Source organism: Gavia stellata, chromosome 2 (genome assembly GCF_030936135.1).
Source record: "Gavia stellata isolate bGavSte3 chromosome 2, bGavSte3.hap2, whole genome shotgun sequence".
NCBI classification, from domain to species: domain Eukaryota; kingdom Metazoa; phylum Chordata; class Aves; order Gaviiformes; family Gaviidae; genus Gavia; species Gavia stellata.
Window position 1 is genome coordinate 43,078,943 of NC_082595.1, and position 60,948 is coordinate 43,139,890.

General features: G+C 41.9%; 1 protein-coding gene across 2 annotated transcripts; it reads left to right on the forward strand.

Moving 5' to 3' along the window:
* Window positions 1-24,153: 24,153 nt before the first annotated feature.
* OPRM1 (opioid receptor mu 1) lies at window positions 24,154-48,263 on the forward strand. 2 transcript variants are annotated; one of them, XM_059835940.1, is made up of 4 exons: window positions 24,154-24,497; window positions 39,571-39,923; window positions 40,844-41,364; window positions 48,231-48,263. In XM_059835940.1, the coding sequence occupies exons 1-4, from the start codon at window positions 24,154-24,156 to the stop codon at window positions 48,261-48,263; spliced, it is 1,251 nt and encodes a 416-aa protein (XP_059691923.1). The 2 variants fall into 2 exon arrangements, with proteins under 2 accessions (XP_059691923.1, XP_059691922.1); XM_059835939.1 differs by lacking the exon at window positions 48,231-48,263 and adding an exon at window positions 47,709-47,747.
* Window positions 48,264-60,948: the final 12,685 nt, after the last annotated feature.

Sequence of the window (60,948 nt, forward strand, 5' to 3'; positions counted from 1 at the left end):
GTCAGAAGTCAGAGCTGTATTTAAAGCTAACTCATTAAGGCTGAAAATTTTACCTAAGATCAAAGGAAAGGTTCAAGGAGGTTTCTGGAGCATGTGGGAAACTCAGCATGTATATGAGTTCAGTGCCAGAGGAGCACCACCTTGGCAAAGGACTATTCTTTTATTATCTTAATCAGTAATAAAAAATCATCTTAATGTATATAAAATGACTGGATACCATTTTAGCAAAATAAGATAAAATGTATGCCCACTTCATCCTTTACAGTCAAGCTAGTTCTACTGACTTTCTTGCTGGTGGAAATCCCTAACTCACCTCATTTTCTCATGTCAGTTTTCCAGTCATCTAATTTTCAACTTAACTAAAGCTATGCTGACATAAACCACTTGAAACAGTTATTTGTATATGCTACACTGCTACTTATATCTTATTCTGTCCCTAGCAGTTGTCATGTATTGTTTCCTATATTATCTGACAGTAACTGCTACAGTTAGCACTTCTAGAAGAGTTGGTTTGAATGCACAAATAACAGAAACTACGAATTTTGTTTCTGTTTAGATCCAGCCCTGACTTTAATTAACCTAAAGCACGTAATTTAAATAGGAGGTGAATGCATGGATACCTCTCTGGCTGAATTGCAAATCAGGAGTTCATATCCTAAGGTCACAGCTGTCTTAACATTCATAAAGCATATCTACAGATTCGATTTTTTTCCTCTAAGCATGGGAGCAATTCAAATAACACCAAAAATTAATCCATCACTGGGTTTTTGCTCATGCAGTAAACAGCACTCTCTTCCTGAGGAGAAACCAAATCAGGTAAGACTAGCAGTCCTAAGCCAGTTTTCCTCAAGCTGTGAGGCAGGGGCAAAGAAAAAGGAAAAAAGGAAGCATTCATTTTTTTCCTAAAAAAAAGAAGAGCTTGCTTTTCAGTTTTTGCACATTGTTTTCTTTGCCAAAAATATTTTTTATTACCCCAAGGCTCTCTGGCTTTGCATGCCTTGTCCCATTAGTTTTCTTAATGGAACAGCAGATGAGGACATGCTTAGCAAATTTATTCAGCTTTGATGTGGTAAAGGACAATGCTGAGTAAAGCGTAGGTGCAGCTTTAGCAAACGAACATAACCACTTCTCTGACTGCATAAATTATGAACAGGAGCAATGTATTTCATTTCAGGAACTATTTGCAAAGATAGTACTAGTTGTATGTGTAAAGTATGCTGAGAGAAACTGGATGGTCGGGGTGCTTGTTTGCGTGCCAGCACTCAGGAAACCCCTCCATCTTGCAGACCTTGCTCGGCAGCAGTCCAACCTGAGACCTAGGAATCAGCCTGAAAGGCGTGAGCATCTTCCTGCCTCTACAGACTAGTCTGAGCACTTCTAAAGCCAAAACTGTGCAAGCAAATACACAATCTTTGCATCTGCAGTGCTGCCCAGTTATACACAGAGGTTTGTAAAGTCTTAACTGGCACCGACTCAGGGAATAGGGAAAGATTCTTCCCTCTTTCATGTTACAAAAAGAATGCCCTGTAGCGCTGCCCTGTGGTACTGGAAAAAGCTTCTTCCAGCTGCTACAGACTTGACAAAAGATGCTGTTAGCCTCATGCAAACCAGAGCCAAAACAGAAAAGTCAACCGCTGGCATCGTTCCAATGACAACTATTTAAGTTCAGATTTCACAATGGCATGACATCAGATTAATCAGAAAACCAGTTAGAGGTCAGCAAGTCACTGTTAAGAATGCACATGTAGTGGCTGGCAAACAGTGGCCAAAAAAAAATTAGAATATCATACAAGAAGAAATATGAATTGTTGTAGAAAATGTCTGCATACCTAATATTATAGTATTATATCTTTGAAAATCATTGAACTCCATACTTCACCGTATTGCCTACCAGCAGTCATGATGCATTGGTGGTGGAAGAGACACTGACATTTGGAAATATTACATTAAATACAGATGGGTGTTAATGTGTTTCAGACAAGAGAGAGCTAAATACAAAATGCCTACAATTCAATTCTGTTGCTATTTACAACTGACAGTGGATTTCTGATGAATATCTAAGGATAAAGATAGGTGTAGGCTGTTCTCAGACAGTAGAAAATAACATTACCACATACCATACTTAGTTGTCTATGAAAAAAAATACCAGGTTACAAATGGGAGCCAGGGAAGGCTCACTGACAGTTCGTCCTGGATTATTATAGCTCGTTATTACCATATTTGTAATAAAAACCCTTCCACCTAGGGGGAAGGGGAAAAACAAGGTGGTTGAGGAATAAGAAATCTAAGCATTCATAACTGGCATTGCAACAGTGACTGGAGAGTGATTCTTTATAATTTCTTTTTGGAAAATCTCAGTAGAAACTAGCAGGTAGCAGGTTGAAAATTAACAAAAGGACATATTTCTCACATAATGGATTGTTAAATCACGTACTACTGAATGCCTTGGATGGTAAGAGGTTACATAGGTTCAAAGTGGATGGGATGAATTCCAAGAAGAAAATTAGTTGTGTCTTAGCAAATGCAAAGATATCCTCCCTGTCTTGGGAAGTCCCCAAGTGAAAACCTGTGGAAATCAGAAGAAAATCTGAGGAAGCACTGGTACATGCTTGTCCTGCTACTATTCTATTCCAAACAACACCTGCTATTGATCACTATCAGAGTCAGGATTCAGGATAAAGTCTTTATATTCTTACCCTATATGTGGTTTCGTGAACCATAAGTGCTGTTCTGGCTTTCCCAAGTAAACACAGCCTTGATCCTTCAAAGGTCTGAGTTCTGCTGAAACATGTCAGTAGGTGATATGTCAACTTCAGCATCTGCTGAACACTGAATTCAGTGGAAATACTGATATGATTCACTTTAAATAATCCATAAGGACAGGATTCTTGTATTATTTAAGGACACCCTGTGGCTGCGATGACACGAGACTTCCTGAAGACACAACAGGAGGCCAGGGGAACACTATATAGGGAATCTTTAATGTCAATAGATGTCTATGTTCAAGCAACTGAACTTCACCCTGTCTGGACTGGCCACTGAGAGAGGCTACAACAGATCAGGACTGAGCCCTTTAATTCAAGTTCAGCAGCCCACATTTCACACAGCTCTTAGGCAGATAACTGTTAATGAACACTGAAATATTCTGCTGCCTTGGGACACAGAGGAGGTACTAATGGTCTAAAAGCCAGAGGAGAAAGAATGCTCTGGGACCTGCTCTGGCGAAGGTCAGAAACTTCAAGATGTTTTCATTTCATTAATGTAATTCCAGTCCTTTGAACATAATGCAAGAAACAACAGGGACTCCAACACTGAATAATACAATGGTGCAGAGTGAGAAGACTATTCCATGCACAGAAGCAACACAGTGTATCTTATAAAGATAGAGTGATAGAAAAAGACAAAAGATCTTGGTATCTGAACTGGAGGTTCTGGGAATGCTAAAAGATTACACAGAGTGCCATGACTGTGGTGCAAACTGATTTTGATTGAAACTTTTCATTTTAAAATTACAATCAGAGCAGATGAGACTAATGAAATTAAAACAGACAGAAAAAAAGAAAAAAAAAGAAAATGCTTGGAAAGTAAAACTTTGCTCTGTGTGAAATAATTTTTTCTGGAAATTCTTTCCTGGCAAATTTTAAAATGTCAGGTTTCATACATAATTGGAAGGAGAGTAAATTTTAAAAACTGTAAAATTCTCTGAGAGAATGAATTCCTACCTTGTGTGTCTCAGAAAAGGATTCTGGATGGGCTTGAGAAATTTATACACAAACAAGTAATTTTAGAAGGAGACAGAAAAAGATGCAAGTAAAAGTAAATCATTGAAATTTGCACTGTCAGGCAATTTAAAACTGAATTGCTGCTGGACTTGTAAATTACATCCAGACCTTGCTTGGACATAAGCAGAAGGTATTCTAAATGAAAGTAGCATTATGGCCAGACAGAGAAAGCAGCTTGTGCTCTCCATTTGTGGAGGTGATTGGGACATATATTAGTTATATCAGAATGGGTCACTTATTTTTTGGTGCCCCCAATTTCAGTCTGGAATATAGACTCCTACCTTCTTCTACAGTGTCCTTCCAGAGAGAGATTTCAGAGGATGGCAAAGGAGTTGATCTTTTCATCTATCTGGAGGACCATACAAAGGAAGTCACGTGCTGTATACACAATATGTCTCTCCACATAGGTAGGCCTTCTTGTCTTTTCCTCTCCCTTCTTTACCCTTCCTTCTACTTTTAATGCTAGAAATAAACCTCAGAAGTTTGGTGGGCTTTGTAGAAGTGTAGGAGTCAAGGCCAGGATAGAAATATAGATCCATTTTATATTAAAGAACATCACATAAAGTGAACATCGATAATACCCATGCCTATACGTCCTTAAACACTGTTCTGGGATTACAAGCAAACTCTTCTTTAACGTGAATGTCTTCCAGCCTGCAGGGCACAAATCTATTTCCTAAGATGACTGGAAATGTCTGGTAATGATGCCTCATCCCCTCTGCCACACAAATATCTAGTAGATGGAATGAGCAAATCCTTTAAAAAGGAGATACTGGGTTGTTCTAATAGCACATGGGGACAAAATCAGCCCTTCTTTCTTATAAAAGAGTGCATAAAGCTACTCTACTCATATTTTTCTATACCACCACCAAAAGTTCAAATCAATAGTTAAAAATAACAAGATATTTATAGTGAGAAGACACTCACATCATCTACTAATATCTGATGATGGTTAATAGTGGTTAATATACTTTGGTTTATTTGCTAGTGTTGCTTACACAAAACAAAAAAAACAGTGAGGAAAATGTAGAGTAATATGTACCAAGCAAGGAATCAGCCCTGGCACATCCCAAGTGTGAAGAAGAGGCAGGTGGTACAGTGGGCATCCAATGCAGTGAAGGCACAGCTTGGGATCTGAATGCATATTAACAGATCACAGAGCAAGGAGCTGTCTGGTAAAGAGCCAGACAGGCAATGCGCCCAGCCCCAGTTCAGGATTCAATTCCTTTGTGCATGCACTGGTGTCTGGAAGCAGAAGCAAGGAGTAAGCAAACAACTCCTTTTATCAGCAAGTTACATCAGGTCAACTGATCTTTTCTGCCTCACTCCTTTCTCAGATCCACACAGACCATAAGACTCAAATCACCCCCACTCAGTTGTTGCAGCTCACCTGCATCCCTTTCCCCCTCTCCAGGGCTGTGACAACAAGCATCAGAGTCTATCCCAAAGGGAGAATTTGGTACTCAATCATACCACAGACTTACAAGGAAAACTAAGCAGAATGAATTCAGGGGAGTATAGTACCAGCTGACTTGAAAAGGCACAAGTCCATTGGCTCTTGCACATCTACCTCAATTTACACCCAATAGAGCAAAAAAGCTGATCCTTCCTGTCTTACAATGCCATGGAAGAAAAGAAATAGGTAAACTTAAGTCAAACTTCTGTTGCCTCAGCCTGAAAAACTCATGGTTTTAGTCAACCAAAATGAATTCAGCTTATCCCAGGGTAATATAAGACATGACATGTTCTCATGGGCAAGTTATCACATGGGAATAAATGAAATTGAAGTCTACATTAATTTTAATTACATTTGGGCACTTAACAGAGGCATTTGTGTTAGGTATTTTGAGATCCAGCGTAGTCCAGCATGGACACAGTCAACAGAGAGACAGAAGCTTCCTCAGGAGTGAGAAATCCCTCTCGCACACAATTTAATGTACTTCCCACTGTAGCTCTGTCCTCTCTCCCTCTTGTACACCCTGCAGAGCTGGGATTCTTTCTTCAGTTCCTGGCAGGAAGGAAATCTCATTATGGCTGGGCTGGAATAACAGCAGGTACCGTAAGAAAAGTGGTACTGGAAGTTGCTGCACTCTTATGATAGTCGACCACAAAGGAGAACTTTCCTAGCAGGACCTGGAAGGGAAGAAATAAGCTCACTGGCTTGCTGAGTTATTTATTAGAGCCAGATCCTCAGCTGCAATTAACTTTTCTGTATTACAGCTGAAGGATGGTATGCATTTGCTTACATTTTATTTTGTGCTTATGCTCTAACCCCAAATAGCATTTGATGGTACAATGCTCTCCTGGGTGCTTGTGTTTCGAGAGCTCCATCAAAAGGGCCACCTGACTGATCAAGTGGGCTATTGGAAAGCATGAATCACTGGGTGAGCTGAAACCAGCTTCACCATACTTGTATATAAAAAGCCTTTATTCATTCAAAGAGGGCAGACTGACTTCAGCCTTTCTTCTGTGCAAATGATTCATTCCAGGACTAATGAAACTTCAAGGTTTTCGCAATCCATCCTCCCACAATCTGCCATATCAAAGGGCAAAATTACATTGATGATCCGAACTCTAAATTCATGTTCTAATTACTATGCTTACTCTACTTGACCTTAGAAGTGGTACGGGGACTGCAAAGACAGTCATGCATGGCAGGTGAAATCTTCACAGTGGCAGGATCATGGTTCTTGCCTTCTAGACTTCCTTTCCTTTGTGCTTATTTTCACACTGACTTCATAGGCTCTTACGAGTTGCGGGACTGAGAATTGTTAAGATTTTCATATAAATAAAGTCTTGAACAATGATTTGTCACTCTCCCTTCAACTGTGAGCAACTTCAATGAGCAAAAAAATCTCATACCTCCTAATGCTATATTTGGCCAGCACCACTGCACCAGTTCAAGTGACCTTCTAACCAAGAAAAGAACACTTCTACCCAAGAGTAACTTGATGAAAGATATATACACATGAAAAATTATGCATTCAATGGGTAATAACCATTTTGTGTGCTTCCACTGTACATGTCATTTGAGGATTGCAGAACACTTCTTGAATGTTAATTGAACTTCGTAATACCCTTCTGAGATACATAAAAGATGTAATGGATGCTTCAGATCCTCAGTAAAATGTACTAGCTTCCAAGAGAGAACGAAGAAATTATCTGACAGTATATAAACACTTCAACAAGAAGTGAGAAATGACAGTATATTACTTTGAAATAAAACAAAGGGAATTCAGTAGCAGTTTATTCTAGAAGGCTAAGCTTCCTTTTGCATCGGATCTACTCAATCATTAATGAACACATAAGTCAGGAATTCGTTTCTCTCCCCTATTAGGACAGCGGATCCTTTAGTAATACAAGTGCCCCCAAGCTCCTTCTGAAGTACTGGTGCAGTAACAATGCTGCCAAAAAGTGCCATTCATTGCTTCTCTGCTCCACCTCCTGCAGCACTTGCTATCAATGCATGGTAGCTATACCATCAACCTCCCAAACTTGTGGGCTCTGACATGGCTGCAGTGTGAGATGGTGTGGCCCTAGGCACCACCGAGTAGGTGAAGGGCTTACTGCTGCTGTTTCCTTCCTCCTTGGCAGCCTCACTCCGTGGGACCAAGGGTCTACTGACATTGTTTGCCATGACTCTTTGCCCTGGTGCTCCACACAGTTAGTTATAGCAAAAGGAAGACCTTTTCCCCCCAGAACTTGCAGTCTAAGTAAATCAATATACCAGACAGAATCTGTTCCCCCAGGTAATGATAACTGACAACAAGCCTTCCCTCAAGTTCCTGTTGCCCTGTGCAGCTCCACTGATTTCAGTGGAATTATACCTTACTTACTCCAGCAACATCAAAGCCAAATTAGTCTCATAGTTCTCTTTCTGATTAAATGATTTACGGTACATGAAGATAACGGCAATCACAAAAGGAACAGTTTTGCTATTTGAATGTGATGCTAAGGGTAGCATACCCAAAACAGGCAAGAATAAAGCTAACACAGATACTACTATTCAATCATTTCAAGCACCTCGAATACATAAAAACATTTAAAAACAACAAAAAAATATGTAACTACGACATCCATGTTTCTAGTCATCCATCACGCAACTTTCCATTGCATTCCCCATATGTGCTCCCATTTACCTCAGGCCAAAATGCAGATGCTTCTTCACCTTATTAATTCTTCCAGGCAAAGACGACATCAAAGTCACACTTCAGAGGTTACAAGAGATCTCAACTTAATAGACTGCAGATATTTCATCGGAGAGAGAAATCAAAGAGAGGAAAGATTTTCTAATACAGTTGAAATTATGGAACCTTCCATAAACAATCATTTCTACAATCCAAAGGGGGGGAAAAAACCTTTTTTTTCTTTCATTTCAAATGTCAAAGTACCCCAACAGGTCACTTTCCTATTGCCAGTGGCTGTTAGCATCCAGAATCTTATTGACAAATTCAAGGTTATCTTCCTATATGTCATCTCCTACTTCGAATTAGCTTTTGCAATCACTAATTGATGAGAAATTACAAGTGCTTATTATAGAGAAAAGTATGAAAGCATCACTTGAAGTTGTTTTCTTTCTACTGTTGTGGTTTTTTGCAAATGAATCATCTCCTATGCTCTCTTTTTAGTAACTGCAGGCTACTTATAAATAAACAGAAAATAGAAAAGGAAGGAAGACAGAACAGAGAAATCAGAAACAAATGTTTCTTTAAAATTTTAGGGTTTATGTCACTTAAAAATATGTAAATAAATACAGGACTTACAACCTTTCATCCTGTTATAAGTAGCACTATCATCCCTCCTATACAAATGTGAAAACTATGACTCAGACAAGTTGTATAGTTTGCTGACTCTGTTACGCATTTGACAAAGAGGCTTAATTCACTGAGCAGAGTCTATGCGTGCTTGCACGCATTCATAACACAACTACTTATGGCACTCTGAATGCAATAATACATCTTCATCTTCCACTGAAATCCTTTGCCATGTGACACCAAGAAAGATTACTACCTGTTTGTACGTTGTCTCTTGCACTTGCTTCAAAGAAATAAGCTGAGCAGGTATACCTCTCCTGCAGAAATTAGTCAGGAAAACTCCTTGTCCTCCTGCAATGTCTCCTTTCACCAGGTTCATCATTCAAAATGGATTAGCATGGGAACAAGGGTACAACAGTTCACCTCTTTCCTCAGCCCATGAACTAGCAAGCCACAGGTGAAAGAAGGATCATCCCAAGATAGTACTGCTTTCTGAGGCAAGAGAAGTAGAGAAGTCTAAGTGCCCTTCTTTGGTGCATTATGTAGAGACACAATACTTGTAAGATGCAATCTTGAACATTTGACAAAGGTATGACAAGGATGAATGCCAGTAAACAAGCTCAGAAAGAGAAGTGTTGTGTTTTCTGTCATAAATCTAAACTGAAGCTCAGGAGACTACATCAGCATTCTGCTTAAGGTAGTCTATTTAGACAATGTTATTATCTGGCAACAGTCATCTATACAGGATTGAGTGGGTTGAGTTCAAATCCAAGGATTTCTTTACATCAACCATTTGCAAATGTTAAAGGGAATTTGAGAACAAAAATCAGCAGTTCTGCTTGGGACTTAAGTTCCCTTACCCTACATTTCAGGGAGATGCCTCTCTCCAGTTTGAAATCACAGCCACGACAACTTCTTCCACCATTGGGTGCCCATCTCCATGTCACTTTATAAATCATTGCTGCTGCTGTGATGCTTTTTCCCTCATACAACCTAACCAGACTCTTTGTGGCTAAACTGATGACTTGACCTTTGATGACTTGACCATCGAGCTGTGTTACATTTCAAGGTGATTTTTCCCACCACCCAGTGACCCAAAATGAGGTTCAGCCTCCCTCACTATTCACAGGGTTTTCTATGGCTGCATCTGATGTGTATGAGAAGCCAGAGTTGGACATTAAACTCTTTATGGAATTCAAGATTTCCAGCATGTCTCTTCCTTTTCTTTTGTTTATATCTTTGCTTAGTGTTTAGCCCTGCTTCTGCCTTCTGGTCTACATCTGTTAAATGTAAGCTTTAAAGTATAGTGCTCAGTTACAGAAAACAGGCAGTCTTCCAGATGAGTTCTGAAAGAAGCAAGGCACGCTGCCCGCAGCAAGAGCACACACAAAAGTTTCAAGGAATATTTTGAGTATTCATTGCCATAGCAGACAAATCGAGCAGGAAACAACAATTACTGTCGTGAGCTGGCAAACAGAGAGCCTTCTTTTACACTAATTGATACTTACTGGGAAGACAAAAGAGAGATTAATTCACCTTACAATATCAGTTACTGTGAAAAGGTTTGAAAAGAAAAGCCCATGGCATGCCTGTAGGTAATTGCTTCCAGTCAGGTTTGTTACTGATGCCTTTTGCAAGCACTGTTGTGAGGGCACTGCTTTCATGATTTATATGAGCTTCTGAAATTATCTCCCATAAATTACTGTAGATATGGTGGTGAAGTGTGCTTCCTCTCCATATGGAAGAATAGAGAGATAAAGGCTGTGAGGAGGTGTGCTGAATTTTTCTTTTGGCTCATTCAAGTGGTGTCTCAGCTCTGTCTTATGCTTTCATGAGGGAGCAAGCGGGATATTTGAAGGGCACATCAACGGCTTTCTCTCTTTATCGCCATTTAATGTATTTTATTCAACTAGCCCTGAGAAAAAAATGAAAATAATAGCAAAAAAAATCCTAAAATATAACATTTACTCTTTGTTAAGAAACTTCACATTTCTTAGAAAATGTTTTTCTAGGATTTAAGGTCCATAAGCTGAGCCAAAAAATTCATCTCTTCTCTGCTTCTTTTCATAGTAATTTACAGTCTAATACCATTTTTTATTAGCCCTTTGAAATCTTCCACCAGTTTCATACAGTATACACGGGTCCCCAGTGGAACACTCTGATACACTATTATTCCTTTAGATTTTCTGAAGGATAGAAGCTTCTTCTAGGAAGTTTATATTTATGTTTTACATTAACAGCAAGTATATTTCTGTTGATATCAAAATAAAAAGCTGGTGTGTGTGAACAAATATATAAAGATAAATTGGGTTTACCACTAGCTTCTTCTATTAGAAGCTATCTGTGTGCAAAGTATTACTGCAGAGTTTAAAAATAAATAATTATCTGGAAAACACAGGTAGTATCTCCCCACAAAACTCTGGAAAACATGTTTTTAACTTTTCCAGTGATGCTAAGGAAAAGAGATCATAACTCCTTGATTAAGATTTAAATTTAAAATAGTGTCTTTAGGACTTACTCGAATTCAGAAAGACTGCTTTAGAGGCAAGATTCACACACACATGAAGCCCTAAAATACCGACTTGTGTTTTACTTGCGAACATCAACGCATTGACCACTGTGTCCTTAGCTGACCAGCTGGTCTAGCTGTTGAATGGAGAACACAGAGTCCAGGGTTCTTGGTTCCCTGTGCACCAAACAAGCAGATTTAGGCACTTCTGAATGAGATCCACCAAACTCTGCCTGCCAAGGATGTGACCCGCTCTGTTAGCCGACATGATGTGGTGAGGACAGAGGTGAGTTTGACATCCTGCCCTTGTCGGTGCCTCACAGATAACAAAAGGTATCACCCTTCACTTACTTGATCCTTCTCCCAACCCCTGCTAAGAAAAAGACAGTTTTGTCTTTGAATATAAAGCTGAAAGGGATTGATTTTAGACAACAGTTAGCAATTCAGAATGATGACAGACATGGGTTCAAATACTTCCTTTACCCTGTGAAAACCTCTGGAAAGCAGTTTGCTGTTCCTGTAGAACTTGTGTGATCAATAGGAGAAAATTCAAGATTCAGTGAATGAAGAAAAGGAAAGAAAGCATATAAAACTATAATCTAATAATTAGATCATAGAGAAAGACTTTCTCTTCCCCCTAAAAAGAAATTTATCTATTATTACTCAATAGAAAACACATAAACAATCTTTGCAGCAGAACCAGAAATCTCCCAAAAGCACATACCCTTACCAAAATAATCCTCGCTCTCCTTTTGTGGAAGCTGAAGGTCATCTAAGCGTAAGCAAAAAGTTTCTGAGCAACTTTAAAGGCATCTATGGATCTCAGATTTCTCCATGATTAAGGAACAACTGACAGGTTCATAATTTTGAACCTCAGAGCCTAAACTATGCTGACATCCCGCTGACCAAGAGCCTCTTGATATTTGATATTTTTGCCCATGACAGGATGTTATTTGAGTTCATTTAAGGCAAATTACAACTCCTAAGTAAACTGTATTGAAACTAAGGGAGTATCTAAAGGGACTGAAGACAAGAAAAAGTGAACTCACTAACCTAAACAAAACTCCCTAAAAACATTCAGAGGTCCTTCCAGAAGAACACAGAGAATTAAACTCCCATTGAACACTCATAAAAACCAGTGTATCCCTTTTTGGGAAGCATTACCAGCATGATCCATTAGGATGCTGAACACCTAATATTTAAATCTAACTAACACTTACAGCATATCTCAGCTGCAAAGGAAGTCCCCAGAAGGAAAAGTGTACCTCTCTCTGATTCAGGCATGCCTCTGACACTGCACTGTCATCCATCAGCTTCAGTTGCACACTTTTTTCAGCACTTTCATCTTGTCTCAGTATATTCACCGCTTGTGAGCAAACAGCAGCAAAAAGGTAAGAAAGTACGAGCATCATAACACAAAGAAGCAGCAATCCTTTTTCGTGCAACATGACTTGTGCAACACTTATAACACCAGGATGACACTATCATCCTGGGAAAGAAAATTTGCCAAAGCCTTGCCAGTCATTAGATTTTAAGTTCTCTTCTTGAAATTTAACAAAATATTGCTCTTACAAGTTAAGGAGGCAACAGTTCCTGCCATCCAAAATAAAAAAAAAAAAAAACCCAAACATTTCATAACCAGCAGGAACTTGCAGATTTAATTTTAACATAATGCTTGCAGCTCTTGTGGTTAAGCTGTTTTCACCAGGGGTCTTTTTAAAGTAACTCAGCATATGTTCTTAAATTGCATAAACTTCAGATTGGAATAACAGACACTCTAATCTGGGCCAGCACAGGGAGGAGTAATTCCCCAAGTCAGACCCATTGTGAGAAGCGAGACATTGAAAATTCTCTGTGAAAAGATGTGTGAATAATTGTGACTGAAGTCGCTGCTGCTTACTGCTTGTGCTTTTTGAACTTTCCCCCCCGCCTTTTGATAAAAAGAAAAATTTCACGGTTCCATGCCAAAAGAGGAGGCTGAGAATCTGACTAAATCTGACTAAAAGAGGTGTCAACAAAGGTATATTTGCTTAGTGGTACAGGGGACCTGCCCCAAGGGTAAGTTACTCTGCTATTTAAATCAAATCCTGTCTCCTCCTCTCTCAATCTTTCCAGTAGCCAGGATCCAAACATTTTCAATTTTCTAACCTTAGAAGCTTAGAGCTGGCTTTCCTGAGGTCTGAAGATCATGATTTTGCCTTGAGAGCCAGCTGCCATAGGTGCTTTAGCTAAACTTCAAAAAACTGTGATTCGTATCCCGATATTGAGATTATCATTAGGGAAGACAATTAGTCAGACTTGGCATCCTATTTTTCTTTCTATAAGCTGTGAAATTTTAGAAAGGCAGGAAGGTACAGCTCGTATTATATTTTTATTAGCTCTCTATGGTTTTAATCCCTTCACCACAGCAGCCAGGGGAGACCTGGAGCATACCAGACATGAGTGACTGCATGGTTCTAGGGATGATACAAACATGGGACTCCCTTTGAGGATCAAGAACTGCTTGGAAGAGATGGGATCCACCTGCAGTCGGGCAAAGGCCCACAGGCTGGCCAGCCTGTGAGGAGATCTTTGAACAAGAAATGATGGGGAAGGAATAGATGATCAGCAATTGAGTAAGGAAGTAGTGGAATGGGGCAACAAGCAAAGTGAACAGAATGATGTGAAGAGAAGATAATTAACAAAACAGAGCAGAAGGGGGCCCACCCCAAGGTTACACAAACAAACAAGCAAGTGCCTACATGACAGCATGGTGGGAGAAGCTGTAAGACCTCTTGTGAAAAACCCACATGACTGGATGCCTCTCTGAAGTGCCTGTACACTAATGCACAAGGCATGGGGAGGATGCAGGAGGAATTAGAGGTCTGCGTGCTGTTGCAGGCTTATGATCTCATTGGGATCAGAGGGAAAAGGTGGTATCTCTCACTTGACTGGAGAGCTGCAATGGATGGCTACAGGCGTTTTAGGAAGGACAGGCTGGGACAGCAAGGAGGGGAGAGAGCAGAAGGAATGCAGAGCTCTGCCTAGGGATGGATGAGAAGCCAGCTGAGAGCTTACGGGTCAGGATTAGTAGACAAACTAATGTCTTAATTGGGCAGAAAACCTGGTGACAAAAGACAAGGAAAAGATCAAGATATTCAATGCCTTCTTCCCTCAGTTTTTACAACTAAAACTGCCCTTCAGCAATCTCAGGTCTGAGCCCCTTGAGAAAGTATGAAACAAGGAAGGCTTACCCTTGGTGAAGGAGGATCAAGTTAGGAAACATTTAAACAAACTGGACATACACAAGTCCATGGGATGCACCCATGAGTGCTGAGGGAGCTGGCTGGTGTCACTGTGAGGTCGTTCTTGATTATCTTTGAAAGATCATGGTGATCAAGGGAGATTCCGGAGGACTGGAAGAAAGCAAACATAACTCCTGTCTTCAGGAAGCACAAGAAGGAGGATCTGGGTAGTGACAGGCTGGTCAGCCTCACCTCGGTCCCTGGGAAGATGATAGAGCAAATCTTTCTGGAAACTATTGCCAGACAACTCAAGGACAAGAAGGTGATCAGAATCACAGAATCACAGAATCACAGAATCACTAAGGTTGGAAAAGACCTGTAAGATCAAGTCCAACCATCAACTAACACCACCATGCCCATTAAACCATGTCCCACAATGCCTCGTCCACACGTTCCTTGAACACCTCAAGTGAGGATGACTCCACCACTTCCCTGGACAGACCAACACCCCACCCCCCCCCAAACCTCCTTTCAGGTAATTGTAGAGAGCGATAAGGTCTCCCCTCAGCCTCCTCTTCTCCACACTGAACAACTGCAGTTCCCTCAGCCGCTCCTCATAAGACTTGTGCTCCAGACCCCTCACCAGCTTCATCGCCCTTCTCTGGACACGCTCCAGCACCTCAATGTCCTTCTTGTAGTGAGGGGCCCAAAACTGAACACAGGATTCGAGGTGTGGCCTCACCAGAGACAAGTACGATCACCTCCCTACGCCTGCTGGCCACACTATTTCTGATACAGGCCAGGATGCTGCTGGCCTTCTTGGTCACCTGGGCACACTGCTGGCTCATCTTCAGCCGGCTGTCAACCAACACCCCCAGGTCCTTTTCTGCGGGGGAGCTTTCCAGCCACTCGTCCCCAAGCCTGTAGCATTGCATGGGGTTGTTGCGACCAAAGTGCAGGACCCAGCACTTAGCCTTGTTGAACCTCATACAATTGGCCTCAGCCCATCGATCCAGCCTGTCCAGATCCCTCTGCAGAGCCTTCCTACCCTCAAGCAGATCAGCTGCTTGTAGATGGGTATTCATCTCCCTGAGCGGGAAGACAGGAATGGAGAGCAAAATAAACTCCCCATGATCCAGGAGGAAGCAGTTAACAACCTGCTATGCCACCTGGACACTCACAAGTCTATGGGGCCTGATGGCATCCACCCAAGGGTGCTGAGGGAGCTGGCGGAGGAGCTTGCCAAGCTGCTCTCCATCATTTATCAACAGTCCTGGTTAACAGGGGAGGTCCCGGACGACTGGAGGCTTGCCAACATGACACCCATCTACAAGAAGGGCCAGAAGGAGGATCCGGGGAACTACGGGCCTGTCAGCCTGACCTCGGTGCCGGGGAAGATTATGGAGAGGTTCATCTTGAGGGCACTCACGGGACACGTGCAGGATAACCAAGGGATCAGGCCCAGCCAGCACAGGTTCATGAAAGGCAGGTCCTGCTTGACCAACCTGATCTCCTTCTATGACCAGGTGACCCGCCTAGTGGGTGAGGGAAAGGCTGTCGATGTTGTCTGCCTGGACTTTAGTAAAGCCTTCGACACTGTCTCCCACAGTATTCTCCTGGAGAAGTTGGCAAATTGTGGCTTAGACAGGTTCACTCTTCGCTGGGTTAAAAACTGGCTGGATGGCCGAGCCCAGAGAGTTGTGGTGAATGGAGTTATATCCAGCTGGCGGCCAGTTACAAGCGGAGTCCCCCAGGGCTCAGTTTTGGGGCCGGTCTTGTTTAATATCTTTATCGATGATCTGGATGAGGGGATCGAGTGCTCCCTCAGCAAGTTTGCAGATGACACCAAGTTGGGCGGGAGTCTTGATCTGCTTGAGGGTAGGAAGGCTCTGCAGAGGGATCTGGACAGGCTGGATCAATGGGCAGAGGCCAATTGTATGAGGTTCAACAAGGCCAAGTGCCGGGTCCTGTACTTGGGTCACAACAACCCCATGCAACGCTACAGACTTGGGGACGAGTGGCTGGAAAGTTCCCCTGCAGAAAAGGACCTGGGGGTGTTGATTGACAGCCGGCTGAAGATGAGCCAGCAGTGTGCCCAGGTGGCCAAGAAGGCCAACGGCATCCTGGCCTGTATCAGAAATAGTGTGGCCAGCAGGAGTAGGGAGGTGATCGTGCCCCTGTACTCGGCGCTGGTGAGGCTGCACCTCGAATGCTGTGTTCAGTTTTGGGCCCCTCACTACAAGAAGGACATTGAGGTGCTGGACTGTGTCCAGAGAAGGGCAACAAAGCTGGTGAGGGGTCTGGAACACAAGTCTTATGAGGAGCGGCTGAGGGAACTGCAGTTGTTCAGTGTGGAGAAGAGGAGGCTGAGGGGAGACCTTATCGCTCTCTACAACTACCTGAAAGGAGGTTGTAGAGAGGCGGGTATTGTTCTCTTCTCCCAAGTGACTAGCGACAGGACAAGAGGAAATGGCCTCAAGTTGCACCAGGGGAGGTTCAGGCTGGATATTAGGAAAAATTTCTTTACTGAGAGAGTGGTGAAACACTGGAATAAGCTGCCCAGGGAAGTGGTTGAGTCACCACCACTGGAGGTGTTCAAGGAACATGTGGACGAGGCATTGTGGGACATGGTTTAGTGGGCATGGTGGTGTTGGGTTGATGGTTGGACTTGATGATCTTACAGGTCTTTTCCAACCTTAATGATTCTGTGATTCTGTGAAGAGAGACGTGGACACACTGGAGATAGTCCAGATAGTCATCACAAAGATCATTAAGGGACTGGAGCATCTGACATATGAGGAAAGGCTGAGAGAGCTGGGACTGTTCAGCCTGAAGAAGAGAAGGCTCAGGAGGATCTTATCAATGTGTACAAGTACCTGATGGGACAGTGTAAAGAGGATAGAGACAGCAATGGGAACAAATTGAAATACAGGAAATTCCTTTTAAACATAAGAACAAACTTCATTACTCTGTGTGTGGTTGAACACTGGAAGAGGTTGCCCGGAGAGGCTGTGGAGTCTCCATCATTGGAGTTATTCAAAACCTGATAGGACACCCCTGAGCAACCTGCTGTAGATGACCCTGCTCTGAGTGGGCTGTTGGACTAGATGATCTCCAGAGGGGCCTCCTCACCTCAGCCATTCTGTGTTGTGATCTAGGACACTGACACTGTCCTGAGCATTTGTGAAAGTACCGAGAGACAGATTAGCTTTTTTCTTTGCAATAGACCCCAATCTTCTCCCTTGTAAGGCAGCTGAAGAATAGAATTGATGAAGACACAGAGAACATGCACAGTATGACTGATGATACATTCAGGTCTGAACCACCGGTGCAATGAGGTTCGTAATATGTGAGAATGACCCTATAAACACTCAATGTGGACATCAAACTGTGCTTGGACAGCTGCTGTTGACCAAGGTATGCATTATCTTTGACATTTTTAATTTTTATATGTAAGAATAATTAGGAATAAAACTATCAATGTATTTAAAACTGCATTGTTTCAAATTAAGAGTATTCCTATCGGAACATGAATGATGGCAATGATATCAGTAGACAGTATATTACAATGGACGGAAGATTTCCCCATGGTAGATCAACTGTACCTCTTTCTTATCACTTCTTGTAAGTGCTGCAGAGGAAATGAGAAACAAGAAAGGATTTGAAAGGGAACAGGACATGAGTTTGAAGGGTGGAATAAAAAATACAGTCCTAAAAAAGATCCATAAAGGATGCCCAGGAAAAGGTTTCGGAAGTGTAAGCAAGTAGAGGCAATGAAATGTTAAATTTGCTAAACATCTGAGGCAACAAGATGCCAGAGTTGGGCTTATGGAAAGAATCATAAACTCACACTTCACACAGGAGCAAATTGAGACTGTTTCCGCATTTGAAAATAAGTAGATCTTGTCAGATTTTAAATTCTGTAGCTTTTAACTGTTTCTAAAATTAACCAAAACACATATTGGAAAAATCTCAAAAACATAATCAACATTTTCCCCCTCCTTTTAAATCTGAAATGAATTTATTCCTCAAAATCATATGGAGAAATCAAAAAGCTAGGCCTCACCATGCCCACTCTGTAGCAATTTCACTAGTGTTCTTCCACTCCAATAAATCAAATGCATCTCTTTATTCTGCAACATCGTATTATTTAGTTTCATTAAACAAATAATAGGTGTCAATTGCTTAGTGTCACATAATGCTCTATTTTCACTGCTACCAAAATGGCATTAAACTGCGATTTAGAAGTGATATTAGTTACAGGACAATTTATGATTGCTCCTCAGAGTCTTCTGTTTATTTCAAAATGCCTTGTGGAACATGTGAGGCCCGTAACAAGTGTTTTACTAGTGCATTCTGAGGATTTCCTAAAAGTATATATTTTTTTTTAAATTGCCTCCCTAGACTGTCCCCAGGCTGTCACGGGGAAGCCTTAGCCCCATGGGTCAGGTGTGACACCCACCACCATGGGTCAGCCAGAGAGGGGAACAGGATGAGGCCATTGGTGCCATTTGTGCTTCTGTGAGTGCTGAGCATGTGTCTGGGCTGGTCTGTGTGGCCAGCCGTGTGTATATGTCTATGTATGGGTTCTATACAGGTGTTTGCATGCATGACTGTTGGGAATATAAGCCCAGCCTTGCTACTGGTTGGACCTGAGGGCACAGAGCTGCATCAGCCTCCCCTCTGTTGAGCTACTGGACTTGGAAAGCCTGAGCAATGGCCATGAACTAAACCTGCAGAGTCAAAATATTCAAGAGTTAGAAAATGTAAGATTGTATGAACTTAAGTGTTCCCCTTACTATAGTGTCTAATTATATCACATACTAACTTTCTCTAGACCCTTCTGTCCTTCAGTACAGCAGTAGTTTTTCAGAACACCTCTCTTTCTTCTCTTTCAATATGTAGCTCCAACTTAGCAAATGCAAAATTATTAGTTTCTTCAAGGATAGTTCTGTTAATACAGTCCTTAACAAACACTAATGAATCTGCCTAGTAACCTTGCCAGATTAGGAAGTCTGAGTCTATATCCCCAAACCATGATGCCCTTCAGAGTTGTTATACAAACACAAAAGTTATCACTTATAACTACCTTTATTAAACTTTGAAGAGACATTTTATTTTTCGCAAGTGCAGAAGAACTCAGAGATCCTGGAACCTAAAGTACTTATTTTCAACTAATGGATTTAGTATTCGCCATCCCGCAGATTACCCTTATCTGCAGAGTCACTGACACAATTTAGCAAGGAGACACAGGTGACCTGGGTCACTAATACAGAAGTACTGCAAATGACTGAGGCTGCTTCTTCAATGTGAAGAAGGAAAAACATGAACACAGAAACTCCTACTTCCCACAAAGATAATTGACTGGAGACCAGCCTCGTACGTGAGTTATTAATACATTATTATTATTATCCGTATGCTAGAAAATGAGGCAAAAAATATTAGAAACAAATTTGTTAAAGCAGTCAATTAATTTTAGGGACCCAAACAGTAGCAAGCATGTCACATATTCCTAGCACCCCAGAATTCACAGCAGCCCTCCAGGCCATTCAGGCTGTTGGCACTGGTGTCCCTCACTTCCAAAAATCAGTCCTCACATGGCTACTATAGAGCACAAACTAGTCAACTCTAAACATACCACTTTAAATAGATGTGCACACAGATCTTATGCCAGAAGTCAAGACAACTCTTATTTCCCCAAGTCAGCACCTGGTTCCCTCACAGCTAAACACCTGTAAGAGCGAAGGAAAAGCCCTGCTACATCAGACCAGTGATCTACCTCGCATCTAACCTCTCTGACACTGGCTTGTACTAGACACCTAAACTGAGTTGGTTTTGCCTTTGACTCCATTAGTACCTGTCCATCCTTTCAATAAGGCACACCACTGTCCTACCCAAGCTTCTCACATCCTGGATCTTTCCTTAACTACTACCTCCCTCCTGCCAACAGCTCCATACCCTGGCCTTTGCATTTCTTCTCATTAGCTACCACCATTTACCCATACCTATTCTTCAGCTGGCTAGCTCTTGGGCTCCTGCTGCCAAAATCCACACAACTATTTTCATTGTCTATGAAGATTAGGAGCAGAATTTTCAAAAGACCAGAGGCCAATGCTAAACATTTTTACAAATCCTGAAGTTATATGAAAAAAGTGTTGAAATCTACGATTCTAGATTGTGTGTATTTGTCATTATCTGAATTCTGTAGCCTAAGTTCCTGGATTATGTAGCATCATTATATAAAAATCATACTTAAAGTCCCTATACATTGAACAATGGAGGTTTTATTTAGTTCAGGGAAAAAAGATGAGTTTTGGATAAAACATTGCACTGAAACTAAGGAGAGGGAGACATGCTGATCTCAGTGTGATTTTGGGTAAATGACTTAAAGAAGAAACAAGACATAGAGAAATTATCTGAGCTACATTAGATAAAATATCAGCCAATGTGACCACAGTGGGCCTTTCTGGCCACTGAAATATTAATATTAATTAACAGAGTCGCCTGTAAATTCTTAAATGGCATTTTCTATGCCACACATTCTTTACATTGCATGGTGAGTTGGGCTCTGCCCAAACCCCAACCAAACCTGAGACCATGTCATACAGCCTGCTAGTATCATATATGTGGTTTAAAATAGCCTTCACAATGCTGCTACCAAAACATCATCACTATATCACCTTAAGGATGTCCTTGAAGGGAGAAAGGAGGATGTGTCTTTGGAGGACTTCAGAAACAGTTGAAGGCTATGACACAAATGGCTCTGGGATTACTGAGATAGTGCCCTCCTTCCCCTCTCTTGCGTAACTTCTGCTCCTCACTCTGCTCAGGATACATGGACGCAGCACAGGCTTGTAGGGAACACACAGCGAGGAGAGGGAACACTTTCACCAGCAAGCCTGAAGGAGAGCACAGCCTGCTTCCAGACCCCTTCTTGCCCTGCTCCTAGAAGAAACAAGTCACACCACCATGCTGCTAGTATACAGGCCATCTTTACAAAGTGCCAAGCCACGACAACCCGTCTCTCACCTCTGTTTCTTAATGAGACTGTAAGCAAGGCACATGGTTTCCATTTAGTTTAGGACTCATGGAGAGACTGTGGAAGTGAATGCGCTACATGAAACTCTGGTTTTGCTATTGATATATAAAAATATATGTAACTGCATTGGAGTGACCTCACTGACCAGTACTCCTAGGACAGTCTTTGACAAACTATTTTCATCCTCAAATTCTCTGCAAGTCTTGAGTCTTTCTCAAGTCTTCAGTCCATCCATTTCTAGTTACAGCCCTGGAAACTTTCCTGTTGCTAGTGCTTTGGCAGAGAAGAGACAAGCAAAAATCTGATTTGAGATGGAGGTTGTGATTCTGACCCCAACCTGATGTTGAGACATCCATTTAAAATGTACATGTCTCAAAGCTGTGTATTTCCCTTTTCTACATGCACTACACTACTACCCAAAAGAAGGAATTACTGGTCTGCAATTTCACAAATACCTTTTCAGCAGAATCTTGACTTCACAGTCCTTCATTATCTGAAATTATTTGAAGAAAGGGTCTCATGCATTATTATACTTAAAAAGTCCTTCACCATCTGAAAGCATTATTGTAATGATTTATTTCGTATTGCCTATGTCCTTGAGAAATAAAATCCGTAATAACTTTGCAAAGAGGTGCATTTAGCTATCATTCCCCTAGCTTGAAATTTTGCTTAATGAGGCCTATCTTAAACAGGCTCAACTCCCAGGGCTTTTTGCCAGTCCTCTCTGCAGCTCGAGTTTTCATCTGCACCTGCCAAAAGGTTGATTTAATAGGGCATAATAATTCTTCTGTCTTTAATAATAAAGACTTGTATATAAGACTAGATTTACCTGGGCATCTATTTTTAAGGCTTTTTTAAGACACTCATTTTTAATACAACAAAGGCCCTTCTGACAGTGAGGATGATACAAATCTGGCTATGGCACAAGATATAGAGTGGTTCTCCTAGCAGCCTTGCTTTTTGTTCCACATCTTCCCCATCTCTTCCACAGCCAGGCACACGTCTATTCAAAGGGCTAAATACTAATTGTGTCCAGGCCTACATTAAACTGTTCTGATGGCTTTGATGGAACTAAGGGCAAGTGCAGAGAGAGGCTCCTGCACATAATGCACGTACCCAGAAATTAGAGTCTTTGAGAATGGTGCAGTTTTAAAGCCTTGTTCCTCCTGCTCTGTGTATGACTAAACATGCTGTACTTCAGAAGGGGATAAAGAGGCAGTGACTTTGACCATGTGACATCTCTGAGTTCTTGCTTTCATTTCCCCTTGTCCACAATTTTTTCCAGAGACAACGTAACTCCTATCCTAAAGCTCTTTTTCAGAATATGATGCTAAATGGCTCTCTCTTGTCAATAAAGGATGCTGAAAATACTCTCTCTGGCCATGAAGTAATACATGCTACCTACAAAAAGTGCCCATTAACAGCTTACTTGATCTTCTTCCTCCATTCCACTGTATGCTTGATGAGACTTGACAGTACGTAACTTGAAAAAAGGAATACCAATTACCCAGAACTATGTCCCTCTCGAAGTCCAGAGACAACCCTTTCCCTCTTCTTCCTCCCCACTGCTAATGACCAGATACTTTGGAAGAGTGTGTAGTCTACCTCCGCTACTGTTCCCTGCCGTAATCAGCCCCGGCTCCCATTGCTTGTGGCACAGAAACATAGGAACTCCTCAGACTAAAATGCTTGGGTTTTTGCATCTTTCTGCCGGGGTGCAACTTGCTGCTTCTTCTCCACTTCTGCCATTAGCACTCTTGAAGTAGTGGGAGGTGCTCTGCACACTGTGAGCAGATGCACTAAGCGTGTATCTGTGATGAGGCGGCAGGAGCAATCACTGCCACTTTATCTCCTTCCTGTTCACTAGGAGGTATTTTTTCTGCCTTACCAAGGATCCCCTCTGATTTCATTGATGAGGCAGTAGAAGAGCTAGGTCCTAGTAATTAATGATCAGCCATCCAGCAGGCAGTCCTGGAGATGCATCGCTGTGCTCATCTGGAACAAACTGATCACGGAAATGTACTGATGCAAGTAAGTGGTGTGCAAGTCAAACACCCAGTACAATGCACGTACAGTACAAAGAATGGCTTTGATGTCCTCCGTATCTGTGTTATCACATCCGATAACAATCACACCAAGGTCTAGGGGAGAGCACCCTTGGAGCTCTGAGCAGGAAGTCCTCCGAAAATCCTGGGAAAACCCTCCCAGCGTGGCGCCGTACAGTTCACCACATTTTATTACCAGGCTCAGCTATCTCTTCCCCAGGCTCTACAGAGGGCACCGTTTTGTCAAGATCCCTGACTCATTGCTCACTGATCTCCTCCCTGCCCCGGTCCAGAGCCCGGGAAGTCAGTCTCTCCCGGTACTTTCTCTCTGGTGTTTGCCATCGATGCCTGCGGCGCTCGGGAAGGACGCATTTTAAGCGCTTTGCTTTCCAGTGCCACCAACAGGGAAGGGGAAAGCTGCTGGCGCGCCCGCCGCTCCCCCCGGCCTTCCAGCGGCGCGATGGGGCGGGGGCTCCGCTCACCGCGGGAGGAGGCCGCGCCGGGGCCCTGCCCGCACCCCGCCGGCCCGGGCGGGAGCGGAGGGGGGAGGCCCCGCCTCGCCACCGCCCTCTGCCGCTCCTGCCGCCACAGGCCCCTCCTCCCCTGCCCGCCCCGCCCGCCGCACACATGTGCCTGCACCCAGCGGCGGGGCGCGCCGTCGGGGCGGGCGGGCGACGCCGCCTCCCCGGCACCGCGCACCGCGACAGCAGCCCACCGCACCAGCACCGCGTCGTGCCGCGCCGCGCCGGGCATCCCTCGGGCGCGGAGAGCCGGGGGCCGCGCTGACGCCGCTGCGCGCCATGGCCGTCGCCTACCTGCTGGGCAACGGCTCCGCGCCCCTCCTCGCCGGCGCCCTGGAGGTCCCCTTCGCCGCCAACGCCTCCGCCTCCTGCCGCCCCGCCGCGCCGCCCTGCGCGGCCGCGCCGCCGGGCGCCTGGGGCAACGCCTCGGCGGCGGCGGTCGCGGGCTGGAACCGCTCCGAGCCCTGCGGCGGCGCCAACGGCAGCGCGGGCGGCGGCGGACCCTGTGCGCCCGCGGGCGGCGGCCCCTCCGTGGTCACGGCCATCGCCATCATGGCCCTTTACTCTGTGGTCTGCGTCGTGGGGCTTTTCGGCAACTTCTTGGTCATGTATGTCATCGTCAGGTGAGTGCTGCCCTGCCCCGCCCCGCCCTGCCTTGCCTGCCCTGCCCTGCTTCGCAGCCCCCGGTCGCTGCCGTCGGGGCGGACGCCCCGCCGCGGGGAGCCAGGCTGCGGGCCGGCGTCCCGACCGGGGATGCTGCGGTCCCTTTCCGGCAGGCAGCGCGCAAAGGGCCGCACGGGGGGTGCGGAGGGGCTCCTGCCCCCGCGGGGAAGGGAAGGAGGCTTTTGAGAAAGTGCCGGCGCGGGTGATCGGTGAAGAGAAACTTGCGGTGGGGCCGTGAGGACCGGCCGGGCCGGGCGGTCCGTCAGAAACCGCTGCGGGTCCGGGGATGCTCTACGGACCCTCCGTGCTGCAGCACCACTGCGATCTGCTGTGGCCAACGAGGCCTGAATCCCGCACCTGTCCGCTGAGGAGGGAGGATTTAAAGGGACTTTAGCCACTGCCTGCGAGCGTGTGCGGGTACAGGGTCGCACACGGACACCCGGCACACATCCGTGCGTCTTTCCCCCCACGTCTCCCAAACGCACAAGCAGAATGTAAATGGCATCGCGGCTAAACGCTTCTCTCCGCCCCGGTTGATAGATCCTCTGCCTCAAGTCTTGATGTATGTGTTTATATTAATATACATTTATATATATACACACATATATATGCATTTATGTATATATACATACATGCGCATACTCGTATATAAATACGCCAGGATCGCGGCCGCTATCCGTAATCCCGGCTTCCCGGCTGTGCTGCAGCACTTCGCAACTTTCTCGCCCGCAAGCCCACCCGGGCTTTCACAGGTCACTCCCAAGCGTGTCGTTCACGCACGAGAAATCCCGTGCCCGCAAAGCGGCGGGAAGCGGGTGAGAGCGAGATCAAACGCGCTCCTTTGCCCGCCGGCGAGCGGGGCGGGCGGCTTCCGTGGGGGAACACTGCCACCTCCCGGGAGCGGCGGGGCGGGACGGCAGCGGGGCGGCGGGACGCGACAGGACGGGGCTGACCGAGCTCCGCTTCCTTCGTGGCTGCTCGTCGTTTCCAAATGAAGCATCCGCTGAGCCCCGCAGAGCCCAGCGGGCGCTGCTGCGGGGGGTGCCCCCGGGGCGCGCTCGCCCCCAGCCGGGGCAGCCCCAGCACCTCCAGTTTCCCCAGGTCTAGAAAGCGTCCCTTTTCCCTTCGAACACCATGTTTCCCAAGGAGTCGGGGCAGCGGCCGTCGGGCATGGGTGCCGCGGCCGCGGGGAGCTGGCAGGCGGCAGCAGGGCTTGGCGCCCTGCGGGGCTTGCAGCCCAGCGGCAGCGGGGTGGCTTCACGGTGGGTGCAGCGCTGACGGCGCTAGCTGTGGAAAGCCGGGGGTGAGGACAGCAGTCAGGGTAGGGTGCTGCGGCACAGCGGGGGATGATTCCTTCGGCACGCGTTGGGGATGTCACTGCAAAGCCTGTGCAGCTCATAGACCTAATGGGAACACAAGTAATAGGCGTCAGTGGTTCAAGCTATACCGGTTCAACCGCAGAGTGGTTTTAACTATACTTCAGAGGCTGCATCTGAAATGCGCAGAGCGGGGGAGATGATAGATTCTCTTCTGCCCCATGGTTTTGGTCAGTCCGAGACCCAAGCTATCTATGTGAAGATGCAGCTGCAGCAAGGCTTCTAAACAGGAGCATGACGGTAATCGACTGAGCAGTGTTGAATGCATTCCTCTGGGAGAAAAAGCAGATGCACAATATAACGGAGCCAGGACAGCTGTCAGCAGAGAAATATGCCACAGGTTGGCCCTGGGATTATATATTTATACTGGACATAACCCATACTAGGTTCATATTTCTTACATTAATTAATTGAATTACACTTGCACCACAAAGCCAAATTGAATGAGGCACTTGCATTTAGATTTCTATCTAAAGAGAACATCTTTCCCTAAGATTACAGCTTAAAAAAAAAAAAAAGCCAGAAGCAATAGGAGAAAGCAAAAATGTTTTTTTTTCATTTTACAGAAGAAAACACAAATAAATTACATGGCTTCCAAAACCATCCAGGAATTCTATGGCAAAGGCAGGACTGAACCCAGGTTTCCTGTGCAAGAACAGCTTTTGATATGACAGAATTCCTTCCCAATTAATATCATGCAGCTGTTCACCAATTTGGGATGAAAAAGAGTTTACATGTTAATGGTTGAATAGGATCTGTGGTTTAAGCAGCACAAAAATGCATTTGCTTTCTGTGCTTCTGTATAGGTTTAGTATATCTGGACAGTAATAGGGAACTTTTTGATTTATTTCCTGTTGCAAGCTATACTAACATGACAGTATTCCCAATCATATAATATGCATATATGAAATGGTGAGCATACATGCTATAGGCTCACCTGCATGTATCCTTGGATCCAGCTACAGACAAGAGGCAAACCTTTCACTGGATTGAATTTGGCATCATATAAAGCTGCCCTTCTTTGTCTACCTTTCACACCACGCCTGCTCAGGAAGAACAAAACATTGAAGTTGGTATTAATTTTGAGAAGAATTAAGACTACTAGAAATAAGATTTTAAAGTGATATTGGTACCTGGTTTGCCTTGAAAATATTAGGAGTTAGGGAGTAGGTGCTCAGATATTTGAAACTCCGTCCCTACTCACACAGTGAAAGCAACAGTGACTTCATATTCAGTGTGCTGCATGCTGATAGCACATGCTTGGCTTCTTTAGAATTTTTTTAAAAATTATTATAGTATTATTCTTACAAACATTATTATTCTTACAACTTTTCCGCATGAAGCAGATTCATGGGTTTGGAGCCAGAGCCATGCAAGTGCTTGCCTGGTGTGGAACTGTCCACAATGCCACCCTGTTATCCCAGCTGGGGCAAACAGGGGTCAGAAAGCAGACGTGTCCAACAAGGAGTTAGAAATGTATTGTCATTATCAATACGAAAATCAGGCTCTTCATGCAAAGCAGGTCCATGGATTTCCAATTTATATGCTTGTTACTTTATAAGTAATGCATTTTCATCCACCCTGCTCATTCTCCCAAATGGTTCCTGTTCAGCTGAATACTGTCATCGTTGAATTAATATTTATGTGTTATATTTGTAGTGTGTGAGGCTGAACCCCATGTTACTAACACTGAGCTGTTTCCTTTGTCACGTACAAAAAAATGCCTTCTGAGTGACAGCAGTAATAGAGAGGTTTTACTGCCAGCCATGAATTTCCTGTAATCTGAAAAATCTGTAGATAATTTTTTTATCTGTTTTCCTCATGTGCTTTGTGTAAGTGTAAATTACTAATGTGAACACAGTGTTGTTATGGGTATGTCAACAGCAAATGCTACTTCCAGCTGCTGCAGAGTACAAGAGAGTGTACAATTAGTGCCATGTGGTATTGACTGAATTTACACAATAATCTATAAGTTTTTCCAGCTTTCTCATCAAGTCAGTGGGATATTAGTCACGCATTCGAGTGGGAAGAAGAATATGCCCTGTGGTTAAGGCAATATGCTAGAAAGCTGTAATACATCCTAGATGAGAATCTTCAGCATCGCTGGTCTGCAGGAGAGGAATAGCTCTCGGTGGCCCCAGTCCTCCACGATGCCAAGTGCCCTGAGAGGACTGTAATTCCACCAACAGCCACTAAAGTCACTCAAGTCAAGAGTAATTCCTTAATTGCTTTGCTATTAATTTTGTCATATATCATAAACAAAGGGGCCTCAGGTTCTTCGTGATCCTTCGCAGGAGGAAAGAAATGTCTTGTTTCGTTAGAGTAAATGATTACTCGGCTTAAAAAAAAAAATCGTAACAGGGAAAGAGGTCCTCTCTGAAATGAAGAGATTTCTTTCTACATTTCTCAAAACAGCCTCTTAATAGTGTTTTGAAAAAAAGAGCTGTGACTGAAACATCATCTAATCTGGAAAGACTATGCAGTACTGCAAGCTCTGGTTACTTCAGCTTGGCTCACCCACACTTCAGGAACACTGCTTTACTAAGTAGAATGGAATTTGGGGTGAAATTTCAGTTGTAGAAAGAATTGATATCACCGGAAGAATAAATATTTTCACACATGTACGCAGAAAGGGAAGAGTGAGTGGTTTGGAAAGAGGTCATAACATGAAGCAGAGAGAGTCTGTTTAGAGAAATAAACTGAAAATGATCCCAAGCTTGGAAGTGGCTGAAGTGAAGCAAGTTTTTCTAAAAAACAGGAGTTCTTCTTTGCAAGGTGACATGGAATTATGGATGCAGCATGAAAGAAGGCCTACAGCATCTCTTGTAGCAGCATAGATCAGGGAATTTCGAAACTAAGAAATGCATAAAATTCATTCTTTTCTTTCCTGTCCACAACTGTGTGAACTTCTCTGCATTTGGATGGCATTGCATGTGCAACTGTGTGTCCTGCCTGTTCCACTGTCTGCAAAGAAAAGGTTCCACCTTCTTGCTAAGAGCTGTGGGCTAAAGCGAGAGCAGCCTTGACCAGTCATGTCAATTATGAATTTATACTGCTCACCAGCACAAGCCAGAGAAGATCTGGGGGCAGAACTGAGGGAGTCAGTTTGGGCAGGAACAGCACAGAAGCTGAATTAAATGAGCAGCGTAGTGAGGGGTCACCCTCAGCATCCTGCATTACAGAAAGGCAGGTCTCCCTGTTTGCACAGTTTGTGATAGACATGTACCAGTCTCTGCTAGTGGGTAAATTTTTTATTAGCAAGCTGCTCCCCTCCCTCCCCCAAGATCAAGGGAAGCAGAGAGATAAAACAGCATGTGTACCTTTGTATTCTCTTTTTAAAAAAAATTATATTGGTATGGCCATGGTCAAAATGTGGCCCAAAATACATTAGCCTGCAACCTGAGGGAGCAGGGGCGACTGTGGGATGACCGTGCAGCAGCAGTCGGCTCTGCAGCCCCACACTCGTCTCCAGACCCTGTGCCACCTTGTGCCCTGTGCCTGGCCCTGGTCGCGGTGAGCTCTCGCCCGTGGGACAGCACGCCTGCCCCAGGAGGGCAGACCCCCCTGCTCTGCTAGTGGCTACCACCAGGCGCTTCTGGGCAGAAAACATCCCCTCTCACGCAATTTCTCTTGAAAAAGCTGTTTTGATCCCACTGTATTTTTCCTGGGGTATCATTTTTGTAATGGCTCCCATGAAAAAGAATGTTAAACACTTCCTGATTTTTTTGTAATTTCCTCATAAAAATGAGTCAAATTGTACCAACTTTTCTTGGCATCAGTAAAATTAGAAAATATTGCAAGCACATATTTTTTCTATTATGTAATTATTAGCAAGCTAATGACTAATGAGCTAATTAGCTAACATAATCCTGAAGTACTGCTTCATTTCTACTTACAGTATATTTTCAAATCATCAGGCATAGCTTTTGCTGAACACTGTTGATAAGCTTTTATAATTTTTCTGGATCAAAAAGTGACACATTTACAAAAAACTCAAACATAACATGATGTAAGTCCAAATGTCACAGAATTGTAGTCTAGCTTACTAACCTCGTTTCCAACCATAGCCAGCAGCTGGTGTTTAGTCAAAGAGCAGAAGAAATAGGGGCATCACTGTGTGAGAATCCTTCTAACAGTCTGTTAGACTGCAGAGAGACTTTCTGAGCTGCAGTTTGCATCAGCATTTATTCGGTAGCTTTTTGTGGACATTTCTAACATGCAGCAGTCCCAAAAAAAACAGAATCAAAAATAAGGTTGGAAACAAAAGGTCACAAATATTACCACTTCTAAACAAAGCTGCTTTGAAACAAATATTCTATAAAGTAAAATTTCAGAATTCTGGAACATTTTTAAAGATTCTAAGTTAGTTATTTTTAAGCTTAGGTGTTTTAAGATGAATGTTGTAGAGATCCTGATTAACAGACATTTTCAAAAAGTTACTTATTTTCATTATGATTCCAAGTGAAAACAAGTTTTCAATCCTTAATGATTCTCTTTGAAATACAAATCCACTCATTATAACTGTATTTTTTAAAAAGCTGAAAGCAACTATTTTCTGAATTGCTGTGGTTAGGCTGATCTCAGGCGAAGTTCTTTTTATAACCATCTGTGCCTTCTTTGGTTTATACAATAAGTTTGGGTTTATGGTATTGTAAGTGGGGATGCTATCATTATCTTTCAAAGCCACTGCTCCCTTTTGGAAGTTGGCTTTTAATGGTGTTCACTAGCAAGGAGTTCCACAGCTCAGCCCAGCTGCTTTAAGAAGCATTCTCATTCATCCGTTTAATGTTAAACACTCCTAAATTTTATTTATATTTTCCTTTGAATTTACATGATGAAAAAAGGTAGGGATGACAGACCATAGCTAATCAAATAACTGCGAAAGACATGAAATAGCATATTTTTTCCACTTTCTTACTGAGAAGTGTTCAATTATCAGCTGTAAGATCTTGTATCTCAGATCAGGAATAAAACTTCAAAACAAAAATGTTTGTGTAAAATGGAGCATCTCCTCCTCGTTGTGTTGTACGGAGCAATCCCAGCTGAGAGAAGTCTCTTTCTTAAGGGAGAACAGGGAGCAGCAGTTAGGGTATCTTTTCCTGTTTTCCCCCTTGCACAGTGCTAACCTCCAGCCCTGGGGTGTGGTGCCTCTGTAGAAGAATTATCCAAGAAGCCATTTACCCAAATCCTTCTCATAAGGTGATGGTCTCAGTACCTCCCTCAGAGCCCCAGTTTCAGACACAATCTCATCCTTGTCACATGGAGACTAAATCCATGGTTTACTTTTGATCCAGTCTTCTCAGAACACATAATCATGCTCCTTCTTTCTGTCATGCCTGCCTCCACCATCGCCTGCTTTCCCCTTTCCCCCCGTCACAGGCAAGTCTTCCTCCGCATTTATTCTCTCTCCAGTCCCTTTGTCTCACCTCTGTCACTCCTTTCCAGATCGCACTCGACAGCTTCACTAGAAGATCCCAATCTCTTGTGTGTGAGAAACCATACCTTGTATGCTTAAGCATTACTTTGATCTGTACAGTCTACAGGGTTGCCTCAAACCCCGTGCTACCTCCCTGATACCCTCTGACCAGGGGGGTTACCACTGCTGTTCCCCATCACACCTTCGAGGATCTCACATCTACTAGCGGTAAGACTGACTGTCTTCAAAGGCTTCCCTGCCAGCTTCCTGGCCAAGCACAGAATGTTTCATGTGCGCTCCTCCCCGGAGGTGATCAGTCTACAAATCAGGAGGAGGGAACCAGCACCTGGAAACAAGAGAAGATAGCTGTTAACTTGTCCCCTCTAGAAAAATGTCACCACAGTTATCATAGATGTAGTCGGTGGTTTTACTCTCAATCACGCTTCCCTGAAGGCAGAGGGGAGAAAGTTAAGCTGAAGACACTGACAGTTTTCCTTTCCATGTCTTCCTAGCAAAGCAAAAATTTCAGCAATAAGCACCCACTGCTGGATAATGGCAATATATTGGAGATAGCCTTTTTAGCACCATTGATTTCTTTCAGAAAGATGTGGTACACAATAACTGCAAAAGCAACAGCCTTTACTGGAGACCCATATAGGCCTCAGCACCAGGCAAAGAGAGGCTCAGCTAAAGGTGGTTTAACAAACAGGCCAGATTAAGTCCTGGAACAATTGGCAGATAATTTTTTTCCCCCCATTTAACTAGGCTGGAAGGGAAGGAAGTGTACCAGCAGTTGACTGTTTGGGCATTGGAGCATACATATTACTGTCATTTGTTTTTTATTGTTAAGTAGCTTTTTATGGTGTCTGGGAAAAGAAAAAGAAATGAGGGTAATAGGAGTTGTAAGACATTGCAACATCTTAAATGTTTGTGTGGCAAGTTGATACGAATGTATCTATAAAGACCTGTTCTTGGCTGGTTCCCCTCTCCTTTTTGGAAAAAGAAAGAATGCATCACATCAGCTCTATTTTGTATGTATTTCTGCTAGGATATTTTGCATGTACATGTAATTAAAAAAAACATGAAAATAATACAAGAGAAATAATAAAATAGTTACCTGTTATTTTGGAGTGCAGTTTGTGTGCTCTGTCCAAAGTAATCTTCTTGCTCATTAATCCTCTCAGTCAGACATCAGGGGAAAGGACCAGCCTTCCTCCCCAACATAGCTATTTTTCCCAACGAAATAAGCTTGTTTTGTTTTCTCTGGGAAGGGTCTAACTCACTAATTCAAACTAAATAGCAGAAAGAGGACCTCTATATGATGCCTTTCAGCAGAAAAAAAAGGAGGAAGAGCCATAAAGAAAGCAACAAGTGACTTTTAGCCCAAAGTCCAGTACAGGATTTTAATTAATTGAAAACAGGGTGAGTCAGATGCCCTTCCAACTCTCTTGGTGCCACATCATTCCCAAAAAGTCCTGCACAGGAGTCTGAAGAAAGTTGACTCTGCCTAAATAGCTTTCATTTAGCTCTCCCAAAGCTGACGTCTGAGAGAAGTCGCTAGTTGGTTCTGAGTACAGGAGAAACAGCCCTGAGCCGATGTGCCTCCACAAGAAGTGGTGTGCTCTGCCTGCTTCTCCTGCCTGGGCCCTGTAAGCAAATGCTGGTGGATCTGCATATGCCTTGAGACAGCCCCGGATGCAAGGAAAGGACAAGCTGGGAAGTCAAAGGTGTTAGCAAGATAACCCGAGGGAAGTAAACTTCGGTGAAATTCCGGATTAATTTTGTTTGTGCTGTGGAGGAGAATAAAGTGGAAAAGGAACCTGGCAGTGGGAAAACAAAGTATTAGGTAGAAAAGAGGTAGCAACTGAAGCAACTACAGTCCAGCGGTTATCTGCCCTACGTTCAGATCCACATTCGGCATATAAATTCAAACTCCTTCAGAAAACGGACATCGCCTTACTGGTGTGTGAGGAAGTGAGGGAAAGGCTACTCCAGCATAATACATGCTGAGGCCTTGCTGCGTTCCCCACTGAGTATGTCAAATAACTAGGCATTGCTATTTTAGATCTAATACACCCCCTTAGCATGTCGTGCCTTGACACCTGAAGTGATGCTTGGGATTTGTATGTTTTTTCATCTCTCTAAATAAACCACCATCACCGGTCACAGCAGTGACTGGCTAGCACTGTGTTGGGAGTCAGGATGCAAGGCTTTAACAGGAGGAAACAACCACTGCCTCTGTCTTTCTTAAAGGCAGTAAAATCTTGTTCCCTTTCCAAGTTCAGCTTTTACCCCCAAACTCAGGATCAGTGCAGCAAGTAAGTGAATGTGCCTGCAAATTGCACAATTTTATTGTAACTAAGTGTGAGCATTTTCTGCTATAACATTGTACCTGCTGGAGGGGTTTTTTTCCATTTGTTGCTTGTTTGTTTTCCCTGAGGGCTTATGATTTTTAAATTACATCCTTGTATATGATCTCTTCAGAAGAACATAAATCAAAAGGATGAGTATGTTGTTAACCATAGTATGGCACTTCCGAACTGGATGCCCTGACCGCATAATAACGTGTAAGGGTTGTACACAAATTTATAGTGCTTGTACCCAGAGCTTGAATTTAATGGCTTAAGGCATAAGCATTCTGACGTATCCCTGAATAGAAAAATCAAGGCTAAATCTTCAAACTGATTAAGTCATACACTCTCAGACAGGTAGGTTAAGCTCAACCAGAATATATATGACTTAAAAACTTTAATAGGTAACAGTCTGCCACAGCGCACGTCACAACTGAGGCTGAAATGCACTATGGGTCTTCCACTCTATGCAGAACCACTACCATGAAAATAAAGAAAAAGAACAATGAGATAGGATGGTCATCAGTTAAGTCTATCATTTGAGACCCTTTAGCTCAAAGGTACTTTGCAGGATATGGCCTAGCTGAGAGACATCATTTCAGTGTCAAACATACCAATTGCATTGGCAGACAGAAGAAATTCGGGGGGGGGTGGGGGGGGTGGGGAGGGAGAAGGTCCCTAGACCATCCTGAATGTGACATGACCTTTGTCAAATCTGTAAGGGCTCAAGGAAAAATGAAAGTACCTGATACCTCAGGAAAGCATGCAAAAAATCGCTCTTTCCTACTGTTTCTGAATTGCATATACAAGATGCACCAGAACAGCCATAGAAATAAATGTTCATTTAAATTGGTTCAACTAGGCATACTTCACATGTTTTAATCTTCCCACCCAAAGAGACCTCAACTAATCTAATGTATGCACATAATGATTCTTCATTTGTTTAACAAGTCATTTATGCAAGAAGAACATGAATTTGAAACACTAACCTAATCTCCTCCAGCATCAACAAGACTTATGTCAGGTTGTCTGTATGCAAGACCTAATTGCTGGCTGTTGTTTCTTTCAGCAGCCAAACCATTTTCATGAACGACTGCTTTCTGCAATGAATCTCCTGTAATTAAGCCAGTTTTTCATATATTTTGCACTGAACTTAAATATGGATCAGTTGAAGCAGGCTTTGTCTCCAAATGAGCGTTCTATGGACAAAAGCTTGCATGCCTTTGTGTTGCTGAAAGTAGTTATTACCAATCTATCATCGGCCAGCCCATTTCCTAAGTGCAAAAGACTGTTTCTGCTTTTCTCCTCACTGTTTCTGTTCAGGTAGGAGCAGTTTTCAAATTAATTTGTAATGGTATGTATTACTATATTCATTTGGCTAAATGTGGACCCCCTCTCTGCCTTCTTTGCACTAGTCTAGAGGTGCAACAACCCTATAAAACTGATCTGGTACAGAAGGGCTGAAGGGTCTAGAGGAGGGTATAGTTCAACAATCCACGCAGATGTAAACGGCTTGCCCAAGAAGCGGTAGGGACAAGACTCGGGTGGCAGTATACCAACTGTGTCTGTTTGGCTTAGATGAGGTGTGATGCAAACTAAAAATTTCATTGTTTTTTAAAAAAATACATGGTCTTCATGTTATTTGTTCTTTACTTTTGAGCCATTAAGACTTAAAAGAAAAGACTCTTCAAAAAATTTTGGAGGTGGTAAAGGTGGAGACTAAAGAATTGAAGTAGGCAGGCCAGAAACAGAACTGTGGCACATGCCTTGCAGAAAAGAGAGAGGCACAAGCGTGCCCACATCTCTTTTGTCACATGTCTGTGAGGTGGAAGAGAAGGTGCTCGTGGGTCGTGCTCAAGATGCTGTTACACTTTGTGCAACGGAGCCGGGGGTATCTCTAGGTTAGTTTGGTGAACCTTTTATTTGGTTTGCAAACTACAAATGGCCCATAGGCTGCCAGTTGAAGAGGTCATTTCAAGACTTTCTATTTCTTCTGGAGTGCTAGGAACTTACTGACTATCTGAGTAGGATTCTCTAGATTTTCTGTATTGCTTTCTCTTATTCCAAGCAAATCCCAGTTGAGTGTACCTCTACAGCTCAGATCTTCAAACTTCAAGTATATTTTAAAGCTGTGCTGGTTTGAAGATAAAGGCAAGGCTCAGTTTGCCCTACAGAATTAGACAGACATAAAATGTATTTTTACTGTTGTAAATCTGATCTATCATCTCCTACTACTAAAAAAAACCCCTGTTTCATAAACGTAGATATTTTATGATACAAAACCTGCACTGAGGAGATAGAAAAGACATACTAGTGGGTGTCAGTATTATAATGAGCATAATTGATTTGAATATGTATTGAGCTAAATAGTCACCAAAAAAATTGAGTCATCATGTTGCTCCATTTGTCTTTCATTGCAGAGCTGTGAAAATAAAAGTAATGTTGCCTGAAGCCAACTTCTGTCTTCACTTGCAACCTTGCTTGTTGTCATGCAAAATTTAATATACTTAGTATTTCAGATGCTGAAATTTCAATATAGTATAAATACCAGCATTCAGATTTTCATAGGTTTGCATTTAAGATTTTTTCTTTACACATCTGTTCATTTTTCAATTTTGTAGTGGCCTTGAATGAAAGTGTGAAAACAGTATCAGTTAAGAGATTGCATTTATACACACAATGCTTCTGGTATTATAAGTCATACAGATATCCTGTGACTTTAATTACATATAAAATCCGGTCCCTCTGAAGTATAGAAATCTCATCACATACACCTCTATGGCTGGATGATGGAAATGTTTGTGCTGCTTGTTCAAATAGGTAGTCTGATACATTAGCAAAAGTTATAATAACAGATACAATCAAGGCTTTGAAGAGCTCCTTTACTGTTACTTTTCATGCTGTTAAAATTACTTTTTGTGAATTACTTCAGTATTTATTTGTTCTTACCAAAAAAAAAATCCTGGGGACACTGATAATCTGCTTATTTGGAAAAATATGTGTTTAACAGAATGTACCTTTCAGAAATAAGCCCTTTCTAAAATCTTGAAATATTCAGTACAGAGAAACACCCAAATCCCATAGAATTCACTGAAAAGAATATTGTGACTTTCAATAGGCTTTTGTTGATTAGGCAATTGTGGAGGCAAATACTTTCTATCATCACCACAAAAGCTCTGCTTCCTTTCTTTGTAAGAGCAGGGTGATTAGAAATATAAAGATTACAGAGTACATCAGGCAAAATCCTTCATTAATAGCCTATAGAGCCCATTAAACAAAATAAGTAGAAGAACTTTTAAGCTTAAACTGACAATGAAAGCAAGATAGCAAAACTGAAAAATGTGTAGCATTTAAGTGGGATAAGGCCCATACCAGTCCCAATGAAGAAGCTTGATTCCATTTTTTCAGAGCTTTTCTCTGCCCATCCTCTGGCATGCTAACCTGAGAGTCACTTACTTACATACTGGATGATGTGTTTGGTTTTTTGCTGTTTTAAGCATTCCCTGTAAATCATCAGAATAGCTTTAATTGCTGATTAAAAAATCATTATCATCTGATGTTGTGCTCTCCAGACAGAACTGTGCCAGAATAGCGTGTGAGCAGCATACCTAAGCGTGATTTCTTGTCTAGCCATAAAGGTAGGACAATCACTTCAGAGCTGAGTAGGGATAGGCAGCCTGGGTGAGGGCACAGGATCCTCATCACCTTTCCTCGTCTGTGCAGAATTGAGAGCCACCGCCCCTCTGCTGCTGTTGCTGCCTGAGTGGATCAGACTGGAGCAAGCTGGATATGTCTGCTCATAACGCAATCAAACCTCCAGGTTAGCTCTCTGGACACAACCTTAGCTAGCCCTGGATCTGTTGTCAGAGCTATGGAAAAGACACTCATTATTGATAAACGAGAGGAGACATTGCAAAAGGAGGGCTTAGTACAGCATTTTCATTCTGGGTAATAGTAAAATCAATATAAAAACATTGCTATTTTCATTCTCCATGCAAGATTCTCCAGCAAATTGCCCAGAAAATATTTTCTCCTCCCTCCAAACTGTTTTTAGAGCTGCAGCTTATTGTGTACCTCTCCCACACTGCAATCCTGTACATTTTTTCTACATAATTCCCAGCAGAGAGAGACATGGATGCTTGCAGCATCTCCCTCTTCCTAAGTCAGTGTTACAATCTGTTGGAGTTGTCCTGTAAGAAAAGTTTTTGGGGTACTTTCAGAACATAGGTTCTATTTAAATCTTGGAAGTATTGTACTCAGATCATACTTTCTCAAGACAGCAATCAAGAAAGAGCTTGGATCTACTTGAAAATATTTTTTTAAAAAACACCCTAAATTGAAATTAGGGTTGTTAGTGGCTCCTCATGCACAGTGCTAGGAAACGAGAGAACAAAGCCAGTGCAAACTTCTTCAGATGTTCATCATAAAAGCTATTTAGATGCATTCAGCAGGAGGTCAGCATTTCTCCAGATCCTACCAAAAAAGTTCCAAATGTGTGTTCCCTACACAGCCCTGTCACTGTTTTTTTGCAGTTGACTCATGTTCTGAAGAAATCAAAGTCAGAGAGAAAAAACCCATGAAATACTGTATTTTACACTTTGTCTTCCTCGGCAGGTTGCCTGAAAGATCTTTTTAAATGGCCTATTCCTCTTGCAAACCACTCCGTAAATTGTAAAATGTTTGATCAAACACTGTACTTGTTGCTTTGCAGAAACAGAAGGGAGTTTTATCAAAAGAGCAAGCCATCTGACCCCCTGAGAGGCAGGCAGCCACAGTGCCTAGCAACCTCGGCAGCAAGCAAGACAGCAGGGCGGCATAGCCAGGAACATTACTTAGAGTGAAACAGTCATTGTACCGCTGCAAAAGTATAGCATCCTCATAAACAGTGGATCTCAATTGCTGCTCAGCTGACACAAGGGCTAGAAACTGTAAAGGGCTCTTCACAAAAGTTGATGAAACTACAGAGGAATTTGGACTCTACGTTTAGCAATGCAAATACAAATTAAAACATGAAAAGCCCCGTCTGCTTGGCTGTGATTGAAGTGTGACATATTCAGAATTCAGAAAGTGGGTTTTGGGAAGTTAGTGGCACAGACTTAGCAAGAGGGAGGTGCAAAGGAGTTTGAAGACTGTTCTGCTGAAATAGGTGCCGTGGAGCAGAGCATGCATTCCTCAAGGAACAGGGTGGCAGCATCCACTTTGGGTGGTGGTTCTATTGATACGCTAGATGCATCTGGTTAATAGCACCTGTCTTCTCATTTAGTTGGAAGAACCATCTGTCCAACTTTATAGGACGTTGAGATTAGTTAAGCAATGTAATAACTGTCATTACAAATTATTTTAGAATTCTGTAATTATAAACAACTGAGAAAGTCTTAAAAGCCTGAATTTTTAGACACAGTGGATGTGATAATTGCACTAATCTTTTAGGTACTTATTCCTTAAGGAATAATATCATTACTACTCCACAACCTACAAATTAGTTCCCCATTTCTATAGACCACAGTTCTGATACGTGATGTGACATCAGCAAATACAGAAAAGCTATCCATTCAATACAGTCTCCAATATGTACAAATACAATTTTTAAAAATTATTTCTCAGTTCTTTAGTATTCATAATGTTGTTTCTTCTCTGTGTATCCTTTCTCTCTGCACAAGTTAAATTAATCTTTTCTTTCTTACACCATTTAACTAATGTCTCACTGAACTGGAAACATTATCGTAGATAAACCATAGCAAGGTCATTTGGTTAAAAGCAGAAAATATGATCCTTGGATAGTATCTAGCACATTATTTCACAGGAGTTTCTTATACATGCTGCACTGGACTCAGTTTTGTTTAACATTGTCAATTGTGGTCATTCACGTGCTTTGCTGATTTTTTTCTAGGTACACAAAAATGAAGACTGCCACCAATATCTATATTTTCAATCTTGCTTTGGCAGATGCCCTAGCAACAAGTACTCTGCCATTCCAGAGTGTGAATTACTTGATGGGAACATGGCCATTTGGTACAATCCTTTGTAAGATCGTTATATCCATAGACTACTACAACATGTTCACCAGTATCTTTACACTCTGCACCATGAGTGTGGATCGCTACGTAGCTGTTTGCCACCCAGTTAAGGCCCTTGATTTCCGTACCCCCAGAAATGCAAAAATTGTCAATGTCTGCAACTGGATTCTTTCTTCTGCCATTGGCCTGCCAGTTATGTTCATGGCAACTACTAAATACAGGCATGGTAAGTCTGGCTTTCATTCCTAAATTGAGTATTTCAATGTTTAAACTCCTTTCTGCATTGTTTCACTTTATTGCAGAGGCGTTGGATTAACTTTTGACCTCCAACCTGTATAAAGCAGGTGTCAGTGCAAATGGACCACTTCAACAGTTTCACATCTGGCTGTAGTTGACTGGACACAGCACTGCACATGTTCTGTCTTTTACAACAGGCAGCTCCAGCTCCTTCTGTGGATCCTGCCCCACACAGTTACTGTAGTGTTTGGAAGAGCATCTGTGCCTGCCTGCCTTCAGCTGTGGGGCGGTTATGCACTCTCCTATAGCACAGAAGCCTGTGCTTTACCGAGGATATTCCCATGGAAGTTGGCAGTCATAGATCTTTTGTAGCTAGTCTGGCAGGACATGATACAGAGCAGAAAGCACGTTCTGGATCACTGGTGCTCAAAGACCTTCCATGAAGGGACAGCATCTCAACATAAATCCAAACCCTCCATTGTGCAGTTAACAAGTGTCACCCTCTTCCCCACTGCCCTGAAATGCTCAAACTCTCAGCAGAGATGGTGGTTAAACCATCTCTTTTTTTTGCCAGGTTTTATACTGAAAGTGAAAATGAGTCAAAGTTTAAGCATTTATGACAATTCAACTCTTTTTCTTGACCAATATACGTGCAATTGCAAGCCATAAAATGCAAAAGAGAACGCATTACTTCAGTTTTGGTTTTGTAACTGATGCTTCATACATGTTTTGCAGCACTGTGTCCTATCAACTTTTGTGCCAATGACAGGTCACAGATTGCTTCATTTTAGCTGTTTACTTAGCAAATCTTCATGCATTTGCCTATGATATTTAACAAAACAGGTTTAAAGATAAGCAAATGAAAAACTGACCCACTTGTTCTTCTCTGCTGTTTGCTTTTTCCTCTAGGCTCCATTGACTGCACACTTACGTTCTCCCACCCTGCTTGGTACTGGGAGAACCTCCTGAAAATCTGTGTGTTTATCTTTGCCTTCATCATGCCAGTCCTGATCATTACCGTGTGCTATGGGCTGATGATTTTACGCCTAAAGAGCGTTCGCATGTTATCCGGCTCCAAAGAGAAGGACAGGAACCTGCGGAGAATCACAAGGATGGTGCTTGTAGTGGTGGCGGTGTTTATCGTCTGCTGGACTCCCATCCACATTTATGTCATCATTAAAGCCCTGGTCAACATCCCAGAAACTACTTTCCAGACTGTCTCCTGGCACTTCTGTATTGCTCTAGGATATACAAATAGCTGCCTTAATCCAGTCCTTTATGCATTTCTAGATGAGAATTTCAAAAGGTGTTTCAGAGAGTTCTGCATCCCCACTTCCTCAACCATTGAGCAGCAAAACTCCACCCGAGTCCGACAAAACACTCGTGACCATGCTTCCACTGCCAACACTGTGGACAGGACTAACCATCAGGTATGACTAGCAGTGGAGATGTCATCTCTGGATCCAGGCCTCCCGCTTGGAGATGACATGTATTCTGAAGTTACAGTTTATACTGATTTGTAGGTATTCGAAGGTCTAAACACCTTCAAGGTTATATTTGAAACTGGTGTATGCATACACAGAGCCCCCAGTCCTGCATGGTGCTAGTTGTTCGGTCCTCCAGTTGATGCTCAGAAGCTGAGGGCTTTCAGAGGTACCTTGTATGACTGGGTCCAGCATGCATGCATATACACAGCACCAAAACAGTGTTCCATTTGCAGGATGTTTACAACAGGTGACTGCTTTAGAACTGGCTGGAGAATATCACAGATTTCTCTATTCATACTCCTTGTCTGCTGAGGGAGACAGGAGTGGGACAGAATATATATCTCTCTTCGTCTCCCATTGCAACAGTGAATAATACAGAGAAGCAACCGTGCTTGTACAGTTTTGGTTGATGTACAAAGAAGGCCTACCTGGCCTTGTTTGTTCTGGAAGACGTGCAAGAAGTAGGCAAAGGCTTGTCTACATGCAGTTCTGGTATCAGATAATTATCTGTTTTGGCTAGGGTGGGTTTTGAGATATATATACACACATCCAAATATATATGCACACATGTTAGAATAGAATAGAATAATTCAGTTGGAAGTGACCTACAATGACCATCTAGTCCAACTGTTAAGGAGTATTGTGCCATTTTGCCATTTAAGGTATATTGAGAATATACCTTTTCCATGTAGAAAAAGCCTTTGAGAAGCAGGGATTTTATGGCACAGCGGATACCAAGAGAAATAGAAATTTTTTTTATTCCGGTTATTTTTGCTTAGCTTTTGCAAAGAAGCTGTTCTGTTACATGTTCAACATCCATGTTCCTGTGATTAGTCCTGAGAATTTCCAGTCCACATCCCTCAGTTAACATCAAGCAAAACATGAAGGCAAATCTTAACGTTCATGAAAGTAACTCATGTACCTCACAAGCACTAGAAAAATTTGAGTCATCTCTGTAATTCATTAAAATGAAGAATAAAAGGCACAAGCCTACTTCATTCCTTGCCATATCACCTTTCAGCAATATACTTAGGTCGCTCCTGCACCAGTTTCTCACTGCTGCCACTTCAGCCGCAAGCTAGCTGCCTCCTCCAGGTGCAGAAGTCAATAGCTTCTTGTGAAAGCAGTCGCATACCTGTCACTCAGCTGCTGCCAGAAAGTCCGTGTCAGAACATTACCACCTCCAAACAGACAAAACAGTCATTGCACCAGAAAAGAGGAGGGAGCAGGCTGAAGGGAGAAGGGGAAGTTTTGTTAAGCATCTGCAGCTGGTGTTGTAGTTCACCAGCATCTGATTCATACATGCCAAACTGTGGCCTGTGAAACCAGTTAGCACCTGCTCAGTCTTACACACACTTTGGTGGCAGAGCAGAACTGCCAAACTTGGCATGGGTGCATACATATATGTATGTATGTATGTATATATGTGTAGTATTTACTAGGTGTACCAAAAATTTATTAGATGGATTCAGCTGTTAATAATGTATTTGGAACCCTCAATGGAGTCAATTTTGTGCCTGTGTCTGACAACAGGATTGTATCTATATCTAGTACAATTCCAGCTTTTTACAGTGCAGTGTGTATGCACAGATTTTCTACATTTAGTTATGCTGCTTTATATTATTTTTAGGAGAGCTGTAGCCTTCTAAACTTCTACCCTTAGCAAAGATTGATGTGGTACTTACTGCCCAGAGGCTGAGTGAAATAAAGTCTATTCCCTGGGCACTGAGCAAACACAGAATAGATGATCCTTCCCACAAAGGTCTTTCAACCTACACCAACAAGGGAGAGAGCCAGCTGATACAGGAATAGACCAAGCAAGTGAAGTGAGTTGTATAGTGGCAATAAGGAGGAAGCTGGTCTCATAGCTGGGTTCTTGGTTGGTTGGTTGTTTTTTTCCATTTAGGGAATAGTGATGGAAGAGACAAAGCATATGTAAAGAAAAGTGAAGGGAAAGACACTGAAGGGGAAGGGAGGTGAGAAAAAGAGTGTAGAGGAGAAAGGGGAACATCAGGAGTGAGGTCAGAGTGAGGCAGTAAGGGAGGAAACCGAAGCAAAGAGCCAATATGCAGGGAACAAAAACAGTGTATGCAGAACTGTAACAAATTGTGTGATTACCCGGCTTTGACTACTTCTGTAGCTCTTCCTAGCAACTAGCTAGCAGTTTTCTCCAGGGCCAGGGAGAAGACAATACTTGGAAGCGCATGTCCTCATAGAAGTGTGGATAGGTCTCTTTGCATGGTCTGGTATTTGAAAGAATTTGAAGTGGCCATAAACGGGCCCAATTTCACTTCCCCCACCACCACCCCTGCAGTCCTTGCTTTGGCAGCTGCTGCTGCTGCCGTTGGTTTATTTCTGCTAGATGTGCTCACTGGATGCTGACCTGGGCCTTCGCACTGCTGCGCTCCCTGGAGTACAGCACACCAGCTATCGGGTGCAGTCTTTCTCACTCTCCACAAACTCTATAGAATACATTCACACCAAGCCATGTTCAAACTTCAATATTAAACTTAATTTTTTTTTTCTCCAGCAAACATTTCTGTAAGAGACAACATTTTTGTTGTCTGCTACTATCAGAATGACAGACAAGGATGTAGGACTAATCTACACTAAAAAGGTTCTCTGGTATAGTACTTACAAGTGTAGAATCTAGTATTTTTTTATTATGATTTTTTAAACAGAGAAAGCTCTAGGGTGAATGCAGCTTTTGCTCTCAGAAAAGAAAGAAAAAAAATAAAGAAAAAACCCCAAATAAACCACTGTTTGCTTGAACAGTGAGCTTTTGTAAATTCTATTGACAGGGCATCCTTTTCACAGGTAAGTGCTTTCTGTACAAGAAAGTCTAGCTAGTATATCTGTATTGACCTAAGTATACTGAGAAGCTCTTTCTTGTATAGACGATGCCTTGGAGAGCATTTAGTACGAATTCTAATTGCAAGGCTGTGTAGTACTGGGCACAGTTCAAGTCATTTTTGAAGAAATAGATGCTCTACAAGTACAAGTTGCCTTTTTGCCAAGTGAGAATTCTTTACTCCTGCTAAAGTTAATGAGCACTGCAAGCACTCAATCACTCAACAGCTTAGGGCTTCACATTCTTAAAGCACTTAAAAATAAGTATTCATTGGTGGAAGGAACAACTGTGTTTTCTATCAGTGCAAAAGCAGTAACAGGAAATATCACAAATATTCATATTATTCTGAGTTAAGATACCAGCCTTTGGCCTACTCTGTGGTCTTTGGCATTACCAAAAATATCTAGATTAAGAGTTTGATTATTGTTTTATCAGCGTTTACAAAAAGTGGAACAAGTTCAAAACTCTTCCAGAAACGCAGCTTCTTTCAAATGCATGGAGTAGCATTTGATCCATAACACTGATAGTGTGAGCATTTATAAAAATAGCACATGCTCAGTGGAGCAACATAGTTCTGAGGGAGAAAAGACAGTGGCTAATCAGGCATGCAAAAACTGGAAGTGTTGTAAGACTGAGATGTTTCACATCTGTGGGGGGTGTATCCTGTGTTACACTCAACTAACTCTGCAGTAAAATGCGTAGGTTACATTTGTTCCAAAGTGAGCATGAAGTCTTGGCTCACTTTAATTTTCAAGGAGGCATATGCCATCTTTTAAGTGCATTTGCATAAAGAGTTAAAACGACAGTAGGAGTGATGGAACCCTGGAAAAATTACTTGCAAAGCAGAACTGCTTACTTTGAACTTTTCTCTGTATGACCCAATATTGGTAGGTAATGGTAATAAAGGACCAAATACTAGGTTTTGCAAATGACTGAATTTTTTTTTTTTTTATGTCATTGACATTAACCTGATTCATAACAAAGATCTTGATGAATATTTTGAAATAGCTTTTATTTCAGATGCACAGAGACTCTCTGCATTAATTTATCTCCTAGATTAAAAAAAGGTTTGAATATATTTTAAAATTCATTGATAATACTTTTTTCCTGAAATGTATATTTTCCAAATACCTTTCATTTTTGTTAATATCTGTCTGTTAATAACAAAAAAATCCTAAATACTCAGAAAAAATGGATTATTAATAATTATAGAAATCTGAGAAATCAAATTTGTTTCAGTGACTTAGTTTCTTTGTGACCCATTTAAGTTTTTATAGCAGCCCCAACTGAACATATCCAAGCAACTAAGCAAATTATGTATAGGCACATTTTCAGGACTATTTAGTCATCCTATATGACTGGTTTTTGTATTTTTAGCTTCTGATTCTTTCTCCTTAACCACTGGGGTGTCTAAATGCCATAATGGAAGCGGCAAATCCTCCTCATATGCTGAAAAAGATGCCTCAGATATGTTCAGTAACCAGAAGCTCTGGTCTTTGTGCTCAGACCTGAAAGCTTTGCCCTTATGGCTTGGATTGACAGCCACATGTAGAAATGTAAAGGATATTGGGAGTAAAGAAAAAATATTTTTAAGCTGAAACAAGGAAAAATTGAAAACTAGTTTCACTTTGATTAAATAAATGAAGAAAGTACTTCCTTACATTTTAATTTTCCCAGTGCTATATGACAGATGATACAAACAAATATGGGGAATGCTGGTGAGTCCTATGCAGAACCATGACAAAAGCTGGGCAGATTCTGTAACTCCAAAAGTTGGCAGATTCACATCTACCTGTTTTAATAGAGAATGGCCTTTCTGTGTGTTTTTAGAAAATGGACATATCTCCTTTGTAAATAATACTGTGTTTCAATAATAATTATAAAGTATTGATTTCCTATAAAGCTCATTTCTAGCAAGATAATGACATCTATGAATTGATTGTCTAAATTCAATAGATCCTTAAAACTGGGCTTTCTTTTGTAGCTGATTTGCACTGACATGCACCCTTTGTGAATCTTTTAGGTAGCAGAGAAAACAGAGTGTGTTTGTCAGATTATTTCATGAAAGAAAACAAGAATAAGCTATGCTATGAGGACCAGAACTAATTATATGGCTTCTAAGGTTGCCTGTGTTTGTGGCATTCCTTAAACTGTGAATTAGAATAAACAGGGAACAAAACAATCCAATGTTTTCCTTAATAAATTAGAAAAAGTTCATTGGTAAAAAAATACAAAAGAAATGCTGCTATTTTATCTAGTCGATAAAGGTAAGTGAAGATGGACTTCAAAATTCATTTCTGGATCTAGGCTTCTCCAAAAGACAGGGACATTCGCATTTAGGATCAGGTCAGTTTCTGTCCAAAAGGAGCTGAGGAGAAATATTCCCAATACAGAATAAAGAAAATCCCTAAATATAGCATGTTAAATTGAAGAAGCATTTGAGTAATGTTGTGGCCTTGGAGAAATTTATCTCCAAATCGGAAGTCCTAATAGCCTCCACGCTGCTGAAAGTGCTTGGAAAGCAATCCAGTTAGAAAATGCACCTTGTTCTCCCTGCCCCAAAACCCTTAGGCATGTGCTGTTATTTTCACAGGAACATGCTCCCTCTCTTGTCTCAGTCAGGCTTCATCTGTAACTCTACTTTCCATACTGTAAACCCTTTATTCGCAGTGTCTCCCACCCTGTTTTCAACAGGGTTCTAGTGCTGCAGGGCAACATTTGCTGGGCAGTGAAAAGGGTTGCAAACTTTCAGGACGTGCTGGGCAGTAAGCAGATTTTCTTGATGAAAACATCTTTTGCATCTGATTTGTAGCAGATTTTCTTGATGAAAACATCTGTAGTGCTATTGTCCCTGTATGCAAATGGGACTTAATGTGGATACTGTGGACACACACGGCTGAGAGGTTGTTGTGTTTGCTTGCTGGTGTAACTCCATCTCACATGGAATTTAAACTAAACTTTAACTGCAAATGCAGAAGTTAGACAATGTACTGATGTGAGCACAGGAGGTATCATCTAAAACACTAACTCCCCTGCAATTGCTACAAAAAGAATGCAGAGAGGGAGTGAAATCCTTCCATACTCATGAAATTCATAGAGGGTTTCCCTCTAGAGGGAGAACAACTGGCATGATATGAAATATATTCTAATGCTAATTCAAATTTCAGATCTACTAACATTTCTTTGTCTTTAAAGGTCAGACATGAAACTTTTCTGTGATCATTCCCTCTGCCTTTGTTGCTTTATTGCAAAGGCATAGTCTTGCCTTACTGCTTGGGCTACCTGTTTAGCTTTATACGGAAAGACAGTAGCTGCAACTGATAAGTAAATTCCTCTTAAAAAAAAAAAAAACCACACATGCAAACACACACACAAACTTGTGGGTGGGAAGAAATCAAGTAATTGTTCATTGTATTTGCAATTTCTTTCCTTTCAGTTGGAACTTCAAGAAGCTGAAACTACTCCACTGCCGTGACAGGGTCTCCTGCCGCATAGCTCTCAAAGCAGTTACACACCAGTGCCACAGTGTGTCTGGGCAGTATGCTATGGGAATGTGTAGGATACACTTTCCCTCAAAAAAATACCACAGAGGAAAGTGCCTGCTTTTCCAGTCTGTCAAAAATTGCTTCTGCAGCACTTCTACATTGCACATAACAGAAGCATGAAACCTAACAGCAAGCAGACCCAAGAGATATGGGGGCTTGCCAGGCTCCAGTGTTCGAAACAGTCGTGTTTACCAGGAATACATACATTAGACTTAAACAAAGCTACTGTACCTGTAGCGTTCTGACATGCTCTTGACAAGTTACAGTGGTGTTAAACAGGTTGGAAGCAAAAATTCAAAGGCTAGACAACTGTAGTTTGAAAAATGAAGGTGAGCTTTTAATAATGGGAAATAATGGGAAATGGAGTTGTAATACTGTTGGGTACTCAATTTATTCTTAAAATTTATTTGTAGAGGTGTTTTCTGTGCAGGTTATTTGTGTGCTGAAGTCTCACAAGATCATCTAGAACAACACATTTGCAGTTCAAGAGGCCTTCTCTTACAAGGATTGCATGTTCCACAATTTCAAAGAGAAAATATTTCTTTCAGTGCTCATTTAAGAAAAAAAACAACCTCCAAGCTTCAACTTCTGCTTCTGTTTCTCACATAAAAAAAACAGACTTTAAAATCAAAACAATGAGCTATCACTTCTTCTAAAAGAGATGAGTAAACGGAAGTATTCCATGTCGTTATTGACTGTTGAATGATCCCCAAACCAGCATAGACTTTATTAACATAAATTCCAACGTGAATAGAAATCTAGTGATAAGCCTGTCAGAGCTAGCACAGGCTGATGATGACTTCTCTTTCAACTAGTTTCTCAAATTTCAACTGCCCTGTCAGCAATGTTTCAAATTTGTAAGTCATTGATAGTCTCTATGTGGAGAGCTTGGAGCAGTTATTGCATTAGACCTTTTAAAAAAAAAAATTCCATTTTGCTAGAAATCTATTTTTTTCTTAACCAAACCCATAATATGTTTGCTTTTCTAACTAACATAATACAGTCTGCATCTCCATTTTGTATTAGCTGCTAAAACATATTAAGATTCATGAAAGAAACATTGTACTGAAGTAAATGCCACCTTAGCTGTTTTCTAGTATAAAAAATAGAAATATCCATGTAGATAATTTGTGGTGCAATGGTATTTTCTAGCCATTGTTTGTTACTTGCTTTGTAAATAAATCATCAGTAGTTAATGAGGGGAAAATGTACTTGGATGAATTTAAGTGTATTCTAAAATACAACTCTATGGAACAGGGTTTTTTTCCTTTTTTATTTCTGCAGCCAAAATGTATGTCTTATTTTCATTGTTAAACTCTATGTAAAAATACGCTTTTAATGTGAAATTGTTTGTTTCTGCCATGGACTGCCTAATAAAGATTGAAGGCCAAATCCTTGCAAGTTGTAAATTAAAGAATGTTTGAGTTTCATCAGTGTGGTGCAGCTAAATATGTAGCCCTTTATACCAGCAGAATATGAAACTAGATATAGCAGAAGTGCCTTAATTTTTTTTCCCTTTTCTGTTGAAAATTCCACTGTGCTATTATAGAGGTTTAATATTTAATTTTGCATTAGTTTAGTGGGATCTCCTCATAGTGGTCTTTAAAGTTTAAACCAATCTTATCAGCATCCTAAGAGGTTTTGCATCGAATTTTTAAACAGCATAAGATAGGCACTCAGAAGAATTTGACATATTGTTTTGCACTGCACAGCAGTATTATTTAGATAACAAGAAGAACATAGAATACACCAGATATGCAAATGGACTGGCGTCATACAACATCATTACTATCTGATGGATTCTGAGTAGTCTGCCATGCTCACATACGACAACCGCACAAAACTGAAATATATTGAATGACCATTTGAAAAGTCTTAACTGATAAATCAGAAATATGTTTAATTAAACCTAAAATCATAGTTTCATGACTACTCAAAAGTTCATCAGCTTTCACAGAATTTACATAATGAATTGAAACCATTATTTCTTCTGTATTTAGAATGGAATGAAGCTCACAGGTAAAATACTGTGACTTGCCAACCGACAGCCTATAGGTTTCTATAGTCCAATAATTAATTGAGCAACCTGACTGTAAATATTTTTAGCAGTAGTGATGTTGTAGCCTCGATGGTCTAAGGATATGAGGAAGCAACTTTTATTAGCAGAGCATTAGCAAAAATAAGTAAAATGTCTTGTTTTTTTCCAGAAGGCATGAATGTTCATTGGGAGTGCTTTGCAATAAGTAGCATATTGTTACACAACTTCTGTATCTTTATTGTAAACCTTCAATAAAAAGGTTTGTGTTTCTTGTACATTTGCAACATACTGTATTCAAATACATGTTGATTAACATGTTATGCCATATATTAATAGCTTAGCTTTAAAAAATGCTATGCAATCAACTGATATCTACACAGTTGCCTTGCAGATTCTCAGAATAATTATCCAATTGCTTTAAAGAATATGTTATAATTTTTATTTAAAAAAGGGTAAATCCCAATAGCTCATTATTTTAAAAACATTTTTAAAAGCATATGGGCGGAATTCGGTTTTGATCCAAACCATGCGTGCCCTCCTGTGCTGAGAACTCGCTGTAGGGTCTCTGCTCCAGGAGCCAGCCGGCACGAGAGCCTGGCTCCAGCTACAGAAGGGCAGAGTGAGCAGAAGCAAATTTCCCCTTTCCAGCTTCTGGCAGACGGAGGCTTCCCAGGCTCTTCCCTATTAAATTAAACACTGGAACCAGCTTGCCTGTACCGCTAAACCCAGAGGCAGGGTAGAGCTTGGCTCTACTGCCTGGTGCCTGGGTCCCTGCTGACCTGCATGCTCCTGTACAATTTTGGAGGCTGGGCACATTTTCTCTATTGTTGTAGAAGTACTCGTCATTTTTAAAAGACTTTGGTGAACTATTCTTTATGGAGCGACTGGACAAATTCCTCAATCTATAAATTGATAAAGGTTGTTACCTAAAACGTCCTCTAGCAAGGAGTCCCATGGTTGAGTTGTGCTAAAATATTCTTGTTTTGCTGATTTTAAAAGTCCTGCCAGGTATTTTATTTGGGCATAACTATTTCTTATATCTGGGGAAAAAACACAGTGAATAATGGCTATTCAGTATGACATTTGAGTAAGACGATACGAGTATGACTGTTCAGTAAGGAATAATCAAGACAATTTTTAGTCTCTTCTCCATGCCAATCATGATTTTACAGATGTCATTGTATAACTCCTCAGTTGTTTCTTCCCTAGCATGCTCGTTGCCATTTTGAACACTCTTGAGCACCGCATGGATGTTTTCAGGGGATTAGTCACAATGACCCTTAAGATCTTTGCCTGATCGGTAACAATTACTTTACTATCCACTGTTGTACATGTGGTTGGATTTTTTTCTCCACATGCACATATTATTTTGTATATATCAACTTTGCATGCCATCCATCATTTGATCCCCCAGTCACCCAACACCGTGAGCTCTTTGTCACATCCGGTCTAGCTTTGACTATTTTGAATAACTGTGTATTTTTATAAACGTTGTTACTTCACTGCATGTCCCTCTTACATGAAACGTATGACAAAACGGGACAGTAACTTTCTGGGACACCACTGGAAACCTCCCTTCCACTTACCATTTATTGCTACTGTTTGTTTCCTGCCTTTCATTCAGTTATTAATTCATGAAGGATTTTTTTTCCTTTATATCGTTATACTTGTGTTTCTTCAAAAGCCTTTGGTGAGGTACAGTGTCCAGCAGGTTTATCAGAACTGATGCACACTATGTCTCAGCTGGAACACTTTCTTCCACGTGCTTGTCACTTCCTCCAATGACCTCTGAAATGCTGGGTCAGTTCTTCTTCATCTGTCACACTTGCCACCTGTCTACCCATTCTGCTCTTTCACTACCTGGCTTACTGAAAAATCAGAATTACCTGTCTGTAGTTCCCCTTTCCTCAGGCTCTTCTTTTTTTAAAAAAAATGAGGTTCCCAACTTCCAGTTGTTATTTTTCTAAAGTCAGTTTTAAAGTGCATGATAAAACACAGTTAGTAGCTCAGCAATTTCACACCTGAGTTATTTTAGAACCCTTAAGCGAATAACGTCTGGGCCTCCCTATTTGATCCTATTGGAAAACCTGATTCATTCTAAACCACTTCAGCTGACACTTCATCCTGAGACGCCTCTTCAGGCTTCTCCTCTATGGAGGATGCAACACAGAAACTCTCCTAAGTTCCTCTGTAATGAACTCTCATGGGAAGGATTGACGCACCTTTTCAATTTCCACCATGTCTTTTATTTCCTAATCATTTATTAGACCCTTGGCAGTCTTCCAGTTTGTCATAGTATGTTTACTCTAGGTCTGAATATTTTTTCATATTACCAACATATAACAGGAGTAGTCAAAGAAGCTAAGTCCATAGCAAAAAAGCTAATTGATCTATGATCGCTGTCAGAGTCAGACACTGCATCATTTGGAGAAATACCACAAATACCAGAAAAGTAACTTACTATATCCAGAGATCCCTTCAAAACACCATTTCTGTGATTCTGTGATTGCATAGTACAGCACACAGGGCCTCAGTGAAGTTTTGGATAGAGAAGAAAGCAAATAAATGCCCTTTATTAATGGCTTTGCTCTATGTCCATTCTGCACCCACATTTCTCTGTGAATAGAAGTGAGATGAAGCAAGCCAGCAGTGGCTGAAGACACTGCTCTCAGCCATTCCCAGCCTGTGTAAGCCGCAGGAGAAGAACCGTTGTCCTCAAGGAGCACATGAGCTGACACCAGGAACTAGCCTAATGACACAAGGAAAGAGGATCCCACAGAGAGAAAAAAGATGGTGCAAAACCACATCAATCCCCAAGTTCCATTTGTTTCATAGACACCACCTGGCCAGAAAGTAAGTGAGCATCCAGACATAGTAAACCATGTGTTGGTGTCAAGGAAGGATGGGGAGGTAATATGCAAGAAACCACAGTAGCTTCAGTTCCTAATGACACATTTTTATGTGGTAGGCAGCTGCAACAGGTCAACCCCCCCGGGCATGAACTGTGGAACATGGCCAGAACCATGATGCCACTTAGGGGAACACTGGCAATCCAGTTTCTCCAGCCTTCAATCTTTCAATGATTTTGTTGCTTTGGAAAAGGTGAAACCCCACTATATGAATTTACATCTTCCCTGATGCACTATCTACCGCCTGGATAGGCAGCAGTGATAAATTCTATTTATGATCCAAGGGAAGCTGCACAGACATTGTGCAGCTCCCCAGCAAGACGTAGCTGACCTCTGGGATGCAGAGCCATCTGCAGCCCCCAAAAGTCCCGCAGTAAAGTGACTTATCAGATTAAGGGCAAGACATAGTGTTTTCTTTGGAGGAGGATCTTTGCAACCATTTAATACTCCTACTCTCTCTGTTAAAATTTACAGTAAGGATCAGCACAATAACTATGCACAAACCTGTATTCAGTTTTTAATGTAGCATCAAATTAATTCCACTGCACCAAATTCACCTACGGCATTAGCTGAAGAAACAGAAGATATTTTTTCGTTGTTGGACAATTCAGTGAAAGTTTTGGAGTGATCTGTGATATCAGGCTAAATTCCTAAGTGCTACATTAGCGAGGAATATAAAAGTAGTATGGCTGAAGATGAAAGACAGACATTTATTGTGTATTACTCCAATTACTCACTTCTAATCCAACAGCCTTTTTTTCTGGAGTACCCACAAATTTGCACAGACCCACACTCACAGATTAATGTGCTGTTATTGGTTGCGACAGAACAAAACGCATTGAGCTTGAAGAAAGATGTGTTAAAGTATGTAAAATTACTGAACACTCACAGTATTTTTTGCTTTATAAAGATTTCTAGATAACATTTTATTTCACTGTTCTTTTCATCATAAACTTAATGGGAAAATGCAATGCTTCCCTTTACACTCTCATTGATACCTCTGCAAAAGCCCAGCAACAGGCATCAAATACATTAATAGAATCTATGCATTTAAAAGGAACAATAATTTCTAGAAGGGAATAGGAACAGAAAGAAAAGCATTACACAACAAACAAAAGATCGCTGCTGTGTTGGGCAAGAAGCAGCAGTAGGTTCACTGAGTTTACTCCAGACAGGAGGTAATACAGCAACTACAAAGCAGAGGCAGTAAGGTTAAAGAGAAAGGGATGGGGGAGTGGGAAGGGGAAACCTTAGTAAAACAGCCTGTGGAGATAACCACCTACGTGACATTAAAACTTGCCCTGGGTTTTACTCCAGTACAGGTAATCCTGATTTCACTGAGTTTTCCTGCATAATGAATGTACTTATACTGCTCTGTTTGTTTTCTTTTTCTCACTCACTTCTAAACTGTATTTTATTGTTGATGTATGTTTGTTCAGGGCCTGTAAGAGATTTGCTGAAGTTTTGCTGTGATTACTTAAAATCTACTGCTACTGGTGACCTATATTATTACTTTTAAACCAAAATACCCTGAGGATTTCTTCAGATGGTGTTTTGCTCATCCCTTATGAGCAAATTCACCAATCCAGAGATTTGAAGCCCAAACCTAAATTCTATAACCTTATGTTCAGACTTTCTACAAAACCATTCTGCTAGTCTTTTACCAAGTCCAAATGATCCCACAGCATGATGTCGCATGTTTTTTTTTTAAGAAAAGTGGGGAGGGAGGGTATTCTTAATTCAATGAGTTTAAATCCCCTTATATCCTCATGATAATCCTGTCCAAAATATGTATCTGCTACATATATTCTACAAAGGGGAGCTACCTGAATTGGTCATTGCTTCACTTCCTACCTATTGCAATGCCTTTCCTGAGAGTTTAAGGACTCTCTGCTATTAGAAGCCGCGTCCTTGCCTGTTGATGATGTATGAGATGCTTCTTACAGGGATAACTTTGATCTAGTGAATTTATCCTCCCAACTTTTCATTGGGTAAAGTCAAAGTAGAAAGGCAGGCTCCTCCAGGGCAATTGAGAGCATTTATCACTGGGAGACTCATCTGAACCGGGATGAGGTTCAGTCGCATTAGGAAAAACCAGACCATTGCAAAAACTTTCTGCTTCTCCGTATACACTAAATGAAACACCTTGTACTTCTTAATTTTCTTCCAAGAAGGCATGGTTTCCAAATTTCCATTCATTGTGTGCCACTGTTAAATAGCCTGCTATTCAGCGTCTTTGTTGGTGTGGAGATGAGAACTGTGCCCAAAGTTTCAGACACTTGCATGACATTTCAGTAATGTATTCATATATTAGCCACTGTCCTTCCTGAAAAATACATGGTGGGGGGGGGGGCAGTATTGGGCTTGCATGGCAAGGTTTTGGTAGTGAGGAGGGGGCTACAGGGGTGGCTTCTGTGAGAAGGTACTAGAAGCTTCCCCTATGTCTGATAGAGTCAATGCCAGCCAGCTCCAAGATGGACCCACCGCTGGCCAAGGCCGAGCCCATCAGCGACAGTGGTAGCGCCTCTGTGGTAACATATTTAAGAAGAGGGAAAAAAACCTATGCAACTGTGGGTGGGGAAGAGCAGAGTGAGAATATGTGAGAGAAACAGCTCTGCAGACACCAAGATCAGTGAAGAAGGAGGGGGAGGAGGTGCGCCAGGTGCCAGAGCAGAGATTCCCCCGCGGCCCGTGATGAAGACCATGGTGAGGCAGGCTGTCCCCCTGCAGCCCATGGAGGTCCATGGTGGAGCAGATATCCACCTGCAGCCCGTGGAGGACCCCACACTAGAGCAGGTGGAAGCCTGAAGGAGGCTGTGACCCTGCGGGAAGCCCACGTTGGAGCAGGCTCCTGGCAGGACCTGTGGTCCCATGGAGAGAGGAGCCCATGCTGGAGCAGGTTTGCTGGCAGGGCTTGTGACCCCATGGGGGATCCATGATGGAGCAGTCTGTTCCTGAAGGACTGCACCCCATGGAAGGGACCCATGCTGGAGCAGTTTGTGAAGAACTGTTGCCTGTGGGAAGGACTGACATTAGAGAAGTTCATGGAGGACTGTCTCCCATGGGAGGGACCCCACGCTGGAGCAGGGGAAGAATGTGATGAGTCCTCCCCCTGAGGAGGAAGGAATGGCAGAAACAACGTGTGATGAACTGACCACAACCCCCATTCCCCATCTCCCTGCACTGCTGGCAGGGAGGAGTTAGAGAAAATCGGGAGTGGAGTTAAGCCCAGGAAGAAGGGAGGGGTGGGGGGAAGGTGTTTTAAGATTTAGTTTTTATTTCTCATTATCCTACTCTGATTTGATCAGTAATAAATTAAATTCATTTTCCCCAAGTCAAGTCTGGTTCACTCATGACAGTAGTTGGTGAGTGATCTCTCCCTGTCCTTATCTTGACCCACGAGCCTTTCATTATATTTTCTCTCTCTGTCCAGCTGAGGAGGAGGAGTGATAGAGCGGCTTTGGTGGGCACCTGGCATCCAGCCAGGGTCAACTCACCACAGGGGGAATGTTCATCCAGGGGTTATATTCTCCAAGGGCTTTATTCACTTTGTCAGCATCATACCAGGAGTTCCTACTCATTTAATTGTTTGCTTTTATGTACAAGTGTGTCACAGTTACTTTATTTCAGCATTTTTTTTTGTTCCCAGATTCATGATTTTGTATCAACCTGTATTAAGACGTACAAGGTTCAAATGAGTCTCCCTTACCAAACTCAATCATCAAAACCCAAAATAATAATGAGCATTCAAACATAAGTTTGAAGACAAAGCTAAAGCAAATTCTTCAATCTCCTAAAAATTAACTTGAGAAAATTAAATAGTGATAAATAAATGGGTTTTTTAAAAACTCTATTAGCTATCCACATTCAAATTTAGAACTTCTACTGCAGTGCATCCAATAGATAGAAACACAGGTAGTGTGACTGTGAATGTGTAATTCTGCTGCTACTTCTCCTATTTTTATGCAATTAACATGGAGTTTCTCTGCCACTTCTAATGCATGGTTTTCTTAGGAGGGAAGAAAAGCTTTCTTACAATTATCCCATATCCGAATTCCAAATGACAGAGATAATGATGGCAATATAAAAAGGCAACATAAACGCTCTATCAAATACTTTAAAACAATTAGTCTTGTATTACTCTGTAATGAACCACATTAAGCCAGAGCCCATCAGCACACAGGGAGGTTATAGTTATTAGCAACACCAATAGGAAGCCTCCTGTTCAGAGTTCGTCTACTGGTAACACTCATCTTCTCCATTACCAAGAATTCATGCCAATGCATGAAAGTCTCATCCATCATAAGCTGATGCTTACATTTGGTCTGATCCTTTCCTGGGAAAAAAAAAAATTCTTAAACATTTTATAATAACTTTTGTGTTAGTGTTATGATGCTACCATCCTCTGCTTTTATCTATTTGCATTATGATTCACAGAAGCAATCTTGATTTGTAAATCTTTCAGAGCGAGAGGGTTTGACTGTCCTAGTCATCAGACACTAACATATTTGGATCCACCAGGTTGTATTTATCCCTCTGATTCAACATGCAGGGAAGAATGCTTTCTTCTGATGCTGCATACTAAGAGCATTACAAGAGAAAAATAAAATAGCTATTTACAGAAAGAGGCTGTGACAGTAAACAGATGTGCAGAAGCACCCAAGGGATGCATCATTTACATGTAAACGGTGTATGCCTTGAGCCCTCCCATTCCATGTTCTTTTGTCATCTGCTTCTCTGGAACATCAGATACAAGGACATACTCCAATTAAGGAATACAAAAAACTAATTAAATTTGAACAGCCTATATTGTCTCTGCACTATTGACTAAACTAAGCAAACATTCACTAAAAGAGATTGAATATGTACATCCACAGACTCATTAAGCAATGAGAGAGAATTTGAATTATCTCAAACTATGAAGTGCACCTTCTTCACAAATATATTGCTTCTTCCAAAAATCCAAAAGAAAACACTAGTTGTTAGAAATCTCAGGGGGAAAAAAAGGAGAATAATATGATTCTGTGCCTAGTAAAAATTCAGCCAAAATATATGAAAGTATGAGTAGTTTTGCCTTCATTCTATTTGCTAAAATTTAATACATGGAAGCACTAATCATGAGGAGAATATTTTTTAAAGTTCGGGAGAAACAGCAGATGGTCAAAGTAGAAACTGGATACCAATGGAAGGTAAAGTGTTGATCTTGTTGCTTTGTTTGGAGATTTCAGTATTGACAATCCCTATATGATGTATTTTCCAATCAGTTATCAGTCCTGTCACAAGACTAATCAATTCGATCCTAGATGATGTGAATAAAAGTTTCATACAAGTCAAAATTTGAAAGGAGGCCTTTCAGCCTGTTTGAGGGAAAAGGCTGTCAAGAGAATTCAGCGTGATCTCAAAAAACATAGTTCTGAGAAAATCAAAGAACTTAGAAGTAAGTCACTGCAAAAATTATTGAATGGTCTTTGGAAAATTATAGCTAATCTTTTTTCACTTTAATTTACCAAAACACTGACCCTATATTGAAACCTGTTTTGTTCAAAAAAAAACAGTGAATAATAAGTAGCAAGAGGGACAGGGACAGCCCCAAGGTACCGTGGCTGCAGGCAACCCACACTGGGGCAGGGACCCACCTGGGGCCACTGAAGTACTATTTGGAGCACTGTAGCTGGCACATTTTAGTTGATTTCCAAGGTTTTTTTCTCAGACCCTTAATCCTGACAAAAGCTTTGTGTTAATTGGCAATAGCCAAGACTGCTTTGCCCAAGACACAGTCAGCCACCAGTGCCCTATTTTTTTCTGTTAGTTTACAGACATGGAAGGGCCTGATATGGATTTCTCACATAACCTTCCCACTATTCCAAATGAGAGTCAGATGCCTATAGCACAGGTAAACCTCCTTATGCTGCCTTGACTTTAATAATGATAAAGCCAAAAGGACAGGGAGCTCAGCTGTTGAGCCCTACTCCGCAAGGGGCCAGTTAAGCCTACCCCTCTCTTTGTTAGCTGAGTGAACTCAAAGCCAAGCTCAGCTGTGTATTTCTTCTGCAAATGCATCTGCACTTGCACACAGCCATATTCTGGCTTCAGGAGAGACAAAGTCACCAAAGGAGAATCAGAATCATGGGGTCTAACTCTGCAGTTCTCGCATGAGGGACAATTTCATCTCCAGGATGAAACACCTCTTGTCAAGGGGGGACACTTAAAGCAGCAAATCTCTTCAACTTTCCTCTTCGCTTACACAGAGCATCCTGAAAGTATATTTCCAGCAGCGACCCACATATGAATCGTCAGTCCTCAAGATCTGAAAGATTCACCATGCTACTGTTGACTGTCAGAGATGATATTGGCAACTCTATGTCATCCTCTATTTAATCAGTGGAGTAGCACTACTGGGTTTACAGCCCTCTGCAGTAGACACTTCTCATCACCGTGTTACAAACAGGGGACTGAGTCACCATGTAGGAGTGATTTAATCAAAATCACATGTGTTATCTGTGACTGGAAATTGAACTTTGGTCCTCCAAATCTACATCCAACACTGTACACCTTAAATTATCTTTTCTACGGCATGCATTTCCTCTGCACCACAAAATTACAGACAGGGAACTTATTATTATTCAGAGTATACCAGACTTTTGGGGTGAAATCAACACATTATCTTACATTGCTACTTCTAACTTGCCTGATCAATCAGTGCCATGTCATACATCACTTCTTTTCATGCAGTGTTACCTTTGCTGCCCAAGGAAACTCCCAGCATCGCTTAGGGAGCAGGGCAGGAGGGCCAGACTCAGAGCATGGAATGGCTGTGGAACACAAACAGCAAAAGGGCTGCACTGCTGTCTCATTTTGTGGTTCTAAAATATCCAAATATATCAATTTTTTTCTTATTTTCCACAGCCATATCTTTCTACAGGAGAGTTCCTAACAGGAAGGGGGAAGTCCAAGGGTAGCCCTGTCATGGCGACCCCACCTATGAACACCTCCCGGTGGCTCCACATGCTCCAGACTCCTTGAGCATCCATCCACTGGGCTTCTCTGCCCCTCCACCTGCACCAGACCTGACCCAGTCCCACCTTCTAGCTCAGTGCATTTAAGAAAAGATCCACCAGAAACTCTAAAACTCATTCTGACAATGTGAATATATCAAATACAGCAATTATTTGTACATCCACATCTACAGGTAAAGCTTTGTCCTCAGAAAGGTGTCAAAGTTCCTTTATTTAGCAGGAAGCAGCTGAGGTCACCTGAAGAGACGTAAGTCAGACACCACTCTCCAAGGCTGTGCAAGTTTGGTTTGGTTTGAGCTAGAATCTGTGTTCTTTTTGCCAGTCCCCATGTACGTTAAAAAGAACAATTATGCAACCTTTTTCTTACACAGCCAAACTGTGACTTCCTCTGTCAGAGCTGATCCAGGATTTCTGCCCTCTGCCTCCATCTATGCTGAGGCACAAAGCTGCCCTCTATACCTGAGATAAAGTTTTAGGGGAATATTTACGGTCTTCAAAGTAGTATTCAGTCTCTGTCTACTTAGGGATAACACTCATGTAATCAAGGACTGATGAGTCTGCAGTAGTGCTGGGTCTAGAAAGAGACACCAAGTTACATTTAAGGCTATTACAGATAAAAGTTATGATTAGGGCACAGGTAGAACACATCTAGCGTGGACAGAGACTAAGAAACAAATGTCGGCACAAGGCCTAACCCTAACGCAAATATTAGTCGTCACCCTAATCTGAGAATGCCACCCAACTCCAAATCAAAATTAAAAGAAAGGCAACACCTTTTTCTAACCCTAAAATATCCTCTGAGCTTTTTCTGATACCTGGAAAATAATCTGTATCTTCAGCTCTTACTATGCCAAACCAAATGCAACCCTAGAGACAAGTTTCAGTCTACCACTGGATTTCCTGTCTTGTATCGATCCCATTTGTTCATGAAGGACCTAGTAATAGAGATCCTAAATTATTTCTGTCCTGAACCCTGACACAGTCTAAGCCTAAATTCAATCAATCATGAGCATCCCCTTGGCACACACCAGCACCACAGCTAGAAACAAAGCAAAGACGGGCGCATGATGCAGCGCTCGCTAACCTCTGTGATCCCTCCTACACCCAGTGTTAGCTCATACTTTTCACTGACACAAAAGCTGATCTTAATTTTAGACTAATCTATATC

Coding starts and splice junctions, on each gene's coding strand:
- OPRM1 (XM_059835939.1), top strand. CDS start 24,154: ATGGCCGTCGCCTACCTGCTGGGCAACGGCTCCGCGCCCCTCCTCGCC. Junction 39,924..40,843: donor AACTACTAAATACAGGCATG/GTAAGTCTGGCT, acceptor TTTTTCCTCTAG/GCTCCATTGACTGCACACTT. Junction 41,365..47,708: donor TGGACAGGACTAACCATCAG/GTATGACTAGCA, acceptor CTTTCCTTTCAG/TTGGAACTTCAAGAAGCTGA.